Genomic DNA, 72,089 nt, shown 5'->3' on the forward strand with positions numbered 1-72,089 from the left:
GCTACTGTCTAACTGTGATGCATTTTCTGTTTGCAGTCCAATGTTCACCAAAACACACACCCACACACTTATAATTTGTTCCTCAACGTTATATAGACAGGTCATGTTTTGTAAACTAACGTTATGTTTAGAATGGAATGAATACATGGGTCGGGAAAGATAGTTAGCTCAAAGCTAATCCGGAAGGACAGCTAACAGTAGCTACTGTCTAACTGTGATGCATTTTCTGTTTGCAGTCCAATGTTCACCAAAACACACACCCACACACTTATAATTTGTTCCTCAACGTTATATAGACAGGTCATGTTTTGTAAACTAACATTATGTTTAGAATGGAATGAATACATGGGTCGGGAAAGATAGTTAGCTCAAAGCTAATCCGGCCTGTTTAACCACTAGCTTCTGTTAGCTAATGCTGGCTGAGCAAGGAAACTAACAGTAAACGATTTTACATGAAATACAGCCCAAAAACCCTGCTGACAAACGTTTGCTTATTAAATACATTCTATACTATAATAATACAAACGTTTCATTGCCTCTCTGTGATGACAAAGTTGTTTAAATAAGGGGAGAAAAGTAGCTAAAACCAATGTATTTGGATGGGACAGGAAGTGCTATTGGCAACCGGAAGTCAGCCGGAAGTCCCTATATTCAGGTTGTGCAAGTGGAGAATTATTTTAATGGCAACAAATAAATAATAATAATAAAATTAATAAATAAAATGTTAGAGGAGTGGAGGGGGGGGGCAGAGCGAGGTGGGTGTTAGAGGAGTGGAGGGGGGGCAGAGCCTCATAACATTAGCTGCACTCATAGGAGCCTGCATGTTGATGTAGCCTCATAAAGCTAACATTATAGCTGCACTCATAGGATGTTGATGTAGCCTCATAAAGCTAACATGCTGCACTCATAGGAGCGTGTTGATGTAGCCTCATAAAGCTAACAAGAGTATATGTAATACTGTGGTTATGGCCTCTATAGTTAGCAGCTCCCCAAGCTAACACAACATGGACTGCAGCTCCCCAAGCTAACACAAGCTAACACAACATGGACTGCAGCTCCCCAAGCTAACACAAGCTAACACAACACAGACTGCAGCTCCCCAAGCTAACACAAGCTAACACAACACAGACTGCAGCTCCCCAAGCTAACACAAGCTAACACAACACAGACTGCAGCTCCCCAAGCTAACACAAGCTAACACAACACAGACTGCAGCTCCCCAAGCTAACACAAGCTAACACAACATGGACCGCAGCTCCCCAAGCTAACACAAGCTAACACAACATGGACCGCAGCTCCCCAAGCTAACACAAGCTAACACAACACAGACTGCAGCTCCCCAAGCTAACACAAGCTAACACAACACAGACTGCAGCTCCCCAAGCTAACACAAGCTAACACAACACAGACTGCAGCTCCCCAAGCTAACACAAGCTAACACAACACGGACTGCAGCTCCCCAAGCTAACACAAGCTAACACAACACAGACTGCAGCTCCCCAAGCTAACACAAGCTAACACAACATGGACTGCAGCTCCCCAAGCTAACACAAGCTAACACAACACAGACTGCAGCTCCCCAAGCTAACACAAGCTAACACAACACAGACTGCAGCTCCCCAAGCTAACACAAGCTAACACAACACAGACTGCAGCTCCCCAAGCTAACACAAGCTAACACAACATGGACTGCAGCTCCCCAAGCTAACACAAGCTAACACAACATGGACCGCAGCTCCCCAAGCTAACACAAGCTAACACAACATGGACCGCAGCTCCCCAAGCTAACACAAGCTAACACAACACAGACTGCAGCTCCCCAAGCTAACACAAGCTAACACAACATGGACTGCAGCTCCCCAAGCTAACACAAGCTAACACAACACAGACTGCAGCTCCCCAAGCTAACACAAGCTAACACAACACAGACTGCAGCTCCCCAAGCTAACACAAGCTAACACAACACAGACTGCAGCTCCCCAAGCTAACACAAGCTAACACAACACGGACTGCAGCTCCCCAAGCTAACACAAGCTAACACAACACAGACTGCAGCTCCCCAAGCTAACACAAGCTAACACAACACAGACTGCAGCTCCCCAAGCTAACACAAGCTAACACAACATGGACTGCAGCTCCCCAAGCTAACACAAGCTAACACAACACAGACTGCAGCTCCCCAAGCTAACACAAGCTAACACAAGACAGACTGCAGCTCCCCAAGCTAACACAAGCTAACACAACACAGACTGCAGCTCCCCAAGCTAACACAAGCTAACACAACATGGACTGCAGCTCCCCAAGCTAACACAAGCTAACACAACACAGACTGCAGCTCCCCAAGCTAACACAAGCTAACACAACACAGACTGCAGCTCCCCAAGCTAACACAAGCTAACACAACACAGGTCATTTGGACAGTCTTTCGATGCCATTATGAATGACTAGCAATCTGTCGGAGTCGATGAGAGATTTCATTTATGTCATTTAGTCATTTATTCAAAATGCCATTCCAGAATCCGTTCCTATGAGACAGTTTTAGTTCAATTCTGCACTAATGCCAACTGTTTAACATGAGTATGCAACAAGCTCATACTGGCTGCATATCTGTTCTACTGTCTATCTAGAAGCTCATACTGGCTGCATATCTCTTCTACTGTCTTATCTAGAAGCTCATACTGGCTGCATATCTCTTCTACTGTCTTATCTAGAAGCTCATACTGGCTGCATATCTCTTCTACTGTCTTATCTAGAAGCTCATCTGGCTGCATATCTCTTCTACTGTTTTATCTAGAAGCTCATACTGGCTGCATATCTGTTCTACTGTATCTAGAAGCTCATACTGGCTGCATATCTGTTCTACTGTCTCTAGAAGATCATACTGGCTGCATATCTGTTCTACTGTATCTAGAAGCTCATACTGGCTGCATATCTGTTCTACTGTCTCTAGAAGATCATACTGGCTGCATATCTGTTCTACTGTCTTATCTAGAAGCTCATACTGGCTGCATATCTCTTCTACTGTCTTATCTAGAAGCTCATACTGGCTGCATATCTCTTCTACTGTCTTATCTAGAAGCTCATACTGGCTGCATATCTCTTCTACTGTCTTATCTAGAAGCTCATACTGGCTGCATATCTGTTCTACTGTCTTATCTAGAAGCTCATACTGGCTGCATATCTGTTCTACTGTATCTAGAAGCTCATACTGGCTGCATATCTGTTCTACTGTCTCTAGAAGATCATACTGGCTGCATATCTGTTCTACTGTATCTAGAAGCTCATACTGGCTGCATATCTGTTCTACTGTCTCTAGAAGATCATACTGGCTGCATATCTGTTCTACTGTCTTATCTAGAAGCTCATACTGGCTGCATATCTCTTCTACTGTCTTATCTAGAAGCTCATACTGGCTGCATATCTCTTCTACTGTCTGTCTAGAAGCTCATACTGGCTGCATATCCTTTCTACTGTATCTAGAAGCTCATTGGTTTGTAAATTGACTAGATTTTCTAGAGATTTTTAGTTTTTAATTGTATGTTTTGTAATCTGTATCTGTCGTTACCAGTTAGTCGTGTTACTTTGCTCGTATTCACTGTTCTGGTGGTTCTAGTTGTACACCTGGATCTGGTGTTCTTTGACCGTGTCCTATATGCCCTGTAAATAATATGTACAGATACCGAGATGTCACAAATATGTTACCTGTTACCTGTTTATTGCACAATGTTTTTTTTTTTATTGGATTCTATTATATGTTGTACCACGTATTGCACATCGTTGCGGGCAAGACCACCCGCATTTCATTGTATACTTGTATGCCATGACAATTAAAACTCTTGACTTGACTTGACTTGACTTGACTTGACTTGACCCTGCTACACAATTCATCTCAAAACAAACTGGTCAGACTACATGCTTGACCTTACTCCTAGAACCCACCTCGCCCCTGCCCACGTGACAACGGCTTAGAGTAGACGACAGAGTGCAGCAACTTGCAATGGGCCTGTCTACAAGATACACTATACACGATCAAGGTACCCATATATGTGTACATATCAAAATACTTCCCAAAGGTCAGTGAATACCACGACCACAACACCATAGAGGGAGCTCCACAAATCATGTTAAACCCAGATTCGGCTCAAACAGGAACACGTTTCGCAATTATGCCACATCAATGTGGAACGCCCTACCCAAAGCTGTAAAGGAATGTGAATCACTACCCACTTTCAAAACCACTCTCGAAGAACACCTACGGGAGACTGCAATTCGAAACTGGCCCCTGTAAATGTCCTAACCCAACCCAATGTACAGTCAATTACCAAACATGGTTTTGTCAATATGTACAGTTGCTTGTGCAGTTGTACAGTGTCCAGTGTCCACCCCTACCCAACCTACCCAACCCCCCCCCACCCCACCCACCCCCCCACCTATAATGTATACGTTTTCATAAATGTATAGCCGTATATCCTGATGAATTGAAAATGGGGGACCCTGATGCAAGACGAAAGTCTTTCTCTGGTCTGCATCCCCTTAACAATTGTGTGTATTGAGCTGTACTGTATTGTACCCATTCTGCAATCTGTTAATAAAGTTTTCAATCAATCAATCAAAACCGTGGTCAGTCTGTGCGGAGAAACAAGGATCCGAGCATGGTTGCCAGATCGGATTAACGATATCCGAACCGCCCATTATTATCAAAGGTCTGTCAGATGAAGGCGGACTCTCAAATCTGGCAACACTGATGCGTTGCATTGTGGGGGATCCCGGTTTGAAATTTGAATTGAAGCGCGCTACAGAAGAGTCTCCACCACGTCGTGAGCATTGCAACTGTTGCATCTTCTCCTCAGGTAATTGTGTGCAACACATATTTTATTATTTATAAGTAATGCGTGCCGCTGATATAAATGAGTGCTGTTTAGTCTGTGTTTTCAGTGACTACTGTAACGTTATTAGCTCGATATTATGAAACTGGCGGGGTAAACTACCGGAGCTGCTAACTGGCTAACGGTATGACTAGCTAAACTGTACCCGGAGCTGATAGCGTTATGACTATGAGTGCTAACGCTAGTTGTTCAAAACATTACCCGTCTATATAATTTGTTCCTCAACGTTATATAGACAGGTCATGTTTTGTAAACTAACGTTATGTTTAGAATGGAATGAATACATGGGTCGGGAAAGATAGTTAGCTCAAAGCTATTCCGGCCAGTTTATCAACTTCCTGTCATTTAGAAATATGATTTTATAGTGAAAATCATTACCAAAACGTCCGGAAAAACCTCACGGGAGCATTATAGACGGTCATACAAATGTACAAATGCTATAAGGTGGCAAGAAATGCACTATAAACAATACTTTATGCATCGGCAAAGATCCTTAGCTCAAAGCTATTAAGGCTAATGCTGGCTAACAAGAGGCTAGCGCAAGAAACGACGCCGCAAAGTATTGTTTATAGTGCATTTCTTGCCACCTTATAGCATTTGTACATTTGTATGACCGTCTATAATGCTCCCGTTAGGTTTTTCCGGACGTTTTGGTAATGATTTTCACTATAAATCATATTTCTAAATGACAGGAAGTTGATAAACTGGCCGGAATAGCTTTGAGCTAACGGATCTTTGCCGATGCATTCCATTCTAAACGTAACGTTAGTTGTTCAAAACATTACCCGTCTATATAATTTGTTCCTCAACGTTATATAGACGGGTCATGTTTTGTAAACTAACGTTATGTTTAGAATGGAATGAATACATGGGTCGGGAAAGATAGTTAGCTCAAAGCTAATCCGGCCTGTTTAACCACTAGCTTCTGTTAGCTAATGCTGGCTGAGCAAGGAAACTAACAGTAAACGTTTTTATATGAAATACAGCCCAAAAACCCTGCTGACAAACGTTTGCTTATTAAATACATTCTATACTATAATAATACAAACGTTTCATTGCCTCTCTGTGACGAAAAAGTTGTTTAAATAAGGGGAGAAAAGTAGCTAAAACCAATGGATGTGGATGGGACAGGAAGTGCCATTGGCAACCGGAAGTCAGCCGGAAATGGCTACTATGAGATTGTGCAAGTGGAGAATTAAGATAATCTGGACAAACCTGTCAGATTTTCTGATTTATATGTAGACCGGTTTGAGTTTATTGTAGTGATGTTACTGTGTTTCCAAATCTCAGATATTAACTTGTTAAGTGTTTGTTTTTTTACAGTATGTAAAACCCTACTGTCATGCACTAATAAACTAACCTACGCTGTAACACGCAACACTTTGATGAATATTGTTACTCAGCTGATAGAGTTGTAATAAAATATATAATTTCATTGTTGCAAATATACTGTTACAGTGCTGGATCTCATCAATGAGATGAACGCAGAAGACGGCTCAAGAACAACTACTTCAAGTGGTCGTAAGTGATGTATAAATTTTTTTTATTGTGTGTGTGACTGTGTATATATAATATAAACTTTTTAATCTGGGACATCATTTTCAAAGAGTCATCCTGTAATGCCTTCTCTATCTCTCTCTCTCCCAAGACGGTCAAGATCTACCAAGTCTTCAAGATCTTCAAGTGGTCATGCTTGTGTTGTATAAAATGTTTTATTGTGTGTGTGACTGTGTATATATATACTTTTCAATCTGGGACTTTAATTTCAACAGCTGGAAAGGGTCATCCTGTGTTGATGGATGCTACAGTATATTGTATGTAGATGTGCATGACGTAGACTAAATTAGAGGTCCTAGATATGCAAAATAATATTGAGAATCACTGGCCTTAGACTATCTACTAACGTATTCTCGCTCTCTCTAGGTTCATGGCCACTAATGACTTCAGACCTTCAGAAGGACAGTATGCTGGATGAGGAAGGTCTTGGCCATGCTGCGATGGCTCCTAGAAGACAAGAACGGAGAGATGCTGGACTTGGCTGTCAAATGGTTTGTAATGCTACAGTATATTGTATGTAGATGTGCATGACATGGACTAAATTAGAGGTCCTAGATATGCAAAATAATATTGAGAATCACTGGCCTTAGACTATCTACTAACGTATTCTTGCTCTCTCTCTTTAGGTTCATGGCCACTAATGACTTCAGAGCTTCAGAAGGACAGTATGCGTGTAGCTTATTGCCAGCGGAAGAGTGCAAGAATGCTTCCGCATTCGTCACCGCACGCCAGTACGGTAATGCGCCTTTCCTTTCGCCCCGCTCAGACAAATGCATGTAGTACATTGCAACACAACGCAGCATTTCCTCGTACATTGCAACGAATCACTTGGAGTTTGAAAGTGATATCAGAAGAAACTACTCAACCTCGGCTGTCTTTAACTAGCAGGACGCTAGTGGGCTAGTCGCTAAAATATATATCGTTTTATATATAATTGTATCAACACAGATATTAGGCAGTACACACATTGTCCTGCAATACATACAGTGAATGCACAGCTACATTCGTCATATATTTCTATCGCTGCTGCGGTCTACAGTGAAATGCAATATTATTATTATTATTGTAAAGATTATCATTACAATCGCAGCCTGGAGAGGCAATGTTACAAGTGTACGAGGGTTGTGTGCAAAGAGCACAGCCTCTCAATTTGCACAACGTGCACAAAATAATAATTGTAATGATCTTTACAATAATAATAATATTGCATTTCACTGTAGACCGCAGCAGCGATAGAAATATATGGCGAATGTAGCTGTGCATTCACTGTACATGTATTGCAGGACAATGTGTGTACTGCCTAATATCTGTGTTGGTACAATTATATATAAAACGATATATATTTGAGCGACTAGCCCACTAGCGTGAAGGGGCTCCTTTCCTCAGAGCAGCCCGCTTGTATCACCACGCTCGGCGCTGCTGCGATGGTGCAGGAGGTTGCCTCGCTAGTGGGCTAGTCGCTCAAATATATATATCGTTTTATATATAATTGTACCAACACAGATATTAGGCAGTACACACATTGTCCTGCAATACATATACAGTGAATGCACAGCTACATTCGCCATATATTTCTATCGCTGCTGCGGTCTACAGTGAAATGCAATATTATTATTATTGTAAAGATCATTACAATTATTATTTTGTGCACGTTGTGCAAATTGAGAGGCTGTGCTCTTTGCACACAACCCACGTACACTTGTAACATTGCCTCCAGGCTGCGATTGTAATGATAATCTTTACAATAATAATAATAATAATATTGCATTTCACTGTAGACCGCAGCAGCGATAGAAATATATGGCGAATGTAGCTGTGCATTCACTGTACATGTATTGCAGGACAATGTGTGTACTGCCTAATATCTGTGTTGGTACAATTATATATAAAACGATATATATTTGAGCGACTAGCCCACTAGCGTGAAGGGGCTCCTTTCCTCAGAGCAGCCCGCTTGTATCACCACGCTCGGCGCTGCTGCGATGGTGCAGGAGGTTGCCTCGCTAGTGGGCTAGTCGCTCAAATATATATATCGTTTTATATATAATTGTACCAACACAGATATTAGGCAGTACACACATTGTCCTGCAATACATGTACAGTGAATGCACAGCTACATTCGCCATATATTTCTATCGCTGCTGCGGTCTACAGTGAAATGCAATATTATTATTATTGTAAAGATCATTACAATTATTATTTTGTGCACGTTGTGCAAATTGAGAGGCTGTGCTCTTTGCACACAACCCTCGTACACTTGTAACATTGCCTCCAGGCTGCGATTGTAATGATAATCTTTACAATAATAATAATAATAATATTGCATTTCACTGTAGACCGCAGCAGCGATAGAAATATATGGCGAATGTAGCTGTGCATTCACTGTACATGTATTGCAGGACAATGTGTGTACTGCCTAATATCTGTGTTGGTACAATTATATATTTTAGCGACTAGCCCACTAGCGTCCTGCTAGTTAAAGACAGCTGCGGAAATGCTGCGTTGTGTTGCAATGTACTATACTGTAAAAAAAAAAATCGGTAGAAAAACGGTAAAAGTCTGGCAGTTTGGGGACATAGATTTAGTGTAAAATTTACATTGAAATACCCTAATTAAAATAAAGTGGAAAAGCAATAAATTTACAGATAATTCTGTTTATTATTTGAGAACCCGAGAACAGAGAATCACTGTTAATTGACAGGTTAGGTTCAGCAGTGAAACACTGTTATTTTACAGGTTTTTTCCTACATTATTATGATCAAACACCTTCAATAAAGTGACAGAACTTAAAGTTCAGCAGTGAAACACTGTTATTTCACAAGTTTTCCCTACATTTACGATGAAACTCCTTCAATTAAGTGACATAACTCAAAGTTCAGCAGTGAAACACTGTTATTTCACAGGTCTTTCCTAAATTATTACGATCAAACTCCTTCAATAAAGTGACAGAACTTAAAGTTCAGCAGTGAAACACTGTTATTTCACAGGTTTTTCCTAAATTATTATGATCAAACTCCTTCAATAAAGTGACAGAACTTAAAGTTCAGCAGTGAAACACTGTTATTTTACATGTTTTCCCAGAATTATTACAATCAAACTCCTTCAATTAAGTGACAGAACTCAAAGTTCAGCAGTGAAACACTGTTATTTTACATGTTTTCCCAGAATTATTACAATCAAACTCCTTCAATTAAGTGACAGAACTCAAAGTTCAGCAGTGAAACACTGTTATTTTACATGTTTTCCCATAATTATTACAATCAAACTCCTTCAATTAAGTGACAGAACTCAAAGTTCAGCAGTGAAACACTGTTATTCTACATGTTTTCCCATAATTATTACAATCAAACTCCTTCAATTAAGTGACAGAACTCAAAGTTCAGCAGTGAAACACTGTTATTTTACATGTTTTCCCATAATTATTACAATCAAACTCCTTCAATTAAGTGACAGAACTCAAAGTTCAGCAGTGAAACACTGTTATTTCACAGGTTTTTCCTCAATTATTACGATCAAACTCCTTCAATAAAGTGACAGAACTCAAAGTTCAGCAGTGAAACACTGTTATTTCACAGGTTTTTTCTCAATTATTACGATCAAACTCCTTCAATAAAGTGACAGAACTTAAAGTTCAGCAGTGAAACACTGTTATTTTACAGGTTTTCCCATAATTATTACAATCAAACTCCTTCAATTAAGTGACAGAACTCAAAGTTCAGCAGTGAAAGACTGTTATTTCACAGGTTTTTCCTAAATTATTACGATCAAACTCCTTCAATAAAGTGACAGAACTTAAAGTTCAGCAGTGAAACACTGTTATTTCACAGGTTTTTCCTCAATTATTACAATCAAACTCCTTCAATTAAGTGACAGAACTTAAAGTTCAGCAGTGAAACACTGTTATTTTACAGGTTTTCCCATAATTATTACAATCAAACTCCTTCAATAAAGTGACAGAACTCAAAGTTCAGCAGTGAAAGACTGTTATTTCACAGATTTTTCCTAAATTATTACGATCAAACTCCTTCAATAAAGTGACAGAACTTAAAGTTCAGCAGTGAAACACTGTTATTTCACAGGTTTTTCCTCAATTATTACAATCAAACTCCTTCAATAAAGTGACAGAACTTAAAGTTCAGCAGTGAAACACTGTTATTTTACAGGTTTTCCCATAATTATTACAATCAAACTCCTTCAATTAAGTGACAGAACTTAAAGTTCAGCAGTGAAACACTGTTATTGTACAGATTGTTAGAAACAAAAAGCTTCAAGTGTTAACAAACGATCAGGATTGTAAAACTGCTTTATTTTGGAAGCAAGTGTGCTGTATAAAACAGATTCAAATGATTTAAAACTTTAGCTTGCAGTGTTTGTTCAAATATAATGTTTAAATACAGTATGTAAAGTTAAAAACCTATAGAAGTACAATCTAAACACTATTTATGGATCAATATGCATGGCAGCTGCCACCATTGGTGTGTGAATGTGTGTGAATAGGTGAATGAGAGGCTATACGCGCTTTGGATAAAAGCGCTATTGCTATATAAGTGCAGTCCATTGAACATAACATAATGGCCAAGTAGTAAATTAAACTTTATGTCCACAATTCTGAACTATCCCTTCAATGTCATCAGATGATTTCAACTTTTAAAAGCGGAGAAAGCAACATATTGTGCTGTTGAACCGAGGGGGTTGTGGTCAGGTCTACAGTTTTTTAGCTTTACCATTTCAGTTTTATATTGTTTTCCACAATATTCTCCCGACCCCTGGGGGCTCCATAATATATGTGAACATTATACTGTTTAATTCAGAATCCCAACTATACAGTGTATTACTAAGTAAAAATCAAAACATACCACACCACAAAAGGTCAATGAATCAGTGGCACAAGTGAAGAGCAGATAAGGAACAATCCTCCAGATTGGCAGTAATCAGCTGGATCCTTGGTGCATGGTGCATCTGGGAAAATGAAAAAAAAGGACACTATGATTCACTGGAAAGTCCGGGACTGTACATTAGGAGGGGGTGGGTGGTAGGAAAAAAGATATATACGGTGGGGAGGAGACTGTCTACAGATACACCTGTGTGATGTTGCTACGGAGTTAAGCTAATAAACGTATACTATACTCACAACCACAGCAGGGGACACAACTATTTTGTTACCCTGCCATGTGGCGGACAGACCTCGCAAATGTCACTCGCCCAATTGCCTCCAGCTGCAACCACTCGAGTCCCTGAGTGATGACTGCTTGGCGCCGCCTCGGTAGAAAAAATTCCCTTTTCATGATATTTGGCGCCTCTGATTGGCTCAATTTTGTTTCAATCTGTATGCATCTACAAATCATATTATACCAGGTAGTCAATTCCGTTAGACTGCGAATCAAATTGACGGATCTCCCCAATCAAATTGACGGAAATCCGTCTTGAGACGGAACACTTTAATGCCTGCATTCAACATCGATTATCTATTGTTCAGGATGTAGGAACGTTATACTTTTTCATTCATACAAAAATACAAAAATACCTTCTAGAATATAAGTATGTTTTATCATTTTCTGTAGTAATTCCTAGAACGTGAGTTATAGACCTAAATGCATCGATTGCCGTTTATTCCCTAGACACGCTATATTAAAAAATTCAACTGTATATGATCGTATACGTTATGCGTCATCATGCACGGAGGAAAGGGGGGGGGGGCGGCGTTTATAATTACGTGATCGTCAGTAAATGCTTTATGTAGTATGGGTGATATATTGATCAGATGGTTTGCAGTGAAATGAATAAATTGGGCTGAAAATAACCAGGGTTTAGCCCAGTCAGATTTAAGGCTTTAAGACTTTTTAATGCCAATCAGAATTAAATTTAATACCAATTTCACGATAACAAAATGGCAAAAATCATGGGTACTCTCAGTACTCATTCAAGGGTACTACGACTATGCCTGCACCTCATGGTACCAAAGCACCTCAAAGGCACTAAAAACAAGATTACAAACATCACAAAACAAACTGGTCAGACTACTGCTTAACCTCACTCCTAAAACCCACTTTACCCCTGCCCACATTCAAAACCGCTCTTAAAGAGCACCTACGGGAGACTGCAATTCGAAACTGGCCACCGTAAATGTCCACCCCCCCCCCCCCTCCTCCTAATGTACAGTCTCATCCCCATCATATATATATAATATTTTCTGTTAGGATCTCTGGGTAACAGTACTGTATATTATTTGCATATTGTATATGTCAGTACTACAGTATATACCTGTATGTCATGTATGTCCCTATGCCATAAATGTCATGATGTCATGTATGTTTTACTGTATTTATTTCTGTATATGTTCGGACAGAGATACGGGATGGTTTGAAAGCTCGGCGTTGCTAATAAATATTTTTAATATTTTTTTATAAACTGCTCAAAGCGGCATTATTTCCGCCGTTGGGTGATCACAGCGCCTGCGCACCATCCCGTATCTCTGTCCGAAACCCTCGTGCAACTGTGAGCACATTTGTAATGTCTCTGTGATACTTGTATAACGAACGGTTCGGCCAGAACCAGTCCTTCAGGGTAAATCTAGGTTGGTTTCCCATTGAGGAGCAAGTGACTGTGGATTCACTCGGTGCAGCACAGTCACGAAAGGGGCTAGTATGGACCCTGATGTAAACAAGACAAACGTCTTTCTCTGGTCTGCATCACCTTAACAATTGTGTGTATTGAGCCGTACTGTATTGTACCCATTCTGCAATCTGTTAAATAAAGTTTTCAATCATTCATTCAGCCAGCCGCCGCGCTCACTGGGGCTATTGATAGCGTCAATTAATTGTTGTTGTTGTTGGTACTGCCGCTGCGGATGTGAACGGGGCCAGAGGGGCTTTGGGAGGATGGGAAAGTTATTATTATTATTATTATAATAGTAATTGGCTATCATACGTGCCTAGCTAGCGTTAGCTAAAAGAGCCCTTGCAGTGAAGTTATTATTATTATAGCTATCATACTGCAATATAAACTGAGTTTTATAGTGAAAAGAGCAGCTTTATTTTGGTCAAGATTGAAGGCTCTATATTGCAGGAAATTGCACATACAGGTGTTCATTAAATGTAAAAAAAATTAAATAAAAAAAAAAGAATAAAAAAGAATCTTGCACCCCCACTTTCAACTATAACTAGGCGGCCATGGGTGTATATATGAATTTTGAATGCCATGGCGAAAAAATTCAATATTGATCTCAATAACGCTGTACAGCGAGATCCAATAGGGTCCAGCTGCAGACTCGGAGCCTCGGTCCAGATTGGAACTTCCGCCCTGCCACAGGACTATTACTCCTGTGACAGGGCAATGCGCTGATTGGCGGAAAGTACGGAAGTATCTCGAAGTACGTCTGACGTATCTCGAATTACGTCTGACGTTTCTCTACGTTAGCGAACATTAAACGTTGTATTCATAAAATAATATAAATTCAGCAGCATGGGGAGGGCCGGGGGGAGGGGAGGTACAGGTAGTAGAAGACATAGTTATAGTACAGTGGAGAAGTAAAAATAGAATAAAAAGGCAGTGGAAACAATATACAATATTATTAACTCTAATAATAACACGCCTCGCAGGCTCATTATAATACGAGAGCCGTGGGTCTGCATTGTATAGAGCGGATCCCCCGGCCGTATTCAAGCGCTGGAGCGCTTTGCCATGGATAAAACTGTATTAATATAGTAGTAATAATAGTTGTAACTGAGGGGTACAATTCCCTGACTGTATTGTATGGTATCATTAAACCACTACCGCTTTATGTACTTTAATTACTGGCCATACAGTACACGATATATGAATATGATGAACACTTCCCACAATGAAATCGGTTCCAGTCAAAGGTATTAATCAAGTATTTAATGGAGCAAAAGGTACATAGGATACTTTACATTATTCTTTGAATGCACTTGTAAGGCAAAGGAGTATGCGTAGGCAAATCAATAACGAATGTCCATTCTCAGGTTACGCAGGAGGTAATTATACAACCTGAATCTTAGGGAATTATATCTATGGTACACTAGTAATAGCGGGAGATACTGGAAGGGGTTCCCACTGGTTGTAAGCCAGCAAGGGGGTAGAAGATCTGTCGGTAGTAGGACGTCTGGTCAACGATGACTAGGGAGACTTCAGGTACAGAAGCCGGTGCAGTAGTCTCTTGATCCACAGACGAATACAGCTTGGTTCTCTTGTAGACTGTAGCTCTACAGTGAAGAAAGCTAGGCGGCCTCAGGCTCTCTGAGCGCCGACTCGACTTGACTCCTCTCGGGGTAAATCCAACACGTGCAGGCGTCGGCGATTATCCGCTCCATAAATCATAGGACCAAAGCAAATATATTCCAGCCACAAAGGCTATGCAGTCATCGGGTAGATTAATCCAGTGTACATGTCCATACGGTTCTCGCCTAGGTCTCCTCGGGTGAAGGCGCCATGCGGTCGGCCCAGCCTGGATAAGAACTCTAGCTAATACGAGAAAGCGTTGGAGATGCTGGTCACTATAGAATTCTAACCGCACGATACACTATACACAAATAGACTATTAAAGACTCAATAGAAATATGTCGCACTCGACGGTATAGTGCCAAACTCTGACAATTCAGTTACTAATTCGCACGCGGTCTCGATGCTCTTATTCTGAGGCCAAACAGGCCATACTTCACCGCACGTTGTATCGTGGGTGAGGCTTCAACTTATCGGTAACATGCTAAGTGCACGAAGGGTACGGAGGTAAGGGGCTAAGGGTCTTCTACATTCACCTGCGCCGTATTTATACGCGCGGTGCACAAATAGTGCCACTCTCATTTCTGTCGCCGTATCCCTGGGCAGGGCCGGGCAAGTACAGACATGTCGTGTCGGTGACTTTGAACTTGGCTCCGGGGGCCGGTCCCTGGCGCCGGTGGACCGCTGTCCAATAGGAGAATGAACTATTATGGTCTGGGCTAAAAGGGATATTCCGTGTATATGTACAAGGAATATACAGGGGATATCAAACGATATACAAATACTATGCAATATATATCAATAAATAAATATATATATTCGGTTTAATCTGATCCTTCGTAACAATAGTAGTTGGCTAGTTGCGTGCTTCTGGCCACCTCCCGCAGTGCGCGCATACACACATACTGTCTGTAGCCTATACAGTACGTGCAAAATTAGTTGTCAAGAGCCAATCGCACAGGTTGCCTCATCTCATCTGGCTCTGCAAATAGATCTAGAGTCTGAATATCATATATAGCCTGCTGATGATCTCTCTCAAATCCATTCTGAGAACGGAATGCAGTGCCTGCGACGCGGGTCTTGATTGATTGATTGATTGATTGATTGATTGATTGAAAATTGTATTAACAGATCATGCTGGACCTACAAAAGGCCTTTGACACTGTCAATCACTCCATTCTTGATTGAACATTTTATTAACAGATTGCAGAATGGGTACAGTACAGTATAGCTCAATACACACAATTGTTAAGGGGATGCAGACCAGAGAGACTTTCGCCTTGGGGGGGGGGGGGGGGGTCGGGTAGGAGGGGTGGGTGGGTGGGTGGGGGACACTGTACAACTGTACAAGCAAAACTGTACATTGGAATATTGACAAAACCATACTTGGTAATTTACTGTACATTGGAGGGGGTTGGGTTACAACACAGGAGCAGAGTATAAACAACAGTACAGGAATGAGAAACAGTACTGTACTGTTGTTTATACTCTGCTCCTGTGTTGTAACCCAACCCCCTCCAATGTACAGTAAATTACCAAGTATGGTTGTCAATATTCCAATGTACAGTTTTGCTTGTACAGTTGTACAGTGTCCCCCACCCACCCACCCCTCCTACCCGACCCCCCCCCCCCCCCCCAACCACCTCCAATGTACAGTCCCCCCCCCCCCCACCTACCCAACCTCCTCCAATGTACAGTTTCTACGTCAAATGTATATACTCTCTGTTACAAAGGATCAGATTAAACCGAATATATATATTTATTGATTGATATATATTGCATAGTATTTGTATATCGTTTGATATCCCTTGTATATTCCTTGTACATATACACGGAATATCCCTTTAGCCTAGTACAGACCATAATATTTCATTCTCCTATTGGACAGCGGTCCACAGGCGCCAGGGCCATGCCTCCAGAGTCAGGTTCAAGGCCACCGTCAAGACATGTCTGTACATGCCCGGCCTTGCCCAGGAATACGAGACAGAAATGAGGTTGGCACTAGATTGTTCGCTGTGCATATAAATATGGCGCAGGTGAATACAGAAGTAGAGTTACCCAATAAGTTGAAGCCTCACCCACGATACTCCGTGCGGTGAAGTATGGCCTGTTTGGCCCCAAATAGAGCATTGAGACCGCGTGCGAATTAATAACTGAATTGTCAGAGTTTGGCGCTATACCGTCGAGTGCGACATATTTCTATTAAGTCAGTAATAGTCTATTTGTGTATAGTGTATCGTGCGGCTAAAGTTCTACAGTGACCAGCATCACCAACGCTTCCTCGTATCAGCTAGAGTGCTTATCCAGGCTGGGCTGCTTTCATGGCGCTTTCACCCGAGGAGACCTAGACGAGAACCGTGTGGACATGTACACTGGATTAATCTACCCGACGACTACATAGCCCTTTGCGGCTGGATTATATTTGTTTTGGTCCTGTGATTTATGGAGCGGAGAATCGCCGACGCCTACACGTGTGGGATTTACCCTGTGAGGAGCCACGTCGAGTCTGCGCCTCAGAGAGCCTGAGGCCGGCTAGCTTTCTTCACTGTGGAGCTACAGTCTACGGAGAACAGCTGTATTCGTCTGTGGATCAAGAGACTATTGCACCGTCTCCTGTACTTGGAGTCTCCTTAGTCATCGTTGACCAGAATCTCTACTACCGACAGATCCTCTACCCCTGCTGGCTTACAACCGGGGGGACCCTTCCAGTATCTCCCGCTATATATTACTAGTGTACCATAGATATAATTCCCTAAGATTCAGGTTGTATAATTACCTCCTGCGTAACCAGAGAATGGACATTCATTATTGATTTGCCTACGCACATTCCTTTGCCTTATAAGCGCATCCAAAGTAAAATAGAGAAGTATATTATGTACCTTTTGCTGCAATAAATACTTAATTACCACTTTGTGTGGAACCGATTCATTGTGGGAAGTGTTCATCATATTTATATATCATGTACTGTATGGCCAGTAATTAAAGTACATAAAGCGGTAGTGGTTTAATGATACCATACTTATCAATACAGTCAGGGAATTGTACCCCTCAGTTACAATTTGGTCCTTCGAGCCGGAGGGTAACTAGTGTAATATTAATATAGTGGTATTAATATTGACATGGCCTATGATGAACACTCCACAAAACGGTTCTCCTAAAGTAGATCGCCCGCAGCGTAGACGGCAGACACCTCAGTACTTAGAGGATTACGTTGCCAATATACTACCTAGCTTTCTACAGACGGTAAACGCGGAAAAAGTAGATAGTAAAATTATGTCCGACCCTATCGACCAGGCTACCCCGCCAATAGAGGCCCTAGTGGGTTCTAACGTAACTGACCAAGCTCACGGTAGGGACCAGGAGGGACCCGACATGACTTTACCCCCCGCCAAGACCGAAGAAGTAGTCCCCGGAGAGCTCCAGGATAAAGACAGCTCTCCAGGGATGGAACTCTACCCGCTACAAGAAGAGGAGAGCACCCCGGAGATGGATCTCCAGGACTCGCCACAGGAGAACAGATCTCCAACGAGTACTGCCAGGAGCGGATCACCTCAACCAGCGTCTTCCCCCAGCGAGGCGGACAAGATGCTGGCACAGGCATTCCTCGCCAGCCTAGCAGCCTCAACAGAGCGCGATCGACTCCAAGCACAGACGCTTAGTGAGCACGAACATTCTTCCATGGAAAGAGAACGCCTTCAGGCGCAGCAACGGAGCGACGAAGATCGTATACGTCTAGAGATTAGACGCCTTCAGACGGAAGAGAATATGGTAAGGGACCGGGCCGAAGCCCAGCGCGCCGCCGCCGAAGCCCAGCGCGCCGCTGCCGGTGCCCAAAGAGAAGCAGAGCGCGACCTCGCTCTCACCAAGCGCGAAGCCGAGCGCGACCGATTACAAGCGCAGATAATGGAGCAGCTGATCACCAGGGCAACACCCCCTCCCTCCGCACGGGGTTCCAGGGCCTCGTCAAGACAAGGGTCAAGGGCACCCTCCCCTACCCGATCAAGCGACCCTGAGCCCGACCACCAGAGAGAGCCTATACCCCCCTCCGAACCCCTTCCCCGACCGGTCCAAGTGAGACCCAGCTACAAGGAAGAAACGGTCTACACCGCGGAGAGGCTAAATAGACGACTACAGGATCTAGAGGACCTGCCAGAGGAAGAAGAAGAGGGAGAGGAGGAGAGTCAAGCCCGACAGCAGCACAGTACTCCACAGGACCAGGAGGTCCAGTACAGCCCAGGCTCTACCCCCGCGGCTCTGCGCTACAGACCCCCGACTCAATTCACGGGTGAGCTTGACGCACGACCAGCCCCGAGGAACAGCACCTGGATACGCGGGCCATGGTACCCAGCAGGTACCAGCCCACCAAGAGGCGTAAGAGGAGACTCGCCTAGGAGGCCTCTCTTCCAACGCTCACCGATGTGCCAGCCATCCATGGCATCATACATTGGCACACCGACGTTTCCGGACTTCACCCACGAGAACAGAGCACAGTACACGGAGCTACGAATGTGCTTAGAGACAATGATGTCCGATGTAGCTGATGAACCGTACAAGTATGCTATCCTACTGAAGCACCTCAAGGTGCCCCGAGCGCACAATATAGCGCTGGCCTATGCCACCTCTACTACCCCATACACAGCGGCTCTAGCAGCACTCGACCAAAGATATGGACGCATATGGGACTAAGTAATACAAGAGATAAGGCATATTGACCGCCTACCCCCAGCCACAGACAATCGCTCACTAGATGACCTGTCTATCAAGGTACAATCCCTGGTAGGGATGCTGGGGGCGCAAAGAGAAAAGGGTATGCACGAACTGTACGCAAACTCTAATGTCGAGAGGATTTTAGAGAAGCTTCCGCCCGCCCGACAAGAGCGCTTCAGGCGGCAAAGAGACCACCGTGATCCTAACGGTCCCGAGCCATCCCTCCTAGACCTAGCCGACTTCCTGGCGAGAGAAGTCAACAGCCTACGGTTGGATACGTTCATGCGGAGCACCCCAAGCTCCAGAGAGGGACCTAGGAGAGCAAACGATGGCCGAAGATTGGTGACCGTCATGCACCAATCAGAATCAGTACCGAGCAGCAAGAACCACAGTACCCCCTCGATGAAAGAGAAGTGGAAGATGGTGTGCCCGTACTGCGAAAAGGAACACTGGTTGTCACAATGTGACACATTCAAGAAGATGACCGCCGACGAGGTGAGTCAATGGATAAAGTCCAACCGACGCTGTTACCGATGTGCGCGCAGTCACATGGCAGCCGATTGCCGCTTAAAGAAGAGGTGTAGTCGGTGTGACGGAGCCCACCTAGATGTCCTACACGACAGTAACAGAAGAAAGCCTGCACCCTCAAGCAGCACAAAGGCAAGTGTTATGTACATTGACCCCGCCAGCAGCGGGGGCGCCCGGGTGCTCTTAAAGGTGGTCCGCGTAACACTGAGTTACCAAGACAAGGTCATGGACACTTACGCCGTCCTTGACGACGGGTCAGAGAAGACCCTTCTCCTCGCGTCCGCTGCGGCCCAGCTGGGGCTGCGGGGGAGCGAAAACCAGATGACGATTCGGACAATAAGAAGAGATCTAAAGACGATAAAGGGCGAGAATGTCTCCTTCACTATCGCAGCAAGCGGGCAGCCAGAGAGACGGTATAGGATTACTAACGCTTTCACCAGCCAAGAAATAGGCCTGTCGCAGTACACCTACCCCATCGCCAAGCTGATGGATAAATATGTGCACCTGCGTCAACTACCTATACCGCTCATAGACGGTGCCACCCCGACCCTGCTGATAGGCTCCGACCATGCAGACCTCATCGTCCCGATAGACCGGGTCCACACAGGGCCCAGAGGCTGTCCTGCAGCAGTCGAGACCCGCCTAGGATGGACACTACAAGGCCCCCTCGCTAAGTCTCTTAACCGAACAGCAGCCACTAGCTGCCTCCACTCCAGAGTGACAGAAGAAGACACCACCCTCCTACAGCATGTCGAGAGGCTATGGACACTAGAGACAATGCCCTTTAAGAACGAAAAGAAAGACATTCGTTCCAAGGAAGACATTTACGCTATAGCCCTCCTCGAGCAGGGGACAAAGAGAGTCAAAGTCAACGGAGTGATGAGATACGCAACTCCACTCCTGAGGCGAGAGGGTATGCCCACCTTCCACGCCCCAAAAGAAGCGACGGAGCGGTATCTATTGAACACAGAGCGGCGCCTAGCCAGAGACCCCGCTCAAGAGACGGTGTACCGCGCTGAGATTAACAAGCTAATCACAGCGGGACACATAAAGAAAATTGACATTAAAGAGGCCGATCAGACGACCGAATCATGGTACGTGCCACACCACAAAGTCCACCACAACGGCAAGGATCGTATTGTGTTCAACTGCAGCTACCAGATCGGATCACAAAATCTGAATAAAGAGCTCTTGCCCGGCCCAACACTCGGCCCCTCTCTACTAGGCGTGTTACTACGTTTCCGCCAAGACAAGGTGGCCATCAGCGGCGACATCAAAGGGATGTTCCTGCAGGTGAGACTAGTGGAGGAGGACAAGCCCCTGCTGCGGTTCCTATGGAGAGAGAGGATCGGGGATGAGCGACCAGCCATCTATCAATGGGAAGTCCTCCCCTTCGGAACCACATGCAGCCCATGCTGTGCTACGTTTGCACTGCAAAAGCACGTCGCAGAGGACCCAGCAGCTGATGAAGAGGTCCGACAAAGTGTAGGAAATAGTTTCTACGTGGACAACTGTCTGCAAAGCGTCTCGACGCCAGAAGAAGCCGAGGCCCTTCTACTCAAGCTCCGTGCCTCCCTGATCAAAGGCGGCTTTGATCTCAGGCAGTGGGCCAGCAGCGACCCGCAAGTATTGCGCAGCCTCTCCCCCGAGGACAAGGCAGCAAGCAGCGAGACCTGGATGGCGACCATCCCAGGAGAAGCCCAAGAAATGACATTAGGACTAGTCTGGCGCTTCAAAACAGACTCGTTCCATTATAAACACACACCCCTGACCAAGGAGCAGGGAAGGTCGACTGCACTACCGACCACCAGACGGAGTGTATACAGAACACTCGCCAGACAATATGACCCGTTGGGATGTATTCTACCTTACACCACCAGGGCAAAGATGATTGTAAGAGCGTTATGGGACAAGGACCAGGGCTGGGACGACCCCATACCCGAACACCTTGCATCCACATGGAGAGAGTGGGAGACGGAACTCAGCTCACTCCCAGGTGTCAACATACGCCGCAGCTACTTCCCACCCACAGTGAGGCCGGAGACGTGCCAGATGGACCTGCACGTCTTCAGCGACGCCTCCGAAGTAGCCTACGGTTCGGTGGCCTACTTGCGTGCCCGAGAGGAGGGAGGAGAAATACATACTGCTTTCATCCTGGCTCGCTCAAGAATAGCCCCACGAAAGCAACAATCTATCCCGCGTCTAGAGCTCTGCGCAGCCCTAGCAGGAGCGCAACTCGCCACGTTAATCCAACGTGAACTCACCATTCCGGTGCAAAGAACAATCTTGTGGTCAGACTCCACGACAGTACTCACATGGATCCGGTCTGATTCGTGCAGAAACAAGGTCTTCGTGTGAGTCAGAGTCACAGAGATTCAAGATTTAACAGAAGTAGCAAGCTGGAGGTATGTGGACACAAAACACAACCCAGCTGACGTCATCACCCGGGGAATGTCCCTGGATGACCTCACCCGTCACAACCTATACAGTGACGGGCCAGAGTTCCTCAAGCTCCCGGAAGAAGAGTGGCTTACACCCACCCCACGGGAAGCGAGTAAAGAGGAGGCCGAAAACAAGAAATCTATGTTCTGTGGATTGAACACACTCGTCTCCACAGACCCCGACATAGACGATTGCCTCACCCTAGAGAGTGCGCAGCTAAAGACATTCCTGTGGCACCACCCAGAGGTTCAGCTCACTACTGACATTACAGCAGCTGACTACGAAGAAGCAGAACTTCTTCTACTACAACGAGCCCAGAGAGACTCGTTCCCCGATGAGCTAGACTGTCTACAGGGAGCAAAGCCCGTCCCATCAGACAGCAGACTGCTCCACCTAGCCCCCGAGAGCAACGCCCATGGTCTCATCAGAGTGGGTGGTCGTCTGCGGAGAGCTCCAGACTTACCGGATGACGTCAAGTACCCGATAGTCTTAAACAGCCGACACAAGGTCACAGAGCTGATCATAAAGAAATACGACGAGGATGTGCATCACGCCGGGGCAGAGAGAGTCTTCGCGGAGATCAGACGTCGTTATTGGATACTGCAAGGGAGAGAAGCAGTGCGGCGCTTCCAGCGAACCTGTCTAGACTGTCGTAAGTGGCGAGCGCAGCCCAGTATACCCCGGATGGCTGACCTACCTCCCTGTCGCCTCCGACTCGGCGACAAGCCTTTTCACTCCACCGATATGGACTGTTTCGGCCCGCTGTATATAAAGAAAGGAAGAGGAACCGAGAAGCGGTGGGGTATTGTATTCAAATGCATGACCACCCGAGCGATGCATATAGAACTCCTTCCAACCATGAGCACAGACTCATTCCTTATGGCCTTCCGAAGATTCACATCGCGGAAAGGCAAACCGTCTATATTATTGTCTGATCACGGGACAAACTTCAAAGGCGGAGAAAGAGAGCTGAGAGAGAGCTTCCAAGCTATGGGCCCAGAACTTAAGACCCACCTCGCTCCATCCCAGATTGACTTCCAGTTTAATCCCCCGAACGCACCTCACTTCGGTGGAACTTGGGAACGAGAAGTACGTTCAATAAAGACAGCCCTGTACGCCGTGCTTGGGGCCCAGACCGTGGCGGAAGAAGTCCTAATGACAGTCCTCACGGAGATCGAGGGAGTATTGAACTCAAAGCCCCTCGGTTACGTCTCAAGTGATGTAGCAGATGTCGACCCAGTCACCCCCAACACACTCTTGATGGGGCGGCTGGACCCCGCGCTACCACAGACAATGTACAGGCCTGAAGAAGCGAACGGCCGAAGAATGTGGAGGTACAGTCAAGTATTGGCTGACAAGTTTTGGAACAGCTTCCTACTCCACTATCTACCGTCTCTACAGACCCGCCAGAAATGGGTGAAAGAGAGAGACAATTTGACAGAAGGGACAGTCGTCATGATTATCGACCAGTCACTACCCCGAGCTATGTGGCCGGCTGGCCGCGTAAGCAAAGTGATCACCGGTGCCGACGGAAAGGTCCGAGCAGCCGAAGTGCTCGTCCAAGGATGGATCTACACCCGACCCGTGGCGAGGCTAATAGAACTGCCAAGGCTCCCAGATACTATCGATGACGACCATGACCCATGACTTTGTGAACTGCCCGACCCCTCACAACAGACATTGAGTAGTGGACAGGGCGGTTAATCTGTCTCTGCTTAGCTAATTAGGTGGGACTAATTAGGAGGCGGCTGTTACAAAGGATCAGATTAAACCGAATATATATATTTATTGATTGATATATATTGCATAGTATTTGTATATCGTTTGATATCCCTTGTATATTCCTTGTACATATACACGGAATATCCCTTTAGCCTAGTACAGACCATAATATTTCATTCTCCTATTGGACAGCGGTCCACAGGCGCCAGGGCCATGCCTCCAGAGTCAGGATCAAGGCCACCGTCAAGACATGTCTGTACATGCCCGGCCTTGCCCAGGAATACGAGACAGAAATGAGGTTGGCACTAGATTGTTCGCCGTGCATATAAATATGGCGCAGGTGAATACAGAAGTAGAGTTACCCAATAAGTTGAAGCCTCACCCACGATACTCCGTGCGGTGAAGTATGGCCTGTTTGGCCCCAAATAGAGCATTGAGACCGCGTGCGAATTAATAACTGAATTGTCAGAGTTTGGCGCTATACCGTCGAGTGCGACATATTTCTATTAAGTCTATAGTCAGTAATAGTCTATTTGTGTATAGTGTATCGTGCGGCTAAAGTTCTACAGTGACCAGCATCACCAACGCTTCCTCGTATCAGCTAGAGTGCTTATCCAGGCTGGGCTGCTTTCATGGCGCTTTCACCCGAGGAGACCTAGACGAGAACCGTGTGGACATGTACACTGGATTAATCTACCCGACGACTACATAGCCCTTTGCGGCTGGATTATATTTGTTTTGGTCCTGTGATTTATGGAGCGGAAAATCGCCGACGCCTACACGTGTGGGATTTACCCTGTGAGGAGCCACGTCGAGTCTGCGCCTCAGAGAGCCTGAGGCCGGCTAGCTTTCTTCACTGTGGAGCTACAGTCTACGGAGAACAGCTGTATTCGTCTGTGGATCAAGATACTATTGCACCGTCTCCTGTACATGGAATCTCCTTAGTCATCGTTGACCAGACTCTCTACTACCGACAGATCCTCTACCCCTGCTGGCTTACAACCGGGGGGACCCTTCCAGTATCTCCCGCTATATATTACTAGTGTACCATAGATATAATTCCCTAAGATTCAGGTTGTATAATTACCTCCTGCGTAACCAGAGAATGGACATTCATTATTGATTTGCCTACGCACATTCCTTTGCCTTATAAGCGCATCCAAAGTAAAATAGAGAAGTATATTATGTACTTTTTGCTGCAATAAATACTTAATTACCACTTTGTGTGGAACCGATTCATTGTGGGAAGTGTTCATCATATTTATATATCATGTACTGTATGGCCAGTAATTAAAGTACATAAAGCGGTAGTGGTTTAATGATACCATACTTATCAATACAGTCAGGGAATTGTACCCCTCAGTTACACTCTCTTTTCTGGACTCTTTTTGTATCACAAACAATACTGTATTTGCAAATCTGGTATGTCATAAATGTATAGATGTAGCAGTACTGTCTATCTGTATGTCGTGTATGTCATATGTTATGATGAATTGAAAATGGGGGACCCTGATGTAAACAAGACAAAAGTCTTTCTCTGGTTTGCATCCCCTTAACAATTGTGTGTATTGAGCTGTACTGTACTGTACCCATTCTGCAATCTGTTAATAAAATGTTCAATCAAGAATGGAGTGATTGACAGTGTCAAAGGCCTTTTGTAGGTCCAGCATGATCTGTTAATACAATTTTCAATCAATCAATCAATCAATCAATCAATCAATCAATCAATCAATCAATCAATCAATCAATCAATCAAGACCCTCGTCGCGGGCACAGCATTCCGTTATCAGAATGGAGAGAGAGAGAGAGAGAGAGATCATCAGCAGGCTATATATGATATTCAGACTCTAGATCTATTTGCAGAGCCAGATGAGATGAGGCAACCTGTGCGATTGGCTCTTGACAACTAATTTTGCACGTACTGTATAGGCTACAGACAGTATGTGTGTATGCGCGCACTGCGGGAGGTGGCCAGAAGCGCGCAACTAGCCAACTACTATTATTACTACTATATTAATACAGTTTTATCCATGGCAAAGCGCTCCAGCGCTTGAATACGGCCGGGGGATCCGCTCTATACAATGCAGACCCACGGCTCTCGTATTATAATGAGCCCGCGAGGCGTGTTATTATTAGAGTTAATAATATTGTATATTGTTTCCACTGCCTTTTTATTCTATTTTTACTTCTCCACTGTACTATAACTATGTCTTCTACTACCTGTACCTCCCCTCCCCCCGGCCCTCCCCATGCTGCTGAATTTATATTATTTTATGAATACAACGTTTAATGTTCGCTAACGTAGAGAAACATCAGACGTAATTCGAGATACGTCAGACGTACTTCGAGATACTTCCGTACTTTCCGCCAATCAGCGCATTGCCCTGTCACAGGAGTAATAGTCCTGTGGCAGGGCGGAAGTTCCAATCTGGACCGAGGCTCCGAGTCTGCAGCTCTCTATCTATCTGATCTTATTACAAAATACTTGCCTCCTAGATCACTAAATGCGGGGCTCCTATCCTATTGAACATATTTTACTTTGTGTGTTTATTTTAACAATAATTTGTGATGCCATCACACAAACTGGCATTTAAAGGGTAAAATTTCAAAAAGTCCTGCACCAGAATGAGAGAGAGAGAGAGAGAATGATGGACAATTGCTTGCTGTGTGAGAGAGAGAGAGAGAGAGAGAGAGAGAGAGAGAGAGAGAGATAGAGATTAAGTACATTTGCTGAAATACAGTTGTTCTTAATTTTCTCACTTGCTATGTGAGAATGTTAGTTATTATGTTCTCAATGCCCCTTGCATTGTATGAGTTGTGTGGAAGCGTTTGCTAGTTCTAGTGCTATCCCTTTGTACATTGTGGCTGTGTCTGACAAAAGTTAACAATAAATAATGGTATTAGGAATACATGTGCCTCCTGCGTGAACTGTGCATAGCTGAATAGACTGTATTTTAACACCGGTCATATGGTGGTACTTGGAGAGCCAGCTACATTCTCAGGTGGTACTTGGTGTAAAAAGTTTGAGAACCACTGATCTATCATGTATAAAATTCAACTCACAATTCTACATGGGCTTCAGGTGGTGGTCTGCGTCTTCAGGTGGTGACATACTTCCCGCAACTGGCGAAGAATCTCTGAAATATTGGATTGTTTGACAGTGACACACAACAGAATATTATTTTATGCCTGAATTTCCCCAAAATGGCTAATTGGACAGCACTTCTCCACCATCAGTGGCTATACGTGTCAGATAGGTGCAGATAGGAGAATCTGTCTGAATGACAAAGAAATCGCTTAACTCTCCCTCCCTCGGCCGCTATTGGCGCGACGGTGTAGCGGTCATTCCTATATGGCTATGACTATGAGCCCAGATGCAACGAGTAATTGTCTACTCAAAATCAACTAAGTGTCATGATTACGTCATTACAACCTGGGACTTGGATGGGAGAGCAGGAAAGATCCAATGTCTTCAGTCAAAAATCCGCCAATCAATGCAAAGGTAAACATACGTCTTTAGAGACGTTTTATATAAGAATAAACACCAGTGAACTTGTGTATAAAATTCAACTCACGCTACAGGCAGTCTCTGCCTGCGTGCAACTGCTGGTCTCTGGTGGTAATTCAGGAATGGCTTCAAGTTCCTCTGGCGAAGAATCTCTGAAATATTGAATACGACAATAAAAATTTTATGCCAGTGAGAGAGGGAGACGGAGATAGAGGGAGAGACAGACATAGCACTGCTGTGTCATCAAATGACAAAGGCTTTGGCAATGTAGGTGTTGTGTGAAGTGGAGGGGGTCGAGGTGCAAGAGACAGAAAGACAGAGATGAAAACACAGATAAAGGTGTGAAGTTTGAAGTGGGGTGAGAGAGACAGACAATATTGAATTGAAAGATAATACTTACTGAGCTGATGTGGTAAATATTGACGTGGAATTTCATAAATAATATGTGTGAATAATTAGAGATCATCACAGCTACTCTGTCAACTAGCAGAGTGGGTTTTCAGTGCTAAATATGGATGGAACAGGGGTGACAGAGAGCCATTCTCCACCCCCACTATGTGACCAGATTAGTACTGTATGGTAATAAGGCCCAAAGGGTCAAAGAGTATTCACACCACCCCACTAGATGACATCATGCCAGCCCCCACCCGTGAGACAAGATCCAACAGGAACCCACAGAGAAACCCAGAGGTGGGGGCTGCCAGCCCCCACAGGAGATCGCCCACGAACCAACTGTATTCTATTATTGGCTAGAAATTATAGTATATAAGAGGACACAAAATGGTAGTTCGGGAGCCCCAGACCAAACCAACCCCAGGGGTCTGCGGCTCCACCGCTCCACCACCGAGAGACTGACTGATGCTGTGCTGTGTTGCATTTTATGTGAGTAAATACATGGGAAACACCATTTGTTGTTTAAGTTCCTTAATATCTGAAACCAGATTTACTCATGTATAATGTGTGCAGTATGGTCAATGTATGTTCAAATTATGTTACCAAGTGACTGTCTATGTACATATTGAGGTTTGAGAATGCAAACCTGATTGTGATTTCTGTACACAGACAGCCCTGTTAATGTTTTCTGATAATCTTTTGTCCTATTCACCTTGGCCTCTGGCTCTGATCAAATAAATGTTGAATTGGACTATAGTTCATGGTTTTGTCTGGCTACACGTTTAATTCTTCAATCTGCTTTAAGTCAGATGAAGAGATCAACAATTCTACCAATATGATCCCTTTCTCCTCCTTCCAGATAAGCAATCTCATTTGTACTGTACTACAATAACCTCAGATTATTGTAGGGTTCTGTAGGAATTTACTACACTGAATCAATGGCAGTGTGGTAATAGGGGCTGGAGTTATACATTGGCATTCCTAGAGAAAGAGCAACATAATTAACAAAATAAGGAAAAAATAAGCACCATCAAAGTAGTTATCAATGAGCACCATATAACCTACAGTAGCAAGTGTACCTAGCTCCATATACCTAGCGCATGTCTGGTGGTAAAAACAAAACATGATTTGAGAATGTGTTAGTTAACTCACCTTGATAGCGGCGATGATTGCCAGCGAATTCTAAAAAGAAGACGATCAAAATATTCAAAAAACCTTGTATGCAATTTATCAAGACTGTGTATATTATATATATATATATGTTTAGAGTAGCAGGAGCTAGAAGTTCAAATATGTCAGTCTTTCAAAGCCCCATTTTTTATATATAACAAAAGGCAGAATGAACATCACTGCCGCCCTGCTGGATTAAATTCTGAATTGCAGGTAGGCCTGAATAAGTATTTACTGTGCAAAATAACCAAAACCAGATAAATAATATCTGTTTTTTATGAAGCACAGATCATGTTAATTAAGTATTCTGAGTCTGAGCAGACAGAAAACCATCTTACCCTCAGCAAGGGATTACTTTGTGCTGAAGACCCACAATGCAACACAACAACTGCAAGCTAAAATGCCTCACATACAAAACGAAATAAAATAGAGCCATGGCTGTGTCCCAAGTTTAACACAATTGAACTATAATAAAGTATTTGTTAACACTAGTTACAACAATGCTTATGTAACTATTAAAAACGTACATTTTAATCACGAAACAAAATGGCAGACTAACGTTAGCTAGCATGCTAGCTAGCTAACGTTAGTAGCTATAATAATATGCATCACTATTTGCTCAAACAAGCTCCAAACTATTTGCCACGGCACAGAGATAACATTTAGTCAAACGATAACAGCCCGGTGATGGTATCTGAACGGAATCATACTATTCCCATAAGAACTCACTTACCAGTTAAGTATACCATCTAGCATGTTAGCTAATAATGCTAACAAGCTTCGTTCTAGCCTACTAGTTGCCACCACGGTAATAATTCACAAAGTAGCATGTAGTCAAACGATGACAGCAAGATTATGGTATGTGAATGGCATAATACATAATATTGTCAATGACTTACCAAGGAGTTTGGCTCAGACTATTTGTCAAGCCAGTCAGTGAAGACACCATCCATCGCGCCAAAGTTACGTTTGAATACCTCAAGTCCCGTGAGATCTTCTAGGTATCGCGAGTTGCTTAGGACTATACCCTCTCGAAGGGGAGGGGAGGGGGAGGAGGGGAGGGGGAATCTACTAAATTGATTCAACAACAGTTTTTCAAATGTTGAAATGGTATCTGTAATTAAATATTGAATCAACATAGCTTTTTCAACCTCAACCAAAAATAACCAATCTGACTGTACATTGGAGGTGGTTGGGTGGGTGGGGGGGTTGGGTAGGAGGGGTGGGTGGGGGACACTGTACAACTGTACATAAATATTACAGTGACAGTCCAGTTGAGTTAATGGATGGAGGGGGGGGGGGGGGGCGTTGACTTGCAACGGATGGACTATAGTGCAGCAATGCAAGTTCAATTCACAGTTATTACTACAGACCGGTGGCACTCACCTCTGTGGTCATGAAATGTTTCGAGAGGCTGGTCAAGGACCACATTTGTGCCTCCCTCCCCAGTGATATGGACCCTATGCAATTTGCATACAGGACAAACAGGTCCACTGACGACGCGGTCTCCCAGGTACTGCACAGCACCCTCTCTCACCTTGACCGTCAGAAGGGGGGCTATGTGAGACTGTTGTTCATACAGCTCAGCGTTCAACACCATAGACCCCACCAGACTGGTGGACAAGCTGATCGAGCTGGGTCTGAGCTCCGCCCTGAGCGCCTGGGTACTGGACTTTCTGAGTGAAAGACCCCAGGCGGTCAGGGTGGGGGGTCAGACCTCCAACACCATCACCCAATTAAATTTCATCAATTTCATCTCTGTGCGTCAGAGTTAATTTTTTTACAGAGCGCTAGCTGCTCCCTACTTCCAGTCCTTGTGCTAAACTATAGGCTAGTTGCTTGCTTCCAGCCCCTGTGCTAAGCTATAGCTAGCTGCTCCCTACTGCTTTCAGCCCTTGTGCTAAGCTATATAGCTAGCTGCTCCCTACTGCTTCCAGCCCTTGTGCTAAGCTATAGGCTAGCTGGTCCCTATACTGCTTCCAGCCCTTGTGCTAAGCTATAGCTAGCTGCTCCCTACTGCTTCCAGCCCTTGTGCTAAGCTATATAGCTAGCTGCTCCCTACTGCTTCCAGCCCTTGTGCTAAGCTATAGGCTAGCTGGTCCCTATACTGCTTCCAGCCCTTGTGCTAAGCTATAGCTAGCTGCTCCCTACTGCTTCCAGCCCTTGTGCTAAGCTATAGGCTAGCTGGTCCCTATACTGCTTCCAGCCCTTGTGCTAAGCTATAGCTAGCTGGTCCCTATACTGCTTCCAGCCCTTGTGCTAAGCTATAGCTAGCTGGTCCCTATACTGCTTCCAGCCCTTGTGCTAAGCTATAGCTAGCTGCTCCCTACTGCTTCCAGACTTTGTGCTAAGCTATATAGCTAGCTGCTCCCTACTGCTTCCAGCCCTTGTGCTAAGCTATATAGCTAGCTGCTCCCTACTGCTTCCAGCCCTTATGCTAAGCTATAGGCTAGCTGGTCCCTATACTGCTTCCAGCCCTTGTGCTAAGCTATAGCTAGCTGCTCCCTACTGCTTCCAGCCCTTGTGCTAAGCTATATAGCTAGCTGCTCCCTACTGCTTCCAGCCCTTGTGCTAAGCTATAGGCTAGCTGGTCCCTATACTGCTTCCAGCCCTTGTGCTAAGCTATAGCTAGCTGCTCCCTACTGCTTCCAGCCCTTGTGCTAAGCTATAGGCTAGCTGGTCCCTATACTGCTTCCAGCCCTTGTGCTAAGCTATAGCTAGCTGGTCCCTATACTGCTTCCAGCCCTTGTGCTAAGCTATAGCTAGCTGCTCCCTACTGCTTCCAGCCCTTATGCTAAGCTATAGGCTAGCTGGTCCCTATACTGCTTCCAGCCCTTGTGCTAAGCTATAGCTAGCTGCTCCCTACTGCTTCCAGCCCTTGTGCTAAGCTATAGGCTAGCTGGTCCCTATACTGCTTCCAGCCCTTGTGCTAAGCTATAGCTAGCTGGTCCCTATACTGCTTCCAGCCCTTGTGCTAAGCTATAGCTAGTTGCTCCCTACTGCTTCCAGCCCTTGTGCTAAGCTATAGGCTAGCTGGTCCCTATACTGCTTCCAGCCCTTGTGCTAAGCTATATAGCTAGCTGCTCCCTACTGCTTCCAGCCCTTGTGCTAAGCTATATAGCTAGCTGCTCCCTGACACATGCCTCCTCTATTTGAACGACCACATCAAACAAGAGGTGGACGCGGGCAAATACTGCGGCATGGTCATGCTGGACCTACAAAAGGCCTTCGATACTGTCAATCACTCCATTCTGATTGACAAGCTAAAAGCAATTGATTTTGATAGCTTATCAGTGAGCTGGATGCAATCCTACCTGGAGGGGAGAGAACAGATGGTAGAGGTAAACGGTATAATCTACCCCCCCCCCCTCACAGTGAGCTGTGGTGTTCCACAAGGAAGCATACTAGGACCGCTACTCTTCCTAATTTATGCAAATGACATGTCGTCAGCCTGTGACTGCAACTTGTTCCTGTTTGCGGACGACTCAGCCATGCTGGTCTCTGACAAGAACAAGTTGCAGGTTGAAAAAACCCTCAGCTCGGAACTATATAGGCAAAATCTGCATATGGCTCGCTGATAACAAACTATCATTACACATGGGCAAAACAGAGTCCATTCTCTTCGGTTCAAATAACAAACTCAGCAAGACCGACGGCTTCTCAGTTGCAGTGCATGGGTGACAATATTGTCACAAGGAAAGACGAAATTACCTACCTGGGTTCCATCCTAGAGGCAAATCTTTCCTGTGACAAAATGGCATCCAATGTAATAAAAAAAGTCAACCAACGAACTAGATTCTTGTACCGGATCTCCTCTCAAGAAACAAGAATACCCTGAAGACTCTGGCAGGAGCCCTCATTCAATATACTACGACTATGCGTGCACCTCATGGTACCAAAGCACCTCATAGGCGCTTAAATCTAAATTACACAAAACAAACTGGTCAGACTACTACTTGACCTTACCCCCAGAACCCACCTCACCCCTGCCCACTTTGACAACCTAGGATGGCTTAGAGTAGACGACAGAGTACAGCAACTTGCAATGGGCCTGGTCTACAAGATACACTATACAACTAAGGTACCCATGTACATGTCAAAATACTTCCCAAAGGTCAGTGAATACCACAACCACTATAGAGGAAGCTCAACAAATCATGTTAAACCCAGATTCGGCTCAAACAATGAACTAAACACGTTTCGCAATTATGCCACATCAATGTGGAACGCCCTACCCAAAGCTGTAAAGGAATGTGAATCACTACCCACTTTCAAAAACACCCTCAAAGAACACCTATACGGGATACTGCAATTCGAAACATGGCCCCTACAAATTTACATTTACATTTACATTTAGTCATTTAGCTGACGCTTTTATCCAAAGCGACTTACATGTTCTGTACGACAAGCCATCAGGAAGGGCACAAGCTGAGCAACAATGTTCATCAAAGTGTTGAGTGCTGGTTAGTTTATTAGGACAAGTGCATGACAGTACGGTTAGTTAGGGTTAGATTTTTTTTTTTTTATTCAGATAATGGTTGAAGAAGTGCGTCTTTAGTCGACGGCGAAAGATTGGACGTGTTTCGGCTGTCCTAACTGGGGTGGGTGTAGTTCATTCCACCATTGTGGGGCAAGGACTGAGAATAGGCGACTTCTCTTTGATGACCCTCCCGGAGCTTGGATAGGAGTAGGTCTGAGGCGGCCAGAAGATGCAGAGCGTAGGGGTCTTGAGGGTGTGTAGTTAGAAACCATTGACCGGAGGTAGGCGGGAGCGGTTCCCTTTGCCGCACGGTATGCTAGGTCGAGGGCCTTGAAGCGGATTCGTGCAGCAATGGGGAGCCAGTGCAGGTCCCTAAGAAGTGGGGTGACATGGGCCGACTTCGGTAGGTTTGAGATCAGGCGGGCCGCTGCGTTCTGAATGAGTTCAAACATTTCCTAACCCAGTTGTCCCCCCCCCCCCCCTGCCCAACCCCCCCCCCCCCCACCTCCAATGTACAGCCCCCCCCCCACCCCACCCAACCCCACCCCACCTACCCAACCTCCTCCAATGTATACAGTTTCGACGTCAAATGTATATACACTCTTTTTCTGGACACTTTTTGTATCACAAACAGTACTGTATTTGCAAATCTGGTATGTCATAAATGTATAGATGTAGCAGTACTGTCTATCTGTAAGTCGTGTACATATGATGAATTGAAAATGGGGGAAGTCTTTCTCTGGTCTGCATCCCCTTAACAATTGTATGTATTGAGCTGTACTGCACTGTACTCATTCTGCAATCTGTTAATAAACTTTTAAATCAATCAATCAATCAATCAATCAATCAATCAATCAATCAATCAATCAATCAATCAATCAATCAATCAATCAATCACATTATAATTACATTGTCATTTAGCTACCGGCAAAAGACACAGATACCTATGCAAGCTGTTCTGCTTGATTAATTAAGTCATTGTTTTCAAATAGTCATTATATAATAGAAATCTGCGACTGTCGTCTTGTCTTAAAATGTACATTTCCACGTATTTTACCGTAACAATATGCTAGCGTACATGTTTGTTCGTGCAAAGCAGCTAAAGCAATGAATGTGTTCATGCACACATGTAAGAATTAAGAATGGGAAATTCAGAAATAAAAAGTATACACTTGGTAGAATCAATATGAACAAAACGCTGCATTATATTCGAAAATCATTTAAGGTGTATTCGTGCACACGTGTCCCGCATGTCTTTGGAAAGACCAGATTACTTATTTGCCATGAAAGAGTTCTCTGCAGTATATGACAGCAGTCATAGAGTGTATATTTTCAGCAATACGTTTGTTTAGGTTAAGGTTAAACTTATAACCAAGTGTTAGGAGATTTTATCTTTTTTTAAATGTGATAATATTTCCACAGAGGTTGTTACAGCAGGATCTCACTGCCACCTATAGTATAGCCTATGTACATGTATGTACCACGTGGATGGTTTGCAGGTTATTGTTACGAGACCGCCGCCATCTTATGACCGCCGCCATCTTATGAGTGAAAACAAACAAATTTCTACCATCAAATGGCATTTCACTATTTCGAAAGCCTTTCTAGGCGAGATATGCGTCAAATAAGCTTGCCCTGATTGACTTGTCCAAATTGGTTCAGTTATCTGCAATATTGGCTGAGATATATTAAACAGATTTGTTTGCGGTTTTTTGATAATCATGTCCTTAATTTGCATATAAATGATACATGGGACACTCTGACAACTTGTTAACATAAGCCTATAATTTTTTTCAAATCTAGAAACACTGGTTAGAAGTATATTTCCGGGGGGTGCATGATACCCCCCTCTATCCTAAAGATGATTAAAGCCCAACCTCCAGGTTAAACCCTACTGATCAATTATGGGTAGTTTACATCATTGGTATATAATTTCATTATTTATTTTTTTCCATTTGACACCGGAAATGCCACTCTGAAAGAGTTAAAAAGGTCCACGCACGAATAACATGCACGTGCGAATCAAAAAAGCTTATCAAACGCCAACGTCACTACAGCCAGGTGCATATTAATGAGCCGAATCTAAAAGCTAGCACGGCCGTGACGTCACTTCAGGAAATGCCTTGCCCGTCCGGGTCATAGTACTAGTTCAATGGTGGCCCACTAGGTGCATCACAGTTAGCCTATATAGTATATAGCTCCGCCGTCCCTGCTGCCTACAGTCAGGACCACTACACTGACGTTAGCCTATGGTTCTCTCCTCTTTGTGTGCCCCCGTCCTCGCGGGTGTCCTGCGGAGGAGCTTGTGGTCGCGACAACAGCGGCGGCCGTTGTTAGCTCATAGCTATCGTGAACCACTAGCCTTTACGGGCTCGAGCACCCTACAGCATAGACATCTATATTCTATTATAGATATCTATGCCCTACAGGCTGCCACCATTGTCGCCGTTGTCGCGTCCATGGCCCCCCGGCAGGGTACCCGTGGGGACGGGGTGTACAGAGAGGAGAGAACCATTTTGGGTCGGCCGTTCATGCCGGCCAGCGAGCCGGATGTTGGGATATTTTGTTAGCACAATAGCTACCAAGCTAAGCTATGTTAGCTACTAACGTTATAAACACAATATGTGTACAACGACACAATGATTTACATTATTACAAATATGGTAACGTGGTTGTGGCTTTAGAGATGGGTGGCTATAATCACGGAGCAATAGTGTTAGGTGAAACAGATACATTTTCATTCGGCTAGTAGTAGCAAGCATATATCAGTGCCTGCCACTAGCTGTGTGTGACTCTCAGCGCCCCCTGGTGCCCTGCACCTGTTGTGACGATAATTTCGATTACATATGAACCATTGATTAAAATATGCACGTGCGGTGATTGTGTTGGGCAGACAAAATGTTTGATAAAAACGCTAAAACTGGGTCAATTTCAATACTTTTTTTCCCCATTCTTCATGAAAGTCACTGTTGGCCTAGTCCACATTGTTTATTGAACAAAAATACAACAGAAGGTTTTGTAGATACAGTACTGAATTCTGCCATCTGGACGCATGCAATTTGAAATATGATTATAGAATATAAAATATCAGGCCTAAAATGGTTATGCGGTTAAAATGCGATTAATTAGATTAATTTTTTTAATTGCCTGACGGCACTAGAAATAACCTTTTTTGAAGTTTATTTGTGCTTCACTTCCACTTATTTTGTCTCAACAGTTTGGATTGCAGTTCCGCTTCATCAGTTGCAACATTTAGCCTATCTGCAGATTTAGGACAGGTTATATACACATGCACACACACAGAACTTCCTGGAATTGTTAGATGTAACATGAGATTTGAGGGAATACTTAACTTCTGAAAAATGCCTGGTCATACATGTAAATGTAAGTCCTGTGGCCTGTCATTCAAATCGCTTAAACGTTATGTTGACCATCAGTTACTTCATAGACATGAAGCAAACAAGCAATTCCCTTGTGGTGTGGCTGACTGCAAACATCAGTTTCTGAAGTATACTGCTTTGAAAAAACATATGTACCGTGACCACAGGACCATCTCTGCTTCACAAAGAAATTATATAGGATGTTCATTCAAATGCGAGGCCGCAAGTTGTCAGGAGCAATATACTAATCTCAGGGATGTCATTGCACATCTGAAATTGCATATATTGAAAAAAGAGACAGTAAAATGTCCATTTGCAAATTGTGACAAAACCTATAAAGTAAAATCATCATTCACTAGCCATATCGCACGGTTGCATATGAATCAAACAGAGTTGTTTGTAACCCCTGGCCCTACACAATCGCAGTCTACTCAGGATTCCGCTGAGGTGCAAAGGGATTTAGATAAAAGTCATGTAGCAAGTTCATCTGACGACATGCCAGATGACACTGAAATGAGAGCCCTGTATCAAAAAAATCTATGCCTTTTTTACATGCGTCTGCAGGCTAAATGCCTCATTCCATCATCAACAATACAGATTATTGTTGAAGAAATTGACAGTTTGAATGATACGTGTCATCGGTACACTAAGAAGGAATTCAAAAAGTTAATGGGAGCTAAAACAAACTTGTCTGAGACTGATATTGACAGTGTTTTGAGTATTTTGGGAGAAGCAGATTTGCATTCGCTGTGCAGCTCTCACCTTTCCACTGGGCACAGAAGAAAGATGTTCTTCCAAAAGAACTTTTCATATGTGCACCCACAGGCTATTTATCTTGGCACAGACGAGAATAGAAGGGAGTGCTATGCACAATATATCCCACTTCAGGATACTTTACGATCCATGTTAAAAGACCCAGTTGTGTGGCAACAGTGTGTGAAGCCACAAAATAATGCTGCTTCTACTAATGTGTTCACTGATATTTGCGATGGATCTGTTTTCAAGTCCAATGACTTATTCATGGAGCCAGGTATAAGCTTAAAGCTTATCTTGTACCAGGATGCATTTGAGGTAGTGAACCCTCTTGGATCATCAAAGAAGAAGCACAAAATTGTAGGAGTTTACTTTACACTTGCCAACTTCGAGGCAATCTATCGTTCTAGTGTTGACAACTTGCAGCTTTTGCTTCTGTGTCCTGAGAGGTACTTTAAGTACTTTGCACATGAAAAGTTGTTTGCACGGATGCTGTCAGATATTAGAGAACTTGAGAGGCATGGACTGGTCACTTCATCTGGCCAGGTGGTGCGGGCAACAGTCGTATGTATTCTGGGGGACAATTTAGGCTCTCACTCGATCGGTGGCTTTACTGAGAATTTCAGTACTGCTAGTCACTGCTGCAGGTATTGCTTAGTGCCTACAAATAAAATGGACAACCCGACAGACCGGTTTCCGGTAAGAACAGTTGAGACCTACAAGGAAGCACTGCGACAACTACAGGACTCTGAGGCAACACATGTAAAGGGACTCAAGTTTGACTCTGTTTTCAACTCTCTTAAGTATTTCCATGTATGCCAGCCAGGGCTCCCACCATGCATAGGCCATGACTTGTTTGAAGGCGTAGTAGCTTATGACCTTACCCTTTACTTGAGGTATTTTGTAAAGGTGAAGAAATGGTTCACATACACACAGCTGAACCGACGAATCGCACAGTTCAAATATGTGGGTTCTGATGCTGGTTCTGCTCCTTGTGAAGTAAGTATAAGTGGTATGAAGATTGGTGGTCAGGCGGCTGAGAATTGGTGTCTTTTGAGACTTCTACCAGTGATTATTGGGGATAAGATGTCGGATACTAAGGATCCAGTGTGGCAGTTACTGATCTTGCTGAAAGAGCTTTGTGAGTTGGTCTGTGCGCCCAAGATATCTGTACCTCAAATCTGTTTCCTCAATGTTCAGATTCAAGATTATCTTGAAACAAGGAAACAACTATTTCCCACAGAGAAACTCAAACCAAAACATCACTACCTCGTCCACTATCCCTCTTTGATCATGAAACTTGGTCCACTCATACGGTTGTGGACGATGAGGTTTGAGAGCAAACACTCATACTTCAAAAGATGCATAAGGAGGACACAGAACTTCAAAAATGTGTGTAAGACACTTGCAAACAATCATCAGTTGCTTCAGTCATATCTGAACTCCAGCTCTTTCTTTCCTGCAACTTTGCAAGTAAAAAACATGTTTCCTTACCACACTGACTTGTACAGTGACCAAGTGCGTGATGCGGTTAAAGCAAGCTCGCTCCCACATCCTGAGTTGGTGTCCACAGAAGTGCAGTGGAAGGGTACCCTGTATAGAAAAGGCTATTTTCTATGCATTAAGAATGAAGAGTCAGTGGAATTTGGACAAATTGAGCTCATTCTGATGAAGGAAAACAAGTGTGTGTACTTCCTGGTGATACCACACTCGTCATCCTATCTGGCAGAGTATGGCCTCTATAACCTTGGAGAAGCAGCTAGACAAATGGTTTGCATCAATGCTGAACAGTGTTTGGGATTTTATCCACTAGCTGCATATAGTCTATGTGGAATGACAGTCCTGTCCCTTAAACACAGTGTTCTGGATCAGTAGCTTACTGAATTCGCTACTGACGATATATGGGGTGGCTGATTAGTTGGGGAGGGGATGGGAATCTCAGTTATATTTGATCTTGATTCTTGGGAGTAATGATTCGATTCATAATTGATTGGGTACATACATTCTAAATTCTAAATTGCTGCACGAGGCATATATAACATGTAGTATAGGCATCCAAATCATTCTCATACACACACACACACACACACACACACACACACTGAGGACAGACTCAGGCAAAGTGGCAGGATAGGTGTCAGCAGTTGGGCGTTCAGTGTCTTCACACACTTCCACACACTGCAAGGAGGAGCTGGCATCAAACAGCTGTGCCCCTCAGCCAATGGCACCCCAGGTGAGCCAATAAAAACAGCCGTATTTATTTAGCATTGAACTACCATCCTAAACAGCTTTCATTACTGTTTTTTTTTTTTTTTTTTTTTATCTACTTTTTCTGCCTTTTCTGTGATTTTTCTCCCCATCCCAATTTACCTCTTGTGCCAATTCTCCCTCCCCTGTCCTGATTGTTGCTTGCATATGCCCCCCACTGGTCGGTTGTAGGGAGGATCGAAGCCTTGCATCACATGTCCCCTCTGATACATGTGGAGGCAGCCTGTCGCATCTTTTCACCTGCTAGCTTTTAGCTAAATCTGGGCTCAAGCTGTGTTTATCTTTCTTTGTAGTCATGGGTGACCTGGCCAGTTACATAAATGCCGTGCTTCCAGGCTCTGGACTACAACCTTTACTACTGGATTTACTTGACGGCCTCGGAGTGACTAGTGTGGACGATCTACAGTTTTTGCAACCGCATGAACTTGAAGGTGTACTGAAGCCGGTGGAATCCAGAAAGTTCATTGCTCATGCCAAGCGTAAGTGAAACATTGACTGTCACTCTATTTGAGCATGTCTTCATTTTTATATAGTAGAGTGTATGTCAAACTGACTTTTGTTTAACAAAATGGGATTAATAAAGTATCTATCTTTAGGTTACAACCGCAGAGAATCGGAAGAAGATTCCAGTAGCCCGTCTACAGCCTTTCCTGCCAGTTCAGGCATTTTTTCTTCTAGCAGCAGTAAGTAAAACCATTGTGCACACTTTCCTTTCAAATGACAATACTTGAGAGGTCTGTTACGACCAGAAAGGAGATTGCACTGTGCTCATTACATAATTAGCTGCTGCCTTAATGAGGTACACATGGAATGAGTTCAAGTATTAGGGTTCTAATGGGTTCTCCTATTAAGGGGGGGGGGGGTAGGCTCCCAGATATACACAGTACATTTCACAGAGTAAATTTTACTCAAACTGAGTAAATTGTACTCAAACTGAGTACATTTTACTCAAACTGGTTTGGGTAAAATCTTACTCAGTTTGAGTCAAATGTACTCAGTTTGAGTAGAATTTACTCTGTGAAATGTACTGTGTACTTTTTTTTTGTTATAACCTCTGCATTTGTCATGTCTCGATGGTAATCAATAAATTATGATGTCAAATCAAAATCCATAATGGATAAGGGGTCAGGGGAAGATTTACCTCCACCCAATCAAAACTCAAACCAGCAGGTTTAATTGGACGGCCTAGTTGTGCGTCAGAAGCCGAACCAGAATGCACCTATCATCATAATCTATTGATTACCATCGAGACATTATGACAAATGCAGAGATTATAAAAAAAATACATAGAAATCTGGGAGCCTACCCCCCTTAAATACACTGATTTAAGCTTCAAATTTGAGTTTCATATTGTGGGCTCAATTTGTTGCCGTCTTCACTGTTAACATCCAACCATGGTCGCACTGAGTAGTGTACTTGCAGAGGTGGTGGTCCAAACAATATGATAATACTCCTCTGTGCCTGTTTTGAAAATAACGTTATCATTCACTACCATTTTGGACCCCTCTACAGACTTTCCCAACAACACTCCAGACAGAAATGCGGATGCGCTGTTTGACTCCTGCTCGCCTACAAGCTCCTTGTCACCTCCGTTCACGCCAAGACTATGCCCCATCACAAATAAACGTGCGTACATTTACCATGTATACTGTTGGGGATGTTGAATTCAATTGGTAAATGGTCGGCCCAAAACTGTTCTTACTGACTATGTAAATGTGTTTAAAATAAACACCTGTCATACAGAATGGCACTATTCTAAAATGGTTCAATGTATGTTAAAAAACAACACATGAATTGAAAGCAGACATTCTGAACTTTTACCTCATAGTTCATTGTTTCATTTAAAATATAAATGATATTGTCTCAGAGGCAAAACAACCAATCTCTCATATCTGTGCTAATTATGGCTTACTGTATTCCAGGTCTGCCGATGTCCTCATTGTCCTCCACCAATGAGTGCTCCATCAGCCGTGAGAAGGGAACAGCAGCACTGGACAATAACTGGCACTTCAGTTTCAAGATACAGTGGAACATCATGCCGTCGAATATACAAAAAATATTGGAGAATAAAGAGCGGCCAACGGCGAGGGATAGAAGAGAAATAGTCAGGTTGATTTCCGCAGAAATCCTGGTTGTCTGCAAACATCCTCAAAAGAAACATTTGAATGAAATTGCCCGCAAGATGGTACAAGATTATCCTAAGTCATTCAAGGATGTGATTGAGGATCAAGTCATAGGTAGTGGCTACGATTCTCTAGCAAAACAACTACAATGCCGAGTGGACAACCACAAAAGGATAGGTCCACCAACGATGACTCCCAGCAGTGTTGACAAGGGAAAGACACGAAGGAAAATGTCTTATGGATGTGTGAACCCAGAACCTCAACTGCGTGCTGCAAATGACGAATCACAGAGGAAGATGAAAGAGGACCTACATAAAATGTTTGAGGAAAATGAGAAAGATGAGAAGAAAATAGAAGCATTGATGACTAACACGTTTGCCTCCCAGAGAAGAGATGTCCTAGATGAGAAAGACACACGGACTTTGAAAAAAGAATGGCCCTATCTTTTCAACACAACTGGCTTGAAGGCTCATTTCAATGAACTGACTGGGGTCCAGATAAATGAAGAATTCCAAGAGGCCATGAATGTAAAATACAAAAGAGTCCTGGGATTTTTCAAGTGTCTGCGCCCAGAAAGAGATAGTGTTGCAGGAAAACTCCAACCTCAAATCCAGGCTGCGGGTTGTGATGACTCCGTTACTGCTTTTAGCTCACTTCAAAGAAGACCAAAACAAGATGCTCATAAATGTTGACGATACCTGTCTTGCAGCAGATGTGAACTCTCAGGATCTTCCCACAACCCCATGCATATTGCTGTGTGGTAAGTTAAGTAAAGGATAATGTATAGCTATACTCTGTCATTGTCGCAAAATAATTGACAGACACTGCGTTCTGGAACACCGAGGCACAGTGAAGGTCAATTATTTTGCGACATTGACAGAGTATAGCTATACATTATCCCGCTTATTACATGGCTAACTTACTAACAATATACCTAATTCATTTTACACCATCGACAAGATGAGATCAAATGCAGACTCAGTTGTTCTGTGGCTCCTCTGTCATCGCCGGCACCCGGCAGGTGTGTGGACTTGATTGCACTGATGTAGTGCAGTTGTGCATAATGGTAATGCTTAGCTTTCGTGACTGCGATCAAAATGCTTGATTGTGATTGGTCAATAGCGCTCTGTTGCCCCTGACAGCGGTCATTATTGCGCGTTGCCCATGACAGCGGTGAATTATCGAAAAATAAATGTTTTTTTTTATCTACTTTTTCTCCCCATTTTTCTATTTTTCTCCCGTCCCCAATTTCGTATTGTCCAATTACCCTACCCTTCCCCCTACCCTCCCCTGTCTCGAACGCTGTTAGGCCATGCCTCCCACAAGCCGGCTGCAATGTGGACGAAGCCTTGCATCACGTGTCCCCTCCGGTACTCAAGGAGGCAGCCGTCGCATCTTTTCACCGGCACAGCGTGATCTCTCAGCGGCGAGGGTCTGCGTGGGAGAGACACGCCGCCTTCGTTGCTTCCTGATTCTACTGCGCAGGCGCACCAACCGACCTGTAAGAGTCGCTGTCCACAACGTCCAATCCCCACCCACCAGCTTCCCACCCCCTAATACTGCCAATTGTATTAGTATGAACAACCAGCCAAGCTGGTAGCAACGCCGAGAGCTGGGCTCGAACCCAGCATCTCCTGCATTGGTGGCGAACGCCTTGCCCACTGCGCCACCTAGCCGCCCGCATTTTGGCTAATGTTAAAACTTGTCAGCTCAGTTTTGTCTATTTTTCTGTGTGTGTGTGTGTGTGTGCGCGTGTGTCTGTCATACCTTCACAGGACAAAGCCCACTGACTGCATCTGTCTTCATGGTAGCAGTGGACCAGGTGGTGGTCAATGATGGAGTCTCAACGTTCACTGAAGCAGTCAATGCCATGTTCATGATCTATTATGCCCTCAACATCGACTATCCTGTAGAGCTGGGTGCAACAATGGAGTTTCTTCAAAGGTAATTGTATATTTTTTTCATCTTTTTATTCATTTACCAGCATAATGAACTTTTTATTTTTTTTTTTTTTTTTATCTTTTTCCCCCTCCATTTTCCTCCGATTTTCTCCCATCCCAATGTTAGTTGTATGCCAATTCCCAGTCCCTTCCTGGTCGCTGCGCACTTACCCCCCACAGTCAGATCATCTGGGAGAGTGGAGGCTACCACGTGCTTCCTCCGACACACGTCCAGCCAATCACCGCTTCTTTTCACCTGGCAGCGCGGATTCTCATCGAGAGGGCGTAGCGTGTGGGAGGATCACACTATCCCCCTCAAGTCCTATGCGCGCTTAGCAGGCGCCCCGACCGAACTGTAGGAGTCGCTGTTGACAACGACCCGGACCCACCCCGCCAGCTTCTCCCACCCTCTAATACAGCCAATTGTATTAGTGCAGACGGCCAGCCAAGCTGGTGACAACCCCGGAGCTGTGAGCTGGATTCGAACAGGCGAATCCAGCTCACAGCTCCGGGGTTGGTGACGAACGCAATCTCCGCTCGGCCACCTAACCGCAGCATAATGAACTTTTAATCATAAAGTCCTTGTAGCAGTTTGAGAGTGAATCAATGCAGTGCAGAAGGCAGGGCATGAGTGACAGAGCCCATTCTTTCAAACATTCATTGAGAGCAGCACACACATAGGCTATAGCAGTATCACGGTATGCAGCCAAGGCCCACCAATGTGAGAATGAACGGAATTGTGTAAATGTACACCATTTGATAACGATGTCAATCCTTTTATGTACCACTCCTCTACAGATGCATGTTCAAGATAAATCCGGACAAGGGCTCAAAAGTCCACAAACAAGGCAATAAGAAGTGTCTCGCAGTCAATCCCAAGGTCCTGTCACTCATATCGAAGATATCAGAGCATGACTGGCTGTAATGACTGGTGAGTTTGCTGTTAATTCATTTGATTACTTGTGATTTATTTCATGTCCCTTTTTTCAAAACTATTTGGCAGGTGATCGGATCAACCTCTATTCAGGTAAATCTAATTCTTTCCACCACAAGGTCGGGAGTAAAGCGAATACAGTTTCCACAGGAAAAAAAACCTTCAGTGCTGTTCTTTGCTCTTCCAATTAAGAAACTCATTTCATTTCAGATATAACTAATGTTAATAGCAGCATCTACGCTAACCTCCGCCATTGGTGTTTTGAAATGAACAGTTGCTTCTCACTGTTGTCACACCTAAACCACCTCTTCTCGTAGATTACAAACTTCTCTCTATGGAGATTTGCCAGAATGATGTGGGCAGTGAAACGTGAGCTCACAAGATCAGAATGGTCTCATGTCCAAATTCTGAAGATTTGGACATCAATCTGATGCAATTTCTTCTTTATTTCTCCATGAGGTTGATTGAAATAGTATTTCTGTTTGTGTGTATTACAGAGAATCCAGAGCCATCAGGACTAAAATGAAGCGAAACAAGATACAGCAGCACTGGAAGAAAGAGGATGAATAACATTCTTGTTTTCAGTTCAGTTAATTTTTATATTGGACACATGACAATGGTCATAAATCGCAAGTTTTACCAGCTGCTGTTGCAGCATTGTCCGAAAAGGGCTAGGGAGAAGCACTATATAGCTTGCCGGGCCTACGCCTAAAGACTCCCATTTTTTATACACATATATACCTGCACATATTCATACATGATACATATTCATACATGATGTTTATAGCATTGTTCTGTATATACTGTATACATACACATATACACACACGCATATATATTTATCCCATAAATACTGTATCATATTATAAATAATAAGCTGTACACCAACTGGGGTGCTCTTTGCCATGGATATGTATGTGTGTGTACGTATATATATATATATATATATATATATATATATATATATATATATATATATATATATATATATATATATATATATATATATATATATATATATCCATACACACATGGCAAAGAGCACCCCATAGTTGGTATACACAGCTTATTTACAATATGATTAATAAATTAGTGTTGGCATGTATATAAAGTGATATACAGTACATATACACATTATAGTATATTATGGTTGAGCACTTTGGTTCCGCACGGACGTTTACACTGTTATAGAATACAGCACTGACCATCACCAACCGTAACTTAGGGGTTAGAGTTAGAGGTGGTCTAGGTCTGGTTAGGGGTTAGAGTCAGAGGTGGTCTAGGTCTGGTTAATAGAGGCCATAACCAGACCTAGACCACCTCTAACTCTAACCCCTAACCAGACCTAGACCACCTCTAACTCTAACCACTAACCAGACCTCTTCCATGTGGCACTTTAACAGTACACTGACCTCAGAATGTATATTTTTATGCAAGCAGATTGCAATCAGTGTGTACTACTAGTACTACTGTATTTAGTTTACAGTATCATGTTGTTATAGAATAAACCGCTGCCAGCAACAGCCCAGCACTGACCAATGACCATCACCAAACTTAACTTAGGTGTTAGAGTCAGAGCCTAGGTGGTCTAGGTCTGGTTAGGGGTTAGAGTCAGAGGTGGTCTAGGTCTGGTTAATAGAGGCCATAACCAGACCTAGACCACCTCTAACTCTAACCCCTAACCAGACCTAGACCACCTCTAACTCTAACCACTAACCAGACCTCTTCCATGTGGCACTTTAACAGTACACTGACCTCAGAATGTATGTTTTTATGCAAGCAGATTACAATCAGTGTGTACTACTGTGTTTAGTTTACAGTATCATGTTGTTATAGAATAAACCGCTGCCAGCAGCAGCCCAGCACTGACCAATGACCATCACCAAACTTAACTTAGGGGTTAGAGTAAGAGCCTAGGTGGTCTAGGTCTGGTTAGGGGTTAGAGTCAGATAGGTGGTCTTGGTCTGGTTAGGGGTTAGAGTCAGAGGTGGTCTAGGTCTGGTTAATAGAGGCCATAACCAGACCTCTAGACCATCTCTAACTCTAACCCCTAACCAAACCTAGACCACCTCTAAATCTAACCCCTAACCAGACCTTCCATCACCATGTGGCACTTTACACAATAACCTCAAAATGTGATTTATCATTTTATGTTTATGCAAGCAGATTGCAATCAGATTGCTACTGTGTGTACTATACACTATTGTACTGTACTATTATCTACTCAAGTTCAACTACTACTGTGTTTGTTTGTTTACAAAACACAGTATCCTGTTAGTGTTGTTGACACTGTTACACTGGCTGCTGTTACTGTTATTTAATATTTTCAAATAAATCGCTGCCAGGTGAGCAAGGCCAGACATAATGTGACTGTCTTATTAAGTTATTTCTCCATTCACAGATCGACAGTGAGTGCTGCACCCTTCCTGTTTATTACTTGTGCCGCCGACTCAGATTCCCCTATAGGTTAAAAAATAAATACGCAATTTAAATCAGAATATGTTCCATGTTGACTATTTCTGACTTCTGCCAAGTTTTTTTCCATTGACTAAAAATAGACAAAAATGTCATCCGTTTACTAAAATGCTCAGACATTTTAGTTGACTAAAACTGACTAAACGAAAAAAATAACTGAAAATGACTAAATATGATAAACGAAAAAGGAGCACTTGACACATTACTAAGACTAAAACTAAAATGAAAATAGCTGCCAAAATGAACACTGGTTTACAGTGACATTCCATATAAATGTTGTGATTTCCATATAAAATGTTGTGCTAATAAATACCGCTCTCCTTCGAGACACCACCGCCGACTCATCTCTCAGCACTATACAATATTATGCTAGATATAGTCGTTTCCTTTTCACCATTGGCAGATTATCATCCACATTGGAGAATAGAGCTTTTAAATGCTTATTTCTACTTTTGACACATTAACTGTACTGACTTTTACAAGGTATATCAACTGTATATATCAACTGTATGTACTCCAAATATACTGAGAAGAGTGCTTGCTTGTGGGTTGTTGAACTGGAGTGCAGCTGAGACCATGCAAAATGAATACTTAACCCATTTAGACATAAAACGCCTGCTAAAAACTCCTATTAAAACCTATGCAATTAGGGTTTTTTTGGAAAGATTTTCAGAATTGTCAGTTAATAAACCCTTTTATATCAGCCTCTGGAGCAGATTGAAACATGAAATGAAAACCGATAGATTAGAACTTGGGCTTTTATTTGAACATCATTCATTTTCCCTAATGTGCATTGACATTTAAAAAAGAAAAATGTCTTGTCCAGATACTTTTAAAGGGATTTCAAATAATAGGTAATTTGAATGTAATTTTGAATTTGTATACAGCAGTTGGGCTGTAAAAATACAGAGAATATATAGCAAATATCTGTAAAAAAGAATTCACTGCTGAACTTTGTGTTCTGTCACTTAATTGAAGGAGTTTGATTGTAATCATTTTGGAAAAACCTGTAGAATAACAGTGTTTCACTGCTGAACGAAGTTCTGTCACTTAATTGAATGAGTTTGATTGTAATAATTATGGGGAAACCTGTAAAATAACAGTGTTTCACTGCTGAACTTAAGTTATGTCACTTAATTAAAGGTGTTTCATCGTAAATGTAGGAAAAACCTGTGAAATAACAGTGTTTCACTGCTGAACTTTAAGTTCTGTCACTTAATTGAAGGAGTTTGATCGTAATAATTTAGGAAAATACTGTCAAATGACAGTATTTCACTGCTGAACTTTAAGTTCTGTCACATAATTGAAGGTGTTTCATCATAAATGTAGGAAAAACCTGCCAAATAACAGCGTTTCACTGCTGAACGAAGTTCTGTCACTTAATTGAATGAGTTTGATTGTAATAATTATGGGGAAACCTGTAAAATAACAGTGTTTCACTGCTGAACTTAAGTTATGTCACTTAATTGAAGGTGTTTCATCGTAAATGTAGGAAAAACCTGTGAAATAACAGTGTTTCACTGCTGAACTTTAAGTTCTGTCACTTAATTGAAGGAGTTTGATCGTAATAATTTAGGAAAATACTGTCAAATGACAGTATTTCACTGCTGAACTTTAAGTTCTGTCACTTAATTGAAGGTGTTTCATCATAAATGTAGGAAAAACCTGCCAAATAACAGCGTTTCACTGCTGAACGAAATTCTGTCACTTAATTGAATGAGTTTGATTGTAATAATTATGGGGAAACCTGTAAAATAACAGTGTTTCACTGCTGAACTTAAGTTATGTCACTTAATTGAAGGTGTTTCATCGTAAATGTAGGAAAAACCTGTGAAATAACAGTGTTTCACTGCTGAACTTTAAGTTCTGTCACTTAATTGAAGGAGTTTGATCGTAATAATTTAGGAAAATACTGTCAAATGACAGTATTTCACTGCTGAACTTTAAGTTCTGTCACTTAATTGAAGGTGTTTCATCATAAATGTAGGAAAAACCTGCCAAATAACAGCGTTTCACTGCTGAACGAAGTTCTGTCACTTAATTGAAGGAGTTTGATTGTAATAATTATGGGGAAACCTGTAAAATAACAGTGTTTCACTGCTGAACTTAAGTTATGTCACTTAATTGAAGGTGTTTCATCGTAAATGTAGGAAAAACCTGTGAAATAACAGTGTTTCACTGCTGAACTTTAAGTTCTGTCACTTAATTGAAGGAGTTTGATCGTAATAATTTAGGAAAATACTGTCAAATGACAGTATTTCACTGCTGAACTTTAAGTTCTGTCACTTAATTGAAGGTGTTTCATCATAAATGTAGGAAAAACCTGCCAAATAACAGCGTTTCACTGCTGAACGAAGTTCTGTCACTTAATTGAATGAGTTTGATTGTAATAATTATGGGGAAACCTGTAAAATAACAGTGTTTCACTGCTGAACTTAAGTTATGTCACTTAATTGAAGGTGTTTCATCGTAAATGTAGGAAAAACCTGTGAAATAACAGTGTTTCACTGCTGAACTTTAAGTTCTGTCACTTAATTGAAGGAGTTTGATCGTAATAATTTAGGAAAATACTGTCAAATGACAGTATTTCACTGCTGAACTTTAAGTTCTGTCACTTAATTGAAGGTGTTTCATCATAAATGTAGGAAAAACCTGCCAAATAACAGCGTTTCACTGCTGAACGAAGTTCTGTCACTTAATTGAAGGAGTTTGATTGTAATAATTATGGGGAAACCTGTAAAATAACAGTGTTTCACTGCTGAACTTAAGTTATGTCACTTAATTGAAGGTGTTTCATCGTAAATGTAGGAAAAACCTGTGAAATAACAGTGTTTCACTGCTGAACTTTAAGTTCTGTCACTTAATTGAAGGAGTTTGATCGTAATAATTTAGGAAAATACTGTCAAATGACAGTATTTCACTGCTGAACTTTAAGTTCTGTCACTTAATTGAAGGTGTTTCATCATAAATGTAGGAAAAACCTGCCAAATAACAGCGTTTCACTGCTGAACGAAGTTCTGTCACTTAATTGAATGAGTTTGATTGTAATAATTATGGGGAAACCTGTAAAATAACAGTGTTTCACTGCTGAACTTAAGTTATGTCACTTAATTGAAGGTGTTTCATCGTAAATGTAGGAAAAACCTGTGAAATAACAGTGTTTCACTGCTGAACTTTAAGTTCTGTCACTTAATTGAAGGAGTTTGATCGTAATAATTTAGGAAAATACTGTCAAATGACAGTATTTCACTGCTGAACTTTAAGTTCTGTCACTTAATTGAAGGTGTTTCATCATAAATGTAGGAAAAACCTGCCAAATAACAGCGTTTCACTGCTGAACGAAGTTCTGTCACTTAATTGAAGGAGTTTGATTGTAATAATTATGGGGAAACCTGTAAAATAACAGTGTTTCACTGCTGAACTTAAGTTATGTCACTTAATTGAAGGTGTTTCATCGTAAATGTAGGAAAAACCTGTGAAATAACAGTGTTTCACTGCTGAACTTTAAGTTCTGTCACTTAATTGAAGGAGTTTGATCGTAATAATTTAGGAAAATACTGTCAAATGACAGTATTTCACTGCTGAACTTTTAGTTATGTCACTTAAATGAAGGTGTTTCATCATAAATGTAGGAAAAACCTGCCAAATAACAGCGTTTCACTGCTGAACGAAGTTCTGTCACTTAATTGAAGGAGTTTGATTGTAATAATTATGGGGAAACCTGTAAAATAACAGTGTTTCACTGCTGAACTTAAGTTATGTCACTTAATTGAAGGTGTTTCATCGTAAATGTAGGAAAAACCTGTGAAATAACAGTGTTTCACTGCTGAACTTTAAGTTCTGTCACTTAATTGAAGGAGTTTGATCGTAATAATTTAGGAAAATACTGTCAAATGACAGTATTTCACTGCTGAACTTTTAGTTATGTCACTTAATTGAAGGTGTTTCATCATAAATGTAGGAAAAACCTGTGAAATAACAGTGTTTCACTGCTGAACTTTAAGTTCTGTCACTTTATTGAAGGAGTTTGATCGTATTTTTTTTAAATACTGAAAGTTGCCTTATTTTCACATTCAGTAAAATGATGAGTATCTTATGTGTTTTTACATACAATTCAATGTAATTTAACATTCAACACAATTAAGCAAATACATGTATTTAAAAAGAATTACCTGTAGAATAACTGAAGGTTTTTACTGTTTTTTAATTATATTATTCTCTTTTTTAACATTATTTAACATTACATTTAAAGTTTAACAGCAAAAAAACAGAAAGTTGCCTTATTTTCACATACAGTAAAATTATGTATATTCTAGGTGTTTTACATGTAATTTAACATTCAAGACAATTAAGCAATGGAATAATCCTGTAAAAAAAAGATAATTTCTTATTACATCAATCTACAGATTACAACCTTTATTTAATGGTTAATATTTGTATTAAAGGTTATTTACTGTATTTTTATGGAATTTCCTGTATTTTTATGGGATTTACACTTAAAGTAGAAAAACAAAAGTAATCTGTAAAATAATACATTGAAAGTCCCGTAAAAATACATTTTTTTTTAAGAGTGTACATGCATTTGTCTGAGCGGGGCGAAAGGAAAGGCGCATTACCGTACTGGCGTGCGGTGACGAATGCGGAATGCTGGATGAGGAAGGTCTTGGCCATGCTGCGATGGCTCCTAGAGGACAAGAACGGAGGTGCAGGACCTGGCTGTCAAATGGTTTGTAATGCTACAGTATAAATTATTGTATTACATCACACTCACCATCAATGACTCCACCATCACCCCCTCCCCCCTAGTCCGCAACCTCGGTGTCATCCTCGACCCCACCCTCTCATTTGACCCCATGTCCGCTCCATTGTCAAAACTTCATATTTTCACCTCCGCAACATTGCCAAAATCCGTCACTGCCTCTACCCCCTGCTGCTGAATCCCTCATACACGCCTTCATCTTTTCCCTCCTGGACTACTGTAACTCCCTCCTCACTGGCATCACCTCCCGCTCCCTCCATAAACTGCAGATGGTCCAAAACTCAGTTGCCCGCCTCCTCACTAACACCCGGTCCCGCGAACACATCACTCCTGTCCTCCACTCCCTCCACTGGCTCCCGATCAAGGAACGCATTAACTTCAAAACACTACTCCTCACCTTCAAAGCCATCCATAGCCTGGCCTCACCCTGGTCTTAAACTTTTTACACCAAGAGAACGGTGGGGAGAGAATATATACATATGATGGGGAGAGAATATATACATACAGTGGGGAGGAGACTGTACATTAGGAGGGGGTGGTTGGGAGAGAAATATACATATAATAGACAGTCTCCTCCCCACCGTATGTATATATTCTCTCCCCACCATATGTATATTTCTCTCCCACCCACCCACCCCCTCCTAATGTACAGTCTCCTCCCCACCGTATGTATATTCTCTCCCCAACGTATGTATATATACCGCCATCTTTCTCCCGGGTTGGTGTGATCACATGACTGACAAAGCCGTGCAGTGATAGGCCAGAAGTCAATTCGATTGCATCCAGGCTCGGTTGCTTATCCTGTCTGGGTAGCCCGGATGATGGTTTTTTACATCGAATTTTATACACCGCAATTATGCATCGAATTTTTTACATTGAATTTTATTATACATTCGAATTTTTTTACATTGAATTTTTATTTCACATAGGTAAATTCGGAGCAAAAAAATTCAGATACATGATTTTCAAAGTAATTATTTTCAATGCTATAAATTCGGTGTCTGAAAAAATTCAGATACATTTTTCAAAGTAATTATTTTCAATGCTATAAATTCGGTGTCTGAAAAAAATTCAGATACATGTTTTCAAAGTAATTATTTTCAATGCTATAAATTCGGTGTCTGAAAAAATTCAGATACATGTTTTCAAAGTAATTATTTTCAATGCTATAAATTCGGTGTCTGATAAAATTCAAAAATCAGATACATGTTTTCAAAGTAATTATTTTCAATGCTATAAATTCGGTGTCTGATAAAATTCAAAAATCAGATACATGTTTTCAAAGTAATTATTTTCAATGCTATAAATTTGGTGTCTGAAAAAATTCAGATACATGTTTTCAAAGTAATTATTTTCAATGCTATAAATTCAATTCAGATACATGTTTTCAAAGTAATTATTTTCAATGCTATAAATTCGGTGTCTGATCAAATTCAAATACTTCTGTCACTCATTTGCTTCCATACTGTGGCTCTTGTTGTATTTTGTTATCTTGCTTTCCTTCTCTCTCTTCTCTCTCTCTTCTCTCTCTTCTCTCCTCTCTCTCTATCTCATCCTCTTCTCTTCTGTCGTTGAATTTGTGGTTCGTTCTTTTTATTTGCCTTTTTCACTTTTCGTGTAGGGCAGTGAGTGGAAGTCCCGTCCCCTCCACGTCGGGGACCAGCACGCCTCGCCGGGGCCGGCGACAGCTCCCCCAGACCCCCGCCACGCTACGCCCCCACGTCACCTATTCCCCCGTGGTCCGTAAGGCTATGCCCACGCCTCCCGGGGTGCCCCAGGGGCGCCTCCCGGCCCGGCCCCCTGGCGCTTTTCTCCGGAGCCCCCCCACAGGGCCAGGGGCCTCCCCCTGCCGGCCCCCCGCCACCCCACCATGGCTCACCTCGTCAGGGTCGCCACCCGCCACCTCGCTGGGGTGACGCGGGAGGATGGGGGTCTCCATGGAGGGCGACGGTTGCTTCTACAACCAGGACTACGAGCCACGCCACGAGCCGCCCGCCTATGAGCAGAGCCCCGCATAACATTGGGGTCTTGTGCTTGGCACTCCGAGCATGGCACTAACACTGTCACGGTTAGGAGTTTGATTCCTGCTGGGGCCACCCGTTGTGAATGATGTATACAGTCATTCCAAAGCACTTTATGTCCTAGTAATAGAGCTGTGCTATAGAGATGCTGTCATTCATTCATAACCAAACCAAAAGACATTTATAAACAACGTCTTACTAAATGCAGGCTTTCATTTACAACTGAACGGCCATATCACTCGTTTTTGTATTAATTCTCCTAAAAAATGTTGCTAAGCTAGACTAACATGAAAGTTTAAGTGAAAGTACACACTTGAGTAAAAGTCAAAGTTTCTACTTTTAAATGTACTTAAGTAGTAAACAGTGAACTTTTTTTCTGACTGTCTATATTCTTCTGATAGCAGGTGTTTAATCAAAGATCCCCTGTGGGAGAAGCTGTTGCAGGGGAACAATGGGTTCATTTCATTGGAGGCTTTGTCGTTGGGTTCAGAGAGGAGGATGTGATATTTTTTTGTTAATAAATGTTTAAATATCTATTCAAGTTGTCATTTTTAACTGGAAAAAGTAGCATGTATGGGGGTAATTGTTACTTTACTTGATATTTGAGCTTCACTGCAGAATGGTGTATATTGTGTACAATGTGCACATACACTGAGAATATATTTCAGTGAGGTAGGAGACAGCATGTAAACTTCTGAGTTGTTCAATGAGGGACATGCCAATACTCCATTGGTAAAGGGAAGGGTCCTTAAATATGTGGCATTGTATTACTAATCAACCATTTCCTACTGTATTTCCGGTAATGTATGGTCATAGGCAGATAGTGGAGTAGCTCTGGAATAGCTCTAGAATACTGGGTACACAGTAAATTCCGCAAAGTAAATTTGACTCAAACTGAGTACATTTCATTCAAACTGAGTAAAATGTCTTTACTCAGTTTGAATCAAATGTACTCAGTTTGAGTCAAATGTACTCTGCGGAATTTACTGTGTAGTACCATTGCATTGGCAGTGTCGGCTAGGCTTCGGGCAACCAGACCTGGCCCAGTGTGTTTGGGCCGCATCTGGGCTGCTTTAGGCAACCGGACGTTCACCGCTTCCGGCAACCCCGGACATGGCCCACACTCTTAAAAAAAAATTTATTTTTACGGGACTTTCAATGTATTATTTTACAGATTACTTTTGTTTTTCTACTTTAAGTGTAAATCCCATAAAAATACAGGAAATTCCATAAAAATACAGTAAATAACCTTTAATACAAATATTAACCATTAAATAAAGGTTGTAATCTGTAGATTGATTTAATAAGAAATTATCTTTTTTTTACAGGATTATTCCATTGCTTAATTGTCTTGAATGTTAAATTACATGTAAAACACCTAGAATATACATCATTTTACTGTATGTGAAAATAAGGCAACTTTCTGTTTTTTTTGCTGTTAAACTTTAAATGTAATGTTAAATAATGTTAAAAAAGAGAATAATATAATTAAAAAACAGTAAAAACCTTCAGTTATTCTACAGGTAATTCTTTTTAAATACATGTATTTGCTTAATTGTGTTGAATGTTAAATTACATTGAATTGTATGTAAAAACACATAAGATACTCATCATTTTACTGAATGTGAAAATAAGGCAACTTTCAGTATTTAAAAAAAATACGATCAAACTCCTTCAATAAAGTGACAGAACTTAAAGTTCAGCAGTGAAACACTGTTATTTCACAGGTTTTTCCTACATTTATGATGAAACACCTTCAATTAAGTGACATAACTTAAGTTCAGCAGTGAAACACTGTTATTTTACAGGTTTCCCCATAATTATTACAATCAAACTCCTTCAATTAAGTGACAGAACTTCGTTCAGCAGTGAAACGCTGTTATTTGGCAGGTTTTTCCTACATTTATGATGAAACTCCTTCAATTAAGTGACAGAACTTAAAGTTCAGCAGTGAAACACTGTTATTTCACAGGTTTTTCCTACATTTACGATGAAACACCTTCAATTAAGTGACATAACTTAAGTTCAGCAGTGAAACACTGTTATTTTACAGGTTTCCCCATAATTATTACAATCAAACTCCTTCAATTAAGTGACAGAACTTCGTTCAGCAGTGAAACGCTGTTATTTGGCAGGTTTTTCCTACATTTATGATGAAACACCTTCACTTAAGTGACATAACTAAAAGTTCAGCAGTGAAATACTGTCATTTGACAGTATTTTCCTAAATTATTACGATCAAACTCCTTCAATTAAGTGACAGAACTTAAAGTTCAGCAGTGAAACACTGTTATTTCACAGGTTTTTCCTACATTTACGATGAAACACCTTCAATTAAGTGACATAACTTAAGTTCAGCAGTGAAACACTGTTATTCTACAGGTTTTTCCAAAATGATTACAATCAAACTCCTTCAATTAAGTGACAGAACTTCGTTCAGCAGTGAAACGCTGTTATTTGGCAGGTTTTTCCTACATTTATGATGAAACACCTTCAATTAAGTGACATAACTAAAAGTTCAGCAGTGAAATACTGTCATTTGACAGTATTTTCCTAAATTATTACGATCAAACACCTTCAATTAAGTGACATAACTTAAGTTCAGCAGTGAAACACTGTTATTTTACAGGTTTCCCCATAATTATTACAATCAAACTCATTCAATTAAGTGACAGAACTTCGTTCAGCAGTGAAACACTGTTATTCTACAGGTTTTTCCAAAATGATTACAATCAAACTCCTTCAATTAAGTGACAGAACTTAAAGTTCAGCAGTGAAACACTGTTATTTCACAGGTTTTTCCTACATTTACGATGAAACACCTTCAATTAAGTGACATAACTTAAGTTCAGCAGTGAAATACTGTCATTTGACAGTATTTTCCTAAATTATTGCGATCAAACACCTTCAATTAAGTGACATAACTTAAGTTCAGCAGTGAAACACTGTTATTTTACAGGTTTCCCCATAATTATTACAATCAAACTCCTTCAATTAAGTGACAGAACTTCGTTCAGCAGTGAAACGCTGTTATTTGGCAGGTTTTTCCTACATTTATGATGAAACACCTTCAATTAAGTGACATAACTAAAAGTTCAGCAGTGAAATACTGTCATTTGACAGTATTTTCCTAAATTATTACGATCAAACACCTTCAATTAAGTGACATAACTTAAGTTCAGCAGTGAAACACTGTTATTTTACAGGTTTCCCCATAATTATTACAATCAAACTCATTCAATTAAGTGACAGAACTTCGTTCAGCAGTGAAACACTGTTATTCTACAGGTTTTTCCAAAATGATTACAATCAAACTCCTTCAATTAAGTGACAGAACTTAAAGTTCAGCTGTGAAACACTGTTATTTCACAGGTTTTTCCTACATTTACGATGAAACACCTTCAATTAAGTGACATAACTTAAGTTCAGCAGTGAAATACTGTCATTTGACAGTATTTTCCTAAATTATTACGATCAAACACCTTCAATTAAGTGACATAACTTAAGTTCAGCAGTGAAACACTGTTATTTTACAGGTTTCCCCATAATTATTACAATCAAACTCATTCAATTAAGTGACAGAACTTCGTTCAGCAGTGAAACACTGTTATTCTACAGGTTTTTCCAAAATGATTACAATCAAACTCCTTCAATTAAGTGACAGAACTTAAAGTTCAGCAGTGAAACACTGTTATTTCACAGGTTTTTCCTACATTTCCGATGAAACACCTTCAATTAAGTGACATAACTTAAGTTCAGCAGTGAAACACTGTTATTTTACAGGTTTCCCCATAATTATTACAATCAAACTCCTTCAATTAAGTGACAGAACTTCGTTCAGCAGTGAAACGCTGTTATTTGGCAGGTTTTTCCTACATTTATGATGAAACACCTTCAATTAAGTGACATAACTAAAAGTTCAGCAGTGAAATACTGTCATTTGACAGTATTTTCCTAAATTATTACGATCAAACACCTTCAATTAAGTGACATAACTTAAGTTCAGCAGTGAAACACTGTTATTTTACAGGTTTCCCCATAATTATTACAATCAAACTTATTCAATTAAGTGACAGAACTTCGTTCAGCAGTGAAACACTGTTATTCTACAGGTTTTTCCAAAATGATTACAATCAAACTCCTTCAATTAAGTGACAGAACTTAAAGTTCAGCAGTGAAACACTGTTATTTCACAGGTTTTTCCTACATTTACGATGAAACACCTTCAATTAAGTGACATAACTTAAGTTCAGCAGTGAAACACTGTTATTTTACAGGTTTCCCCATAATTATTACAATCAAACTCCTTCAATTAAGTGACATAACTTCGTTCAGCAGTGAAACACTGTTATTCTACAGGTTTTTCCAAAATGATTACAATCAAACTCCTTCAATTAAGTGACAGAACACAAAGTTCAGCAGTGAATTTTTTTTTACAGATATTTGCTATATATTCTCTGTATTTTTACAGCCCAACTGCTGTATACAAATTCAAATTACCTATTATTTGAAATCCCTTTAAAAGTATCTGGACAAGACATTTTTCTTTTTTAAATGTCAATGCACATTAGGGAAAATGAATGATGTTCAAATAAAAGCCCAAGTTCTAATCTATCGGTTTTCATTTCATGTTTCAATCTGCTCCAGAGGCTGATATAAAAGGTTTTATTAACTGACAATTCTGAAAATCTTTCCAAAAAACCCTAATTGCATAGGTTTTAATAGGAGTTTTTAGCAGGCGTTTTATGTCTAAATGGGTTAAGTATTCATTTTGCATGGTCTCAGCTGCACTCCAGTTCAACAACCCACAAGCAAGCACTCTTCTCAGTATATTTGGAGTACATACAGTTGATATATACAGTTGATATACCTTGTAAAAGTCAGTACAGTTAATGTGTCAAAAGTAGAAATAAGCATTTAAAAGCTCTATTCTCCAATGTGGATGATAATCTGCCAATGGTGAAAAGGAAACGACTATATCTAGCATAATATTGTATAGTGCTGAGAGATGAGTCGGCGGTGGTGTCTCGAAGGAGAGCGGTATTTATTAGCACAACATTTTATATGGAAATCACAACATTTATATGGAATGTCACTGTAAACCAGTGTTCATTTTGGCAGCTATTTTCATTTTAGTTTTAGTCTTAGTAATGTGTCAAGTGCTCCTTTTTCGTTTATCATATTTAGTCATTTTCATTTATTTTTTTCGTTTAGTCAGTTTTAGTCAACTAAAATGTCTGAGCATTTTAGTAAACGGATGACATTTTTGTCTATTTTTAGTCAATGGAAAAAAACTTGGCAGAAGTCAGAAATAGTCAACATGGAACATATTCTGATTTAAATTGCGTATTTATTTTTTAACCTATAGGGGAATCTGAGTCGGCGGCACAAGTAATAAACAGGAAGGGTGCAGCACTCACTGTCGATCTGTGAATGGAGAAATAACTTAATAAGACAGTCACATTATGTCTGGCCTTGCTCACCTGGCAGCGATTTATTTGAAAATATTAAATAACAGTAACAGCAGCCAGTGTAACAGTGTCAACAACACTAACAGGATACTGTGTTTTGTAAACAAACAAACACAGTAGTTGAACTTGAGTAGATAATAGTACAGTACAATAGTGTATAGTACACACAGTAGCAATCTGATTGCAATCTGCTTGCATAAACATAAAATGATAAATCACATTTTGAGGTTGTTGTGTAAAGTGCCACATGGTGATGGAAGGTCTGGTTAGGGGTTAGATTTAGAGGTGGTCTAGGTTTGGTTAGGGGTTAGAGTTAGAGATGGTCTAGAGGTCTGGTTATGGCCTCTATTAACCAGACCTAGACCACCTCTGACTCTAACCCCTAACCAGACCAAGACCACCTCTCTGACTCTAACCCCTAACCAGACCTAGACCACCTAGGCTCTTACTCTAACCCCCAAGTTAAGTTTGGTGATGGTCATTGGTCAGTGCTGGGCTGCTGCTGGCAGCGGTTTATTCTATAACAACATGATACTGTAAACTAAACACAGTAGTACACACTGATTGTAATCTGCTTGCATAAAAACATACATTCTGAGGTCAGTGTACTGTTAAAGTGCCACATGGAAGAGGTCTGGTTAGTGGTTAGAGTTAGAGGTGGTCTAGGTCTGGTTAGGGGTTAGAGTTAGAGGTGGTCTAGGTCTGGTTATGGCCTCTATTAACCAGACCTAGACCACCTCTGACTCTAACCCCTAACCAGACCTAGACCACCTAGGCTCTGACTCTAACACCTAAGTTAAGTTTGGTGATGGTCATTGGTCAGTGCTGAGTGCTGCTGCTGGCAGCGGTTTATTCTATAACAACATGATACTGTAAACTAAATACAGTAGTACTAGTAGTACACACTGATTGCAATCTGCTTGCATAAAAATATACATTCTGAGGTCAGTGTACTGTTAAAGTGCCACATGGAAGAGGTCTGGTTAGTGGTTAGAGTTAGAGGTGGTCTAGGTCTGGTTAGGGGTTAGAGTTAGAGGTGGTCTAGGTCTGGTTATGGCCTCTATTAACCAGACCTAGACCACCTCTGACTCTAACCCCTAACCAGACCTAGACCACCTCTAACTCTAACCCCTAAGTTACGGTTGGTGATGGTCAGTGCTGTATTCTATAACAGTGTAAACGTCCGTGCGGAACCAAAGTGCTCAACCATAATATACTATAATGTGTATATGTACTGTATATCACTTTATATACATGCCAACACTAATTTATTAATCATATTGTAAATAAGCTGTGTATACCAACTATGGGGTGCTCTTTGCCATGTGTGTATGGATATATATATATATATATATATATATATATATATATATATATATATATATATATATATATATACATACATACACACACATACATATCCATGGCAAAGAGCACCCCAGTTGGTGTACAGCTTATTATTTATAATATGATACAGTATTTATGGGATAAATATATATGCGTGTGTGTATATGTGTATGTATACAGTATATACAGAACAATGCTATAAACATCATGTATGAATATGTATCATGTATGAATATGTGCAGGTATATATGTGTATAAAAAATGGGAGTCTTCAGGCGTAGGCCCGGCAAGCTATATAGTGCTTCTCCCTAGCCCTTTTCGGACAATGCTGCAACAGCAGCTGGTAAAACTTGCGATTTATGACCATTGTCATGTGTCCAATATAAAAATTAACTGAACTGAAAACAAGAATGTTATTCATCCTCTTTCTTCCAGTGCTGCTGTATCTTGTTTCGCTTCATTTTAGTCCTGATGGCTCTGGATTCTCTGTAATACACACAAACAGAAATACTATTTCAATCAACCTCATGGAGAAATAAAGAAGAAATTGCATCAGATTGATGTCCAAATCTTCAGAATTTGGACATGAGACCATTCTGATCTTGTGAGCTCACGTTTCACTGCCCACATCATTCTGGCAAATCTCCATAGAGAGAAGTTTGTAATCTACGAGAAGAGGTGGTTTAGGTGTGACAACAGTGAGAAGCAACTGTTCATTTCAAAACACCAATGGCGGAGGTTAGCGTAGATGCTGCTATTAACATTAGTTATATCTGAAATGAAATGAGTTTCTTAATTGGAAGAGCAAAGAACAGCACTGAAGGTTTTCTTTCCTGTGGAAACTGTATTCGCTTTACTCCCGACCTTGTGGTGGAAAGAATTAGATTTACCTGAATAGAGGTTGATCCGATCACCTGCCAAATAGTTTTGAAAAAAGGGACATGAAATAAATCACAAGTAATCAAATGAATTAACAGCAAACTCACCAGTCATTCCAGCCAGTCATGCTCTGATATCTTCGATATGAGTGACAGGACCTTGGGATTGACTGCGAGACACTTCTTATTGCCTTGTTTGTGGACTTTTGAGCCCTTGTCCGGATTTATCTTGAACATGCATCTGTAGAGGAGTGGTACATAAAAGGATTGACATCGTTATCAAATGGTGTACATTTACACAATTCCGTTCATTCTCACATTGGTGGGCCTTGGCTGCATACCGTGATACTGCTATAGCCTATGTGTGTGCTGCTCTCAATGAATGTTTGAAAGAATGGGCTCTGTCACTCATGCCCTGCCTTCTGCACTGCATTGATTCACTCTCAAACTGCTACAAGGACTTTATGATTAAAAGTTCATTATGCTGCGGTTAGGTGGCCGAGCGGAGATTGCGTTCGTCACCAACCCCGGAGCTGTGAGCTGGATTCGCCTGTTCGAATCCAGCTCGAATCCAGCTCACAGCTCCGGGGTTGTCACCAGCTTGGCTGGCCGTCTGCACTAATACAATTGGCTGTATTAGAGGGTGGGAGAAGCTGGCGGGGTGGGTCCGGGTCGTTGTAAACAGCGACTCCTACAGTTCGGTCGGGGCGCCTGCTAAGCGCGGATAGGACTTGAGGGGGATAGTGTGATCCTCCCACACGCTACGCCCTCTCGATGAGAATCCGCGCTGCCAGGTGAAAAGAAGCGGTGATTGGCTGGACGTGTGTCGGAGGAAGCACGTGGTAGCCTCCACTCTCCCAGATGATCTGACTGTGGGGGGTAAGTGCGCAGCGACCAGGAAGGGACTGGGAATTGGCATACGACTAACATTGGGATGGGAGAAAATCGGAGGAAAATGGAGGGGGAAAAAGATCAAAAAAAAAAAAAAAAAAAATTCATTATGCTGGTAAATGAATAAAAAGATGAAAAAAATATACAATTACCTTTGAAGAAACTCCATTGTTGCACCCAGCTCTACAGGATAGTCGATGTTGAGGGCATAATAGATCATGAACATGGCATTGACTGCTTCAGTGAACGTTGAGACTCCATCATTGACCACCACCTGGTCCACTGCTACCATGAAGACAGATGCAGTCAGTGGGCTTTGTCCTGTGAAGGTATGACAGACACACGCGCACACACACACACACACACAGAAAAATAGACAAAACTGAGCTGACAAGTTTTAACATTAGCCAAAATGCGGGCGGCTAGGTGGCGCAGTGGGCAAGGCGTTCGCCACCAATGCAGGAGATGCTGGGTTCGAGCCCAGCTCTCGGCGTTGCTACCAGCTTGGCTGGTTGTTCATACTAATACAATTGGCAGTATTAGGGGGTGGGAAGCTGGTGGGTGGGGATTGGACGTTGTGGACAGCGACTCCTACAGGTCGGTTGGTGCGCCTGCGCAGTAGAATCAGGAAGCAACGAGGGCGGCGTGTCTCTCCCACACAGACCCTCGCCGCTGAGAGATCACGCTGTGCAGGTGAAAAGATGCGACGGCTGCCTCCTTGAGTACCGGAGGGGACACGTGATGCAAGGCTTCGTCCACATTGCAGCCGGCTTGTGGGAGGCATGGCCTAACAGCGTTCGAGACAGGGGAGGGTAGGGGGAAGGGTAGGGTAATTGGACAATATGAAATTGGGGACGGGAGAAAAATAGAAAAATGGGGAGAAAAAGTAGATAAAAAAAAACATTTATTTTTCGATAATTCACCGCTGTCATGGGCAACGCGCAATAATGACCGCTGTCAGGGGCAACAGAGCGCTATTGACCAATCACAATCAAGCATTTTGATCGCAGTCACGAAAGCTAAGCATTACCATTATGCACAACTGCACTACATCAGTGCAATCAAGTCCACACACCTGCCGGGTGCCGGCGATGACAGAGGAGCCACAGAACAACTGAGTCTGCATTTGATCTCATCTTGTCGATGGTGTAAAATGAATTAGGTATATTGTTAGTAAGTTAGCCATGTAATAAGCGGGATAATGTATAGCTATACTCTGTCAATGTCGCAAAATAATTGACCTTCACTGGGTTTAGAACACAGTGTCTGTCAATAATTTTGCGACAATGACAGAGTATAGCTATACATTATCCTTTACTTAACTTACCACACAGCAATATGCATGGGGTTGTGGGAAGATCCTGAGAGTTCACATCTGCTGCAAGATCGGTATCGTCAACATTTATGAGCATCTTGTTTTGGTCTTCTTTGAAGTGAGCTAAAAGCAGTAACACAGTCCCAACGGAGTCATCACAACCCGCAGCCTGGATTTGAGGTTGGAGTTTTCCTGCAACACTATCTCTTTCTGGGCGCAGACACTTGAAAAATCCCAGGACTCTTTTGTATTTTACATTCATGGCCTCTTGGAATTCTTCATTTATCTGGACCCCAGTCAGTTCATTGAAATGAGCCTTCAAGCCAGTTGTGTTGAAAATATAGGGCCATTCTTTTTTCAAAGTCCGTGTGTCTTTCTCATCTAGGACATCTCTTCTCTGGGAGGCAAACGTGTTAGTCATCAATGCTTCTATTTTCTTCTCATCTTTCTCATTTTCCTCAAACATTTTATGTAGGTCCTCTTTCATCTTCCTCTGTGATTCGTCATTTGCAGCACGCAGTTGAGGTTCTGGGTTCACACATCCATAAGACATTTTCCTTCGTGTCTTTCCCTTGTCAACACTGCTGGGAGTCATCGTTGGTGGACCTATCCTTTTGTGGTTGTCCACTCTGCATTGTAGTTGTTTTGCTAGAGCATCGTAGCCACTACCTATGACTTGATCCTCAATCACATCCTTGAATGACTTAGGATACTCTTGTACCATCTTGCGGGCAATTTCATTCAAATGTTTCTTTTGAGGATGTTTGCAGACAACCAGGATTTCTGCGGAAATCAACCTGACTATTTCTCTTCTATCCCTCGCCGTTGGCCGCTCTTTATTCTCCAATATTTTTTGTATATTCGACGGCATGATGTTCCACTGTATCTTGAAACTGAAGTGCCAGTTATTGTCCAGTGCTGCTGTTCCCTTCTCACGGCTGATGGAGCACTCATTGGTGGAGGACAATGAGGACATCGGCAGACCTGGAATACAGTAAGCCATAATTAGCACAGATATGAGAGATTGGTTGTTTTGCCTCTGAGACAATATCATTTATATTTTAAATGAAACAATGAACTATGAGGTAAAAGTTCAGAATGTCTGCTTTCAATTCATGTGTTGTTTTTTAACATACATTGAACCATTTTAGAATAGTGCCATTCTGTATGACAGGTGTTTATTTTAAACACATTTACATAGTCAGTAAGAACAGTTTTGGGCCGACCATTTACCAATTGAATTCAACATCCCCAACAGTATACATGGTAAATGTACGCACGTTTATTTGTGATGGGGCATAGTCTTGGCGTGAACGGAGGTGACAAGGAGCTTGTAGGCGAGCAGGAGTCAAACAGCGCATCCGCATTTCTGTCTGGAGTGTTGTTGGGAAAGTCTGTAGAGGGGTCCAAAATGGTAGTGAATGATAACGTTATTTTCAAAACAGGCACAGAGGAGTATTATCATATTGTTTGGACCACCACCTCTGCAAGTACACTACTCAGTGCGACCATGGTTGGATGTTAACAGTGAAGACGGCAACAAATTGAGCCCACAATATGAAACTCAAATTTGAAGCTTAAATCAGTGTATTTAAGGGGGGTAGGCTCCCAGATTTCTATGTACTTTTTATTATAATCTCTGCATTTGTCATAATGTCTCGATGGTAATCAATAGATTATGATGATAGGTGCATTCTGGTTCGGCTTCTGACGCACAACTAGGCCGTCCAATTAAACCTGCTGGTTTGAGTTTTGATTGGGTGGAGGTAAATCTTCCCCTGACCCCTTATCCATTATGGATTTTGATTTGACATCATAATTTATTGATTACCATCGAGACATGACAAATGCAGAGGTTATAACAAAAAAAAAAGTACACAGTACATTTCACAGAGTAAATTCTACTCAAACTGAGTACATTTGACTCAAACTGAGTAAGATTTTACCCAAACCAGTTTGAGTAAAATGTACTCAGTTTGAGTACAATTTACTCAGTTTGAGTAAAATTTACTCTGTGAAATGTACTGTGTATATCTGGGAGCCTACCCCCCCCCCCCCTTAATAGGAGAACCCATTAGAACCCTAATACTTGAACTCATTCCATGTGTACCTCATTAAGGCAGCAGCTAATTATGTAATGAGCACAGTGCAATCTCCTTTCTGGTCGTAACAGACCTCTCAAGTATTGTCATTTGAAAGGAAAGTGTGCACAATGGTTTTACTTACTGCCGCTAGAAGAAAAAATGCCTGAACTGGCAGGAAAGGCTGTAGACGGGCTACTGGAATCTTCTTCCGATTCTCTGCGGTTGTAACCTAAAGATAGATACTTTATTAATCCCATTTTGTTAAACAAAAGTCAGTTTGACATACACTCTACTATATAAAAATGAAGACATGCTCAAATAGAGTGACAGTCAATGTTTCACTTACGCTTGGCATGAGCAAGTAACTTTCTGGATTCCACCGGCTTCAGTACACCTTCAAGTTCATGCGGTTGCAAAAACTGTAGATCGTCCACACTAGTCACTCCGAGGCCGTCAAGTAAATCCAGTAGTAAAGGTTGTAGTCCAGAGCCTGGAAGCACGGCATTTATGTAACTGGCCAGGTCACCCATGACTACAAAGAAAGATAAACACAGCTTGAGCCCAGATTTAGCTAAAAGCTAGCAGGTGAAAAGATGCGACAGGCTGCCTCCACATGTATCAGAGGGGACATGTGATGCAAGGCTTCGATCCTCCCTACAACCGACCAGTGGGGGGCATATGCAAGCAACAATCAGGACAGGGGAGGGAGAATTGGCACAAGAGGTAAATTGGGATGGGGAGAAAAATCACAGAAAGGGCAGAAAAAGTAGATAAAAAAAAAAAAAAAAAAAAAAAAAAAAAACAGTAATGAAAGCTGTTTAGGATGGTAGTTCAATGCTAAATAAATACGGCTGTTTTTATTGGCTCACCTGGGGTGCCATTGGCTGAGGGGCACAGCTGTTTGATGCCAGCTCCTCCTTGCAGTGTGTGGAAGTGTGTGAAGACACTGAACGCCCAACTGCTGACACCTATCCTGCCACTTTGCCTGAGTCTGTCCTCAGTGTGTGTGTGTGTGTGTGTGTGTGTGTGTGTGTGTGTGTGTGTGTGTGTATGAGAATGATTTGGATGCCTATACTACATGTTATATATGCCTCGTGCAGCAATTTAGAATTTAGAATGTATGTACCCAATCAATTATGAATCGAATCATTACTCCCAAGAATCAAGATCAAATATAACTGAGATTCCCATCCCCTCCCCAACTAATCAGCCACCCCATATATCGTCAGTAGCGAATTCAGTAAGCTACTGATCCAGAACACTGTGTTTAAGGGACAGGACTGTCATTCCACATAGACTATATGCAGCTAGTGGATAAAAGTCCAAACACTGTTCAGCATTGATGCAAACCATTTGTCTAGCTGCTTCTCCAAGGTTATAGAGGCCATACTCTGCCAGATAGGATGACGAGTGTGGTATCACCAGGAAGTACACACACTTGTTTTCCTTCATCAGAATGAGCTCAATTTGTCCAAATTCCACTGACTCTTCATTCTTAATGCATAGAAAATAGCCTTTCCTATACAGGGTACCCTTCCACTGCACTTCTGTGGACACCAACTCAGGATGTGGGAGCGAGCTTGCTTTAACCGCATCACGCACTTGGTCACTGTACAAGTCAGTGTGGTAAGGAAACATGTTTTTTACTTGCAAAGTTGCAGGAAAGAAGGGGCTGGAGTTCAGATATGACTGAAGCAGCTGATGATTGTTTGCAAGTGTCTTACACACATTTTTGAAGTTCTGTGTCCTCCTTATGCATCTTTTGAAGTATGAGTGTTTGCTCTCAAACCTCATTGTCCACAACCGTATGAGCGGACCAAGTTTCACGATCAAAGAGGGATAGTGGACGAGGTAGTGATGTTTTGGTTTGAGTTTCTCTGTGGGAAATAGTTGTTTCCTTGTTTCAAGATAATCTTGAATCTGAACATTGAGGAAACAGATTTGAGGTACAGATATCTTGGGGGCACAGACCAACTCACAAAGCTCTTTCAGCAAGATCAGTAACTGCCACACTGGATCCTTAGTATCCGACATCTTATCCCCAATAATCACTGGTAGAAGTCTCAAAAGACACCAATTCTCAGCCGCCTGACCACCAATCTTCATACCACTTATACTTACTTCACAAGGAGCAGAACCAGCATCAGAACCCACATATTTGAACTGTGCGATTCGTCGGTTCAGCTGTGTGTATGTGAACCATTTCTTCACCTTTACAAAATACCTCAAGTAAAGGGTAAGGTCATAGGCTACTACGCCTTCAAACAAGTCATGGCCTATGCATGGTGGGAGCCCTGGCTGGCATACATGGAAATACTTAAGAGAGTTGAAAACAGAGTCAAACTTGAGTCCCTTTACATGTGTTGCCTCAGAGTCCTGTAGTTGTCGCAGTGCTTCCTTGTAGGTCTCAACTGTTCTTACCGGAAACCGGTCTGTCGGGTTGTCCATTTTATTTGTAGGGACTAAGCAATACCTGCAGCAGTGACTTGCAGTACTGAAATTCTCAGTAAAGCCACCGATCGAGTGAGAGCCTAAATTGTCCCCCAGAATACATACGACTGTTGCCCGCACCACCTGGCCAGATGAAGTGACCAGTCCATGCCTCTCAAGTTCTCTAATATCTGACAGCATCCGTGCAAACAACTTTTCATGTGCAAAGTACTTAAAGTACCTCTCAGGACACAGAAGCAAAAGCTGCAAGTTGTCAACACTAGAACGATAGATGGCCTCGAAGTTGGCAAGTGTAAAGTAAACTCCTACAATTATGTGCTTCTTCTTTGATGATCCAAGAGGGTTCACTACCTCAAATGCATCCTGGTACAAGATAAGCTTTAAGCTTATACCTGGCTCCATGAATAAGTCGTTGGACTTGAAAACAGATCCATCGCAAATATCAGTGAACACATTAGTAGAAGCAGCATTATTTTGTGGCTTCACACACTGTTGCCACACAACTGGGTCTTTTAACATGGATCGTAAAGTATCCTGAAGTGGGATATATTGTGCATAGCACTCCCTTCTATTCTCGTCTGTGCCAAGATAAATAGCCTGTGGGTGCACATATGAAAAGTTCTTTTGGAAGAACATCTTTCTTCTGTGCCCAGTGGAAAGGTGAGAGCTGCACAGCGAATGCAAATCTGCTTCTCCCAAAATACTCAAAACACTGTCAATATCAGTCTCAGACAAGTTTGTTTTAGCTCCCATTAACTTTTTGAATTCCTTCTTAGTGTACCGATGACACGTATCATTCAAACTGTCAATTTCTTCAACAATAATCTGTATTGTTGATGATGGAATGAGGCATTTAGCCTGCAGACGCATGTAAAAAAGGCATAGATTTTTTTGATACAGGGCTCTCATTTCAGTGTCATCTGGCATGTCGTCAGATGAACTTGCTACATGACTTTCATCTAAATCCCTTTGCACCTCAGCGGAATCCTGAGTAGACTGCGATTGTGTAGGGCCAGGGGTTACAAACAACTCTGTTTGATTCATATGCAACCGTGCGATATGGCTAGTGAATGATGATTTTACTTTATAGGTTTTGTCACAATTTGCAAATGGACATTTTACTGTCTCTTTTTTCAATATATGCAATTTCAGATGTGCAATGACATCCCTGAGATTAGTATATTGCTCCTGACAACTTGCGGCCTCGCATTTGAATGAACATCCTATATAATTTCTTTGTGAAGCAGAGATGGTCCTGTGGTCACGGTACATATGTGTTTTCAAAGCAGTATACTTCAGAAACTGATGTTTGCAGTCAGCCACACCACAAGGGAATTGCTTGTTTGCTTCATGTCTATGAAGTAACTGATGGTCAACATAACGTTTAAGCGATTTGAATGACAGGCCACAGGACTTACATTTACATGTATGACCAGGCATTTTTCAGAAGTTAAGTATTCCCTCAAATCTCATGTTCCATCTAACAATTCCAGGAAGTTCTGTGTGTGTGCATGTGTATGGATATGACAACAAGTAAGGTATTGGTGTTTAGCAAACTTGTGTATACATGTGGACTAACCTGTCCTAAATCTGCAGATAGGCTAAATGTTGCAACTGATGAAGCGGAACTGCAATCCAAACTGTTGAGACAAAATAAGTGTAAGTGAAGCACAAATAAACTTCAAAAAAGGTTATTTCTAGTGCCGTCAGGCAATTAAAAAAATTAATCTAATTAATCGCATTTTAACCGCATAACCATTTTAGGCCTGATATTTTATATTCTATAATCATATTTCAAATTGCATGTGTCCGGATGGCAGAATTCAGTACTGTATCTACAAAACCTTCTGTTGTATTTTTGTTCAATAAACAATGTGGACTAGGCCAACAGTGACTTTCATGAAGAATGGGGAAAAAAAGTATTGAAATTGACCCAGTTTTAGCGTTTTTATCAAACATTTTGTCTGCCCAACACAATCACCACGCACGTGCATATTTTAATCAATGGTTCATAACGTGCGTGTGTAATCGAAATGATCGTCACAACAGGTGCAGGGCACCAGGGGGCTCACCAGGGGGCGCTGAGAGTCACACACAGCTAGTGGCAGGCACTGATATATGCTTGCTACTACTAGCCGAATGAAAATGTATCTGTTTCACCTAACACTATTGCTCCGTGATTATAGCCACCCATCTCTAAAGCCACCACCCATCTCTAAAGCCACAACCACATTACCATATTTGTAATAATGTAAATCATTGTGTCGTTGTACACATATTGTGTTTATAACGTTAGTAGCTAACATAGCTTAGCTTGGTAGCTATTGTGCTAACAAAATATCCCGACATCCGGCTCGCTGGCCGGCATGAACGGCCGACCCAAAATGGTTCTCTCCTCTCTGTACACCCCGTCCCCACGGGTACCCTGCCGGGGGGCCATGGACGCGACAATGGCGACAATGGTGGCAGCCTGTAGGGCATAGATATCTATAATAGAATATAGATGTCTATGCTGTAGGGTGCTCGAGCCCGTAAAGGCTAGTGGTTCACGATAGCTATGAGCTAACAACGGCCGCCGCTGTTGTCGCGTCCACAAGCTCCTCCGCAGGACACCCGCGAGGACGGGGGCACACAAAGAGGAGAGAACCATAGGCTAACGTCAGTGTAGTGGTCCTGACTGTAGGCAGCAGGGACGGCGGAGCTATATAGGCTAACTGTGATGCACCTAGTGGGCCACCATTGAACTAGTACTATGACCCGGACGCGTGAATATTAAAGGCAACCAACTTGTGTTCAGCTTTTCGTTCAGCGTTTCTCTGATTGGCCACACGGCCAATCAATCAATCCACTAGCACACGCCCTCGCGCAAAGAGAGACGCGGCAAAAGCACTGGTCGAACCAGCGGTGTTCTGTTGTGTGACTGTACTCTACAGCGGTGTTCTGTTGTGTGACTGTACTAAACACTTCCACCACATGACCGACATTTGACATACAGTACACCTCCTATCTATGTTGGGATTATGTTTGGTCATGACAAAACAATAAAAATTGTTTAGTAAGCTGCCACCACCCACTTCAATGACAGAGCTCTCATATTTGCGAATGCATAAACTATATCTTAAATTATGGCGATGTGTCTAATATGGCTGTCGTGTAGTCATTGATAAGCGACAGCCATATTAGACACATAGCCATAATTTAAGATATAGTTTATGCATTCGCAAAATATGAGAGCGCTTGTCATTGAAGGGCTTCCTACAACGGAGGAACGGCCGCTGCTGCTGCTGGAGCTGAACCGAGTCAAGCCGCGGGCGGCACACGGAAGCCGGGGAAAAACAACCGCGTCGCCCCGCTGGCTCTTCAACAAG

Source organism: Notolepis coatsorum (genome assembly GCF_963971535.1).
Source record: "Notolepis coatsorum genome assembly, chromosome: 5".
Classification (NCBI taxonomy): Eukaryota; Metazoa; Chordata; class Actinopteri; order Aulopiformes; family Paralepididae; genus Notolepis; species Notolepis coatsorum.